This window comes from Panicum virgatum, chromosome 8K, assembly GCF_016808335.1.
Source record: "Panicum virgatum strain AP13 chromosome 8K, P.virgatum_v5, whole genome shotgun sequence".
In the NCBI taxonomy this organism is placed as follows: Eukaryota; Viridiplantae; Streptophyta; class Magnoliopsida; order Poales; family Poaceae; genus Panicum; species Panicum virgatum.
The window spans coordinates 7,169,969-7,242,057 of record NC_053143.1 but is presented as its reverse complement, the minus strand read 5'-3'; the positions used below and the strand labels follow the sequence as shown (position 1 = coordinate 7,242,057).

The window sequence follows — 72,089 nt, the reverse complement described above, 5'->3', positions numbered from 1 at the left end:
AGAGGTCCCTGGAAATTTCAGAAATCGGAAAAGAGCCCCCATCTCCATCTCTCTCTCCCGGCTGGCTCTGTTTCGCCCGCCGCCCGCCGTACGCCGCCGGTGGACTTCATCCACCGCGCGCCCGCGGCCAAATGGACCCAGGGAGTCTCTCAGCGCCACCTGGCCCGCCCCTTGGCATCTCCTCGCGCGCACACGCGTCCCAGGCCGCTCCCCGTGCCGCCACGACACCCTCCGCCATGCGCCGCGCCGCTGTCGCTCCGCCCGCTCGCCGTCATGCGCCCCTGACCCAATTCGACCTCCCCCAGTCGCTGCACCCCTCGCCTAGGAGCTCTTTGGCCTATAAAGACCCCCAGAACCCCACAGTCGCGCCCCTTCTTCCCCTTCTTCCTCCTCCCGCCGCTCCGCCATGGCCGCCGAGATCCAGCTCGCGCGGGCCGGCTAGCCGAGCCCCACATTGCCCCCTCCGACCACCGCAGCAGCTTCGCCACCTCCCAGTTAAGCTCCACGCGCGCGGAATCGAATCCAAACCCCCTCCCGAAGCCGTTCCCCTTTTGCGCCGCCGCCGGCGAGCTCAGGCTCACCGCGGACCGGCCGGCTCCGGGGAAGACCGAGCCCGATAGCTACCCCAGAAGCATCCACGAGCTCACGCGGTGCTCGTGCGTGCCCTGTTCCGCTACCCCGAGCCCTCCTTCACCTCCAGCGCCGGCGAACCGAACAACCGACCCGCCATCAACGCCGACGAGCTCGAACCTGTGCTCCAAACGCTCGAACGACGACCAGGGTAGGTGTTCCTCGATCCTTTCTCCCCCACGCGCCTCCCCGTGGTAGCCCCGGTAAGCCCTGCACCGCAGAACACCACCGGCAAGATGCCACGGCGGAGAAGGCCGGCGAAGGACCCGGTTGTAATTTCTTTTTTTCGTTCAAGGGTGTCTCTGCAAGTTTTACAGTGTATACCAGTGAACTTCTAAAATGCGAAACAAATCACAGAAAAATCAGAAAAATGCAAAATCAACTGATCTGGAATCCTTGTAACAAAATCTACAAATTTTGTAACATTCACATTTGCAGAAACTCAACCGAATTTAATCTAGGGAAAAGAATAAGAAAACCACCTTATGCATGTTCATGAAGTTCTACCCATCAAATGACCTTGATTTTTGGATATGTTATCACTAATGGAATGCTAAGATCACAGTAAAACGATGACACCAACCCAAAACAGTTATCATGTTAGAACAATCAAGATTCTCTAATCTGTTGTTAGCTTTTTCGAATTAATTAAGGGAAATATACACATGAACTTGCTCTGAAAATTTTACTACAGACTTGTGCCACTGAATCCCTGCAAATCTCTAAATTTCAAATTTATTAGAGTTCGTGTGCTATATACCATGATTTATGCTAGTTTAATCAACTTAATTCCTCATATATAGTTCTTATGCTCAGAAAAATCTATATTTATTTCTGGAGTCTCCTTTTAGCTCTATGTTCCTGTATAAAAATTTTGAGCTGCAGTTACGGAGTTTTGCTTTGTTGAATAATCATGCTTAGCATCTTAGGGCTAGATTTACTATTTTTGTTCTGAGTAATCTACAATGTTTCTGATCTTTATTTTTGGGCATGATCTTGTTTAGAGTATGTTCTACCTGTGATAAAAAGTTCAGATGCAATACTGGTCAAATGCATCTTGAGAAATTTATGCAAACTCATGTTAAGTTAACTGAATAACTAATTTATCATAGTGAGTTAAGTCTTGAAAAATTTTATGTAGTATGTTTAACTCAGGACTAGTCTCTGGTAAAAATTTGAGAACCAAATCCTTAGTAAAACTTTCTGTAGAATTAATCTTTGTTAATGGCTTGCTGTTTTTATTCTTTTTATCACCTCTGCTGTATAAGTGTATAAAATCTGGAAAAATTTCAGTGCTTAGTATATCCTATGAAGTTGCTCCCATAAACTTTGCAGCACCAGAACCCAAGTTGAACATTCTGTACAAAAAGATGAAGCAACTAGAGTAATCCATTTGCATGAATAGTTATAGTTTTTGCTCTATGGTAGATGCTGAAATTTATACCATGAATGTTCAAGTTTGGATCTGAGTTACTTTAGTGTTTCATCACTAGCACTTTAGTAGTTGTGTTGTTAAGAAAGAATGAAAGCATGCTATGTGTGAAATTAAAAATGAAAACCCAAAACCCCACTCATTCCTGAAGAAACGTAGTTAGGTTTACTACTCTATAAATGACTGCCCATGAAATAAACTGTTGAAATCATCACTTAAGTATCTTTTGTTGGACTACAACTTTATCGTGAAGGAAAGGAATTGTATCCCTGAATAACTCAAAATCTTGCATTGCATATAGAAACGGTTAACCTCGCGGACGGAGACTACGAACTGGTGCCCGCGGACTCTCGTGCGGAGCAGGAGGTTAATCTGAACTGTACTAACTTGTCTCAAGACCTGGGCCAAGCCCCAGAAGCTTTTCTGCCAGACAGTGCCCAAGAAGGCAAGCCCCGGAGCATAATCCCACTAATTTTTCCAAATTATCATTCTGCTATCTATTTATCTATGTATGGTAATAGTTGGTTTTCTGCATTAAGTTTCTAGGCGTTGATCGAAAACCTTAGATGCATGATCCATAGAAACCTATGTTTGATACCGGATCTCTCTATCGACTAGTTGCCATGCTAAATAGGTACGGTAGAAGTCGAGTGGTTTCCTGCCTCTCGCGAGCAAATAGGAATTGTAATGACTTTAATTCCTGTTGAAATGTAAGGACAACGGGCGGGGTTGTGTAGTTGTGATACCCCGCTGGTGTAGTCAAAAATGGCTAAGGTCGAGGTGTGTGGCTCATTTCGTTAAGCGTTTGAAAGTACTAGCCACATACCGAGAAATATGGTAATCGGTAAGCTTAAGTACCTGATTGGACCGGCGAGTGGAACGATCTCGCACCCTCCTGGTAGAAGTAGGGTTTATTTTTATGTCGCGACGTACGGGTGCAGAGTGGTCGGACTCTGTAGTTGGGGAGGGTGTTCCGGATCCACGGACTGGAAAGAAAGGGGAAAAGTAGCGTGGGCGGGAGCGAAGTCAATCCCCATGCGTGTGGTCTAGGTTCCCCTGGCCAGGTTGAAATTCGATTCAGAATCGTCCGCCTCTCACGGCATGAGATTGCTTAATGCTTTCGGTCACATAGAGTAACAAGTGGAATATGATGATGATAATACTGCTGGTTGATTAAATGGTTGCTCTACCATGTTTGTGTAGAGTTAGTTGCAAATTTAGAATGGTTAATTCCACTAGAATCTGGCTAAGTGAAACCTGAAAGTAAGGATCAACATTTAGCGGCATTTTTGGCAAACAAACCCCACCAACCAAAAAAGCCTTGCATGTCTAGTTATCGGACTATGTTATATCCGGAGACGGGTCAGTCTTGCTGAGTATTAGTATACTCAGCCTTGCTTGTGGCACTGTTTTTCAGGTACTAACTTTGAAGATCTGTTTGCGAGTCTTACTTGGCCTTGTACTCTGCCTCCGGGTTGGTCTGTTGAGTGGGATGGCCCTTCAGCTGGTGCTAATCACCCTCCCGCTGAGTGACGCATTCGTACGGGCTTTACCGATGCGTCACGTTATCTCGCTAGTTATCTTTGCTGCTTCCGTTGAACATGAAACTTGAATAATTGAGTAGTTGGAACTCCGTGGTACTTTGTTACTCTGAACTTGGTTTGTAATAAATTTCCTTTCCGCTGCAATCACTCTGAGATGTATGCAATGTTCCGTGTTGTAATCTCTGGGCTCACCTTCGTGTGAGTGTTGTCTGCTGATCCGGGAATAGCGTGGCTTTTATCGAGGCTTCACTCGAGGAACTACCGGTGAGTGCCAATTTGGGTCAGAGTTGCTTAGCAACAAAGATCAGTGCACCCGGGGCCCAGTAGTTTTGGGTGGTTCCGCCACAGCTGGCATCAGAGCGCGCAGACAGCCTACCAGGGATGGCAACCTCGGTTTTCACAACAACAACTTAAAACTTGACTTCAAAGCTACTAAAGTTTTTGAAAGAGTTTAGGGTCTCCAAGGACAAGTCTAGGACGTAAAGCCCTAGGGAATCTTATGGGTATAATCAGGTGGCTTATTTTGTATGGCTAACTTCCAGCACATTACCTTTCAGTATCTAAATTCTGTAATTTAAATTCTGCAACTACGTCGTCGCCACGAAGGTATGCTTACTCAGTCAGCTGAGGGAGTCTGACCTTCCTGTCGGTGATGCGAGCCGAACGCTGGAGCTCAAGCAGTGGCCTACTTGAGCTGCTGCCCATATACCAACTTCGGTTGAGTATATGGGGAATAATGGTTCGAAATTGGAATTCAATTCCCCGTCAAAGACGGTACTCAGTCAATACGTTGTTTCGATAACGTATGCTTAACGTTGTCCATATGGCGGTAATGGTATGGATGCCGATTCTATAGTGATCGGTAATGTATGGGGACGCTTTCGTGAGTGCTGGCACGAAAGGTTCATTTTATATACTGTCAATCTTCTGCAGGTACGCTAACTCGAAATCGAATTATAGGCTATCTAGCTATATCGAGTAGCTATATAGTGAGAGACGTAATATGTATGCCACCAAAGTCATTGCGTAAGACCAAGGTTACTTGGCAATTTTTCCTGGGTGAGGACGTATAGGTTCTGCATTCATTCTCAAAAAGATTAGCAAATAAATCTCTGGGGAAATCGCAAGCAAATCAGTTAAAACACTATCCTAGGGAGTATCCAGAAAGTCTGCAACCTGGTTTCCACGAATTTTAACCTTCTGTTAAGTTACTCAAATCGACTTGGGGTAGTAAGACTAAATGGTGTTTCCTAAGTTATCCAGTTGCTGTAAAAATTTGAAAATTTTTGAAGCCTTCTAGCATGGTCTTTGTATTTTTGGATCAACCCGGTGTAAAACTGTTAACTCTGAACAGTCTATACAACTGAAATTTTTCGACCTTTATAAGTTGTTCAAACTAAAAATCGTTCAACATGAAAGTTGTAGACAACTAAGTGATGAGCTTACTATAAAAATTTGAAAAAATTTTGACGTCTGGGTTGAGAGTTATAGTCAAAATACACCCTCTCTGGACACTCAGTTTTCCTGGTTGACGTCACTTCGAATACCTGAGCATATCACCCCCATGGAGTCCGAATTGATCTTAGTGGTGACTAGATGAATTGCTCCTTAATATCAGAGGGATCTTGTGTAACTTTTTGAGAATTTTTGAAGCAAGTTCTCTACAGTTTTGGCCATTTCTTTCACTGTTCCAGAGTTAGTAGTTCTTGTTACCATCAGCTGATCCATCGGTCTTTTGTTGGGACAGATGGAAGAGCTGCTGGTCGTTGACGCGCAGGGGCACGTGCACTCCGCTTGCCTGCACTGGGACGGGTTTCCCCGCCGTCTTTGGGAGCTTTTGAGTGCAGCCGGTTACCTCCAGCCACCGGTTTACGATGGCCACGAGTTTGTGGAGGACGGAGTTCGTCGCTGCAGTGTGACGATGGTGATCCCGCAGCACCCGCTCAACGGGTGGGAGCCGATCGTGACTCAGATGGTCGGTCACTACCTGCTGGACACCTGGGAGCTTACCGCCATGAGGGCGATGACCACCTTTTGCTCTTTGCGCCCTCTGGAGGTGGTTCTGACCGCGTTCGGGTTGTTCCCTGCACCTGACCCGGCAGACCCGCTTTGGCTCGACCGGATGGCACACGTGGACGTGGTCGCTACCCTTGACCCGGTTGGGGCCCTTCGGACGACAGCAAGGTGCTTGGACGGTCTCTACAGACTTCACACTTACCAGGGTTACGCCGTCGCTCAGTTGGTGGACCACGCTCAGGCCCTGCACCTGGCGGTCCAGCTGAGAGATGGGCAGCTTCAGGAGGCTAGTACCGAGCTCGAGAGCAGGGCTACTCTTATCGCCCAGCTCCACGGCCAGGTTCACGAGCTTCAGGACACTGTGTCGGATCGTGACGCTACGATCAACTTCCTGGAGGACCAGTTTCACGACCTGCAGCTTGAGATGGACGAGGCCCAGGGGCAGCTCCACGCGATACAGCACGCGCAGGATGCCCTTCACGCACCTCCCGACGAGATGCAGGTGGACGAGGAGGACGAGCCCCAGGAGATAGAGGGCGTTTCAGAGATGGACTCTGAGGACCAGGCGCCGCAGCCCGCACCGGTTGAGGTTCACACTCCCGTGGCGAGTGAGGCATCGGTCAACATGTAGACCGAGGCACTGTTTCTTAGCTTTTGTAGACTCCTCTTAGTGTAGCCTACTTTTGGATCATGGCTACTAGGCTAACTTAGAGTTGAGTAACCCCCTTTAGTCCTGATGTTAGGAGAGATCAAGTAGAAATGAGAGAACGATGGATGTAATGAACCCTAATGCTACTAGTGTTAATTATCAGTGATCTGTGAAAAGCTGAAGGCAGCAGCTAGTTCGAATTTTTATCCTCTTTTCCTTTCGGATTTAGCTCCTAAGTTGAATACCAAAGTTGTTCCAAATTTCATCGGGAATATGCTCGCAAAATTTCAGCCCAAACGGATTAGTATCGCAGGAGATAATCGCAAATTACAGAAGCTCTGTTTTCTGTGAAACAGAAAAACCAGAGGAGGGGTAAATGAATTTTTCGACTAACCTACTCTGGAAATATGATTTTGTGATGACTACCAAAGTTGTAGATCATGAAATTATATATCTCCTGTAAAAATTTCAAGTTTATGTCATGTACAGAACTCCAGTTATGAGCGTTTTTGTATCACCGGTTTTCTGCACGACGTGATTTAAGCAATTCTGAATATTTACATGTCATCTTGAGTTGAAATTCCCATTTGAGATGGTGATAATGATGGATCTAATGCAAAAGTACTCACATTTCAGATGGTGGGATCGACTCGAGGCACCCCTAGTGGTTTTGGAGCCGGGGGGAATGGCGATCCACCTCTACCTCCTCCACCAGTGGGTATCGCTGAGGTTCTTGCCGCCCAGACGGAAATTTTGCGGCAGCTGGTTCAAGCTCAGCAACAACCGCGGGGTGGGCATCATGCTCATCACGCACAAGAGGCGAGCTACCAACATTTCCTCAGCACTCAGCCTCCGCTGTTCAATAAAGCGGATGAGCCTCTGGACGCGGACGCTTGGATTCGCACGATCGAGTCCAAGTTTTCTCTATTGACTACTCCTTGTTCCGAAGCGAACAAGACTCGCTATGCCGCGCAGCAGCTTCGCGGATCAGCTCGTATGTGGTGGGATCATTACCACGGGATGCTACCGGCTGATCATGTGGTGAATTGGAATGAATTCAAATTGGCTTTTCGAGATCATCATATTCCAGCTGGACTTCTTGACCGTAAGCTCAACGAGTTTTTGGCCTTGACTCAGAGCACTCGTACTGTGGTGCAGTATGCCCAAGTATTCCATCAATTGTGTCAATATGCTGGACATCACGCGGATACCGACTGCTAAGAAGCGTGAACGCTTCCGTCGAGGCCTTTGTACCAAGTTACAAGAAAGGCTAAATCTTATCCGTGCGGACACTTTCAATGAGTTGGTGAATATGGCTATATCTCAGGAGGATCTGATTTCTGCACACCGCGCTGAAAAGAAGCGCAAGGTACATGCTGGACCCTCGAGTGCCTCTGCACCGAGGTATCGTATTGTGCAAAATAACCCACCCGCATCCTCTCAGAAGGCCCCTCAGCCAGGGCGTTGGATTATTCGGCCTCCTCAACAGCAGCAGCAGACTCGATTCGGGCTTCCCCAGCAAGCTCGATTTGCACCTCAGCAGCAGCAGAACGGCCCTAGGCCGAATGCTCAGCCAGCCGCTCGCCCGGATAACAATAACCGTTGTTTTAGATGCGGGAGTCCGGATCACTTTGCCAAGATGTGCCCCCAGGCGGGACAATCTCAAGGGCAGGCTTCTCGCAGAAATGATCAGAACAAGGGCAAGAGGCAAACCATTCAAGTCAGGCAGGGCCGACTTAACTTCACCAACCTTGCTGAACTACCCGAGGGAGCACCAATCATGTCGGCTACATTCTCTATAAACCAACACCCCACAGTTATCTTATTCGATTCTGGTGCCTCTCATAGCTTCATTAGTTCTAAATTCGGAGCAAGGGTTGGGTTAGATTTCTGTCACACGAAAGGTTCATTCATGATATCTACTCCGGGTGGTAAGGTCACATCAAACCAAATCGTTCATAATGCGCCACTTAGTTTGGGTAGTAAAACCATTCCTACCACCTTGATATTGTTGCCACTAGAAGGTATGGACATTATTCTAGGAATGGATTGGATGAAAAGACATGGGGTAATGTTAGATATCTCTTCCCGAGCCGTTGAATTAAATTCTCCAACTCATGGTCATTCGGTTCTATATTTACCTCATCACCAATGCAACAACTCTTGTGCCTATGCCATGAAAGATATTCGTCTCGAAGATATTCCGGTAGTCCGTGAATATGCAGATGTGTTTCCGAATGATTTACCTGGTATGCCTCCAGACCGGGATATCGAATTTGTCATTGAACTTCAGCCTGGTACAGCCCCTATTTCAAAAAGGCCGTATCGAATGCCGCCTAAAGAATTAGCCGAACTAAAAATCCAGCTGCAAGAACTTCTAGACAAGGGTTTTATTCGCCCAAGTGCTTCACCTTGGGGTTGTCCAGCATTGTTCGTAAAGAAGAAGGATGATAGTCTGAGGTTGTGTGTTGATTACCGGCCTCTCAATGCGGTGACCATCAAAAATAAATATCCACTTCCCCGCATTGATGTACTGTTTGACCAGTTGGCTAGGGCAAAGATCTTCTCCAAGATTGATCTCCGTTCGGGGTATCATCAAATTAAAATCCGGCCTTGCGATATTCCCAAGACCGCCTTCTCAACCCGATATGGTCTCTATGAATATTTGGTTATGTCTTTCGGTCTCACCAATGCTCCGGCTTATTTTATGTATCTCATGAACTCGGTATTTATGCCGGAACTTGACAAGTTTGTCGTGGTCTTTATTGACGACATTCTGATCTATTCCAAAGATGAGGCAGAACATGAGCAACATCTGCGCATTGTTCTTCAACGTCTCAGAGATCATAAGCTGTACGCAAAATTCTCCAAGTGTGAATTCTGGCTGGACACAGTCAAATTTCTGGGTCACACTATATCTAGTGAAGGCATTTCAGTTGATCCCAGCAAAGTACAAGAAGTAATGGACTGGAAACCTCCTACTTCAGTTCATCAGATCCGCAGTTTTCTCGGCTTGGCGGGGTATTACCGCAGATTTATTCCGGACTTCTCCAGAATTGCTAAGCCCATGACAGAACTACTAAGAAAAGATGTCAAGTTTAAATGGAACACGAAGTGTGATGAAGCATTCCATACATTGAGAGCACATCTAACCACTGCACCAGTCTTGGCTCAACCTGACAACAATAAACCATACGACGTTTATTGTGATGCTTCAGGCACTGGTCTTGGTTGTGTTCTAATGCAAGACAATCGGGTGATAGCTTATGCTTCCCGAGCTCTTCGGCCCCACGAGCTAAATTATCCCACTCATGATCTGGAACTAGCCGCCGTTATTCATGCTCTCAAGCTTTGGAGACACTATCTTATGGGCACTCATTGCAATATCTATACCGACCATAAGAGTCTCAAATACATTTTCACTCAAAGTGAGCTGAATATGAGGCAACGAAGATGGCTGGAATTAATCAAAGATTATGATCTGGAGGTTCATTATCATCCGGGCAAGGCAAATGTGGTAGCCGATGCGCTCAGTCGCAAGGTTCACTGCAATTGCCTTTCAATGGAGTCATATAATGACACATTGTGTGCTGAAATGCAAAGGCTGAAATTAGAAATTATTCCTCAAGGCTCTTTGAATCATATTTCGGTGGAACCGACACTCTATGACCAGGTCATCATGGCACAATTACACGACAAAAGTGTTCGTATCATCAAGCAGCAAGTAGTAGAAGGTGAAAATAAATATAAGTGTTTCCGAGTGGACCATAAAGGAATTTTGTGGTTCGAGGATCGCCTAGTCGTTCCCAAGAATCCTGACCTGCGGAAACAAATCCTGGACGAAGCACATCTCTCTAAATTTTCTATTCATCCGGGTAGCACCAAGATGTACCAAGATCTCAGACAAAATTTTTGGTGGACTCGCATGAAGAGAGAGATTGCCAAATATGTCGCAGAATGTGACACCTGCCAGAGAGTGAAAGCTAGTCACTTGAAAGTTGCTGGAACTCTCCAACCTCTACCAATTCCATCTTGGAAATGGGAAGATATCAGCATGGATTTCATTGTGGGCTTACCGAATACTCCTCAACACCATGATTCCATTTGGGTCATTGTTGATAGGCTCACAAAGACTGCTCATTTTATTCCAGTGCATACTGAATATCGAGCCAAGAAATATGCTGAGATCTATATGGATCGGATTGTCTGTCTACACGGTATTCCCAAAACAATTATATCGGATTGTGGTCCTCAGTTTGTGGCAAGGTTTTGGGAGCAACTCCAAGAGGCTCTCGGAACTAAATTAATTCGAAGCTCAGCTTACCATCCACAGACTGACGGACAGACCGAAAGGGTTAATCAAATTCTTGAAGATATGCTTCAAGCATGTGTCATCCACTATGACAAGAACTGGGACAAATGTTTATCCTTGGCGGAGTTTTCTTATAACAACAGCTATCAGGCCAGTCTGAAAATGGCACCCTTCGAGGCCTTGTATGGTCGACGGTGTCGAACTCCTTTGAGTTGGTCTCAGACTGGGGAACGTCAAATATTTGGACCCGAATTAGTGGTCGAGGCTGAGGAGAAAGTCAAAATAGTACAAGCTAATCTCCGAGCAGCTCAGTCTCGGCAAAAGAGTTATTTCGATAAAAGAAGGGATCCTTTGAAGTTCATGGTTGGTAACCACGTCTATTTACGAGTGTCTCCAACTCGAGGTGTTCAACGTTTCGGAGTCAAGGGTAAGCTCGCACCTCGCTATGTCGGGCCATATGAAATCATTGAAGAATGTGGACCCGTGGCTTATCGTTTGCGACTTCCTTCACGACTTGCCGCCATCCATAATGTTTTCCACATATCCCAACTCAAGAAATGTGTTCGAGTTCCTACGGAAATCATTGATCAACAGGAAATTTTAGTGGAGCCCGATCTCTCATATACCGAATATCCACTCAAAATTCTGGATCAAAAAGAGAGGGGTACTCGTCGAAAGGTGGTAAAAATGTATAAAATTCAGTGGTCTCATCACACTGAGGAAGAAGCCACCTGGGAGACGGAGGATTATCTTAATCGACATTATCCGGGTTTCCTTAGCTCTACCTCAGGTATATCATTTTCCCCACCTAAATCCAATCATCCAATCTCGGGACGAGATTCTTTTAAGGGGGGTAGGTTGTGACACCTCAGGTGTCAATACTTTTAAATCCAATCAATACACCTTAGTTAAAGTTAAAAGAAAATTTGGGAAAATAATTCAAGAGAAGGGTTCAAATAAAAGACCAGTTATTGCATAAGAAATGAAAGGAGAAAGAAAAAGGGTGAAAAGCTATTCAAAAGTTAATTCAAAAATATGCACAAAAATTTAGTTGGCTCATGGGAGGTGTTTCAATTGACATGTGCTCAATTGAACTTCAGCAAAAATCAATTCAAAAACTGAATAAAACTAAAGTCCTTTTGTGCAAATATGCAAATATACCAATAGTTCAAAATGTGAGTTTCAAATGAAAATTTGCATAACACAAAAGTTGTAGATCTTGAAAAGTTATGCAAAAGTGGTATTCAACACTTTTCCATTTGAGCCCTCCAATTAGGAGATAATTTTTGTTTACCGAGAGGTCCCTGGAAATTTCAGAAATCGCAAAAGAGCCCCCATCTCCATCTCTCTCTCCCGGCTGGCTCTGTTTCGCCCGCCGCCCGCCGTACGCCGCCGGTGGACTTCGTCCACCGCGCGCCAGCGGCCAAATGGACCCAGGGAGTCTCTCAGCGCCACCTGGCCCGCCCCTTGGCATCTCCTCGCGCGCACACGCGTCCCAGGCCGCTCCCCGTGCCGCCACGACACCCTCCGCCATGCGCCGCGCCGCTGTCGCTCCGCCCGCTCGCCGTCGTGCGCCCCTGGCCCAATTCGACCTCCCCCAGTCGCTGCACCCCTCGCCTAGGAGCTCTTTGGCCTATAAAGACCCCAGAACCCCACAGTCGCGCCCCTTCTTCCCCTTCTTCCTCCTCCCGCCGCTCCGCCATGGCCGCCGAGATCCAGCTCGCGCGGGCCGGCTAGCCCAACCCCACATTGCCCCCTCCAACCACCGCAGCAGCTTCGCCACCTCCCAGTTAAGCTCCACGCGCGCGGAATCGAATCCAAACCCCCTCCCGAAGCCGTTCCCCTTTTGCGCCGCCGCCGGCGAGCTCAGGCTCACCGCGGACCGGCCGGCTCCGGGGAAGACCGAGCCCGACAGCTACCCCAGAAGCATCCACGAGCTCACGCGGTGCTCATGCGTGCCCTGTTCTGCTACCTCGAGCCCTCCTTCACCTCCAGCGTCGGCGAACCGAACAACCGACCCGCCATCAACGCCGACGAGCTCGAACCTGTGCTCCAAACGCTCGAACGACGACCAGGGTAGGTGTTCCTCGATCCTTTCTCCCCCACGCGCCTCCCCGTGGCAGCCCCGGTAAGCCCTGCACCGCAGAACACCACCGGCAAGATGCCACGGCGGAGAAGGCCGGCGAAGGACCCGGTTGTAATTTCTTTTTTTCGTTCAAGGGTGTCTCTGCAAGTTTTACAGTGTATACCAGTGAACTTCTAAAATGCGAAACAAATCACAGAAAAATCAGAAAAATGCAAACTCAACTGATCTGGAATCCTTGTAACAAAATCTACAAATTTTGTAACATTCACATTTGCAGAAACTCAACCGAATTTAATCTAGGGAAAAGAATAAGAAAACCACCTTATGCATGTTCATGAAGTTCTACCCATCAAATGACCTTGATTTTTGGATATTTTATCACTAATGGAATGCTAAGATCACAGTAAAAAGATGACACCAACCCAAAACAGTGATCATGTTAGAACAATCAAGATTCTCTAATCTGTTGTTAGCTTTTTCGAATTAATTCAGGGAAATATACACATGACCTTGCTCTGAAAATTTTACTATAGACATGTACCACTGAATCCCTGCAAATCTCTAAATTTCAAATTTATTAGAGTTCGTGTGCTATATACCATGATTTATGCTAGTTTAATCAACTTAATTCCTCATATATAGTTCTTATGGTCAGAAAAATCTATATTTATTTCTGGAGTCTCTGTTTAGCTCTATGTTCCTGTATAAAAATTTTGAGCTGCAGTTACGGAGTTTTGCTTTGTTGAATAATCATGCTTAGCATCTTAGGGCTAGATTTACTATTTTTGTTCTGAGTAATCTACAATGTTTCTGATCTTTATTTTTGGGCATGATCTTGTTTAGAGTATGTTCTACCTGTGATAAAAAGTTCAGATGCAATACTGGTCAAATGCATCTTGAGAAATTTATGCAAACTCATGTTAAGTTAACTGAATAACTAATTTATAATAGTGAGTTAAGTCTTGAAAAATTTTATGGAGTATGTTTAACTCAGGACTAGTCTCTGGTAAAAATTTGAGAACCAAATCCTTAGTAAAACTTTCTGTAGAATTAATCTTTGTTAATGGCTTGCTGTTTTTATTCTTTTTATCACCTCTGCTGTATAAGTGTATAAAATCTGGAAAAATTTCAGTGCTGAGTATATGCTATGAAGTTGCACCCATAAAATTTTCAGCACCAGAACCCATGTTGAACATTCTGTACAAAAAGATGAAGCAACTAGAGTAATCCATTTGCATGAATAGTTATAGTTTTTGCTCTATGGTAGATGCTGAAATTTATACCATGAATGTTCAAGTTTGGATCTGAGTTACTTTAGTGTTTCATCACTAACTCTTTAGTACTTGTGTTGTTAAGAAAGAATGAAAGCATGCTATGTGTGAAATTAAAAATGAAAACCCAAAACCCCACTCATTCCTGAAGAAACGTAGTTAGGTTTACTACTCTATAAATGACTACCCATGAAATAAACTGTTGAAATCATCACTTAAGTAACTTTTGTTGGACTACAACTTTATCGTGAAGGAAAGGAATTGTATCCCTGAATAACTCAAAATCTTGCATTGCATATAGAAACGGTTAACCTCGCGGACGGAGACTACGAACTGGTGCCCGCGGACTCTCGTGCGGAGCAGGAGGTTAATCTGAACTGTACTAACTTGTCTCAAGACCTGGGCCAAGCCCCAGAAGCTTTTCTGCCAGACAGTGCCCAAGAAGGCAAGCCCCGGAGCATAATCCCACTAATTTTTCTGAATTATCATTCTGCTATCTATTTATCTATGTATGGTAATAGTTGGTTTTCTGCATTAAGTTTCTAAGCGTTGATCAAAAACCTTAGATGCATGATCCATAGGAACCTATGTTTGATACCGGATCTCTCTATCGACTAGTTGCCATGCTAAATAGGTACGGTAGAAGTCGAGTGGTTTCCTGCCTCTCGCGAGCAAATAGGAATTGTAATGACTTTAATTCCTGTTGAAATGTAAGGACAACGGGCGGGGTTGTGTAGTTGTGATACCCCGCTGGTGTAGTCAAAAATGGCTAAGGTCGAGGTATGTGGCTCATTTCGTTAAGCGTTTGAAAGTACTAGCCACATACCGAGAAATATGGTAATCGGTAAGCTTAAGTACCTGATTGGACCGGCGAGTGGAACGATCTCGCACCCTCCTGGTAGAAGTAGGGTTTATTTTTATGTCGCGACGTACGGGTGCAGAGTGGTCGGACTCTGTAGTTGGGGAGGGTGTTCCGGATCCACGGACTGGAAAGAAAGGGGAAAAGTAGCGTGGGCGGGAGCGAAGTCAATCCCCATGCGTGTGGTCTAGGTTCCCCTGGCCAGCTTGAAATTCGATTCAGAATCGTCCGCCTCTCACGGCATGAGATTGCTTAATGCTTTCGGTCACATAGAGTAACAAGTGGAATATGATGATGATAATACTGCTGGTTGATTAAATGGTTGCTCTACCATGTTTGAGTAGAGTTAGTTGCAAATTTAGAATGGTTAATTCCACTAGAATCTGGCTAAGTGAAACCTGAAAGTAAGGATCAACATTTAGCGGCATTTTTGGCAAACAAACCCCACCAACCAAAAAAGCCTTGCATGTCTAGTTATCGGACTATGTTATATCCGGAGACGGGTCAGTCTTGCTAAGTATTAGTATACTCAGCCTTGCTTGTGGCACTGTTTTTCAGGTACTAACTTTGAAGATCTGTTTGCGAGTCTTACTTGGCCTTGTACTCTGCCTCCGGGTTGGTCTGTTGAGTGGGATGGCCCTTCAGCTGGTGCTAACCACCCTCCCGCTGAGTGACGCATTCGTACGGGCTTTACCGATGCGTCACGTTATCTCGCTAGTTATCTTTGCTGCTTCCGTTGAACATGAAACTTGAATAATTGAGTAGTTGGAACTCCGTGGTACTTTGTTACTCTGAACTTGGTTTGTAATAAATTTCCTTTCCGCTGCAATCACTCTGAGATGTATGCAATGTTCCGTGTTGTAATCTCTGGGCTCACCTTCGTGTGAGTGCTGTCTGCTGATCCGGGAATAGCGTGGCTTTTATCGAGGCTTCACTCGAGGAACTACCGGTGAGTGCCAATTTGGGTCAGAGTTGCTTAGCAACAAAGATCAGTGCACCCGGGGCCCAGTAGTTTTGGGTGGTTCCGCCACAGCTGGCATCAGAGCGCGTAGACAGCCTACCAGGGATGGCAACCTCGGTTTTCACAACAACAACTTAAAACTTGACTTCAAAGCTACTAAAGTTTTTGAAAGAGTTTAGGGTCTCCAAGGACAAGTCTAGGACGTAAAGCCCTAGGGAATCTTATGGGTATAATCAGGTGGCTTATTTTGTATGGCTAACTTCCAGCACATTACCTTTCAGTATCTAAATTCTGTAATTTAAATTCTGCAACTACGTCGTCGCCACGAAGGTATGCTTACTCAGTCAGCTGAGGGAGTCTGACCTTCCTGTCGGTGATGCGAGCCGAACGCTGGAGCTCAAGCAGTGGCCTACTTGAGCTGCTGCCCATATACCAACTTCGGTTGAGTATATGGGGAGTAATGGTTCGAAATTGGAATTCAATTCCCCGTCAAAGACGGTACTCAGTCAATATGTTGTTTCGATAACGTATGCTTAACGTTGTCCATACGGCGGTAATGGTATGGATGCCGATTCTATAGTGATCGGTAATGTATGGGGACGCTTTCGTGAGTGCTGGCACGAAAGGTTCATTTTATATACTGTCAATCTTCTGCAGGTACGCTAACTCGAAATCGAATTATAGGCTATCTAGCTATATCGAGTAGCTATATAGTGAGAGACGTAATATGTATGCCACCAAAGTCATTGCGTAAGACCAAGGTTACTTGGCAATTTTTCTTGGGTGAGGACGTATAGGTTCTGCATTCATTCTCAAAAAGATTAGCAAATAAATCTCTGGGGAAATCGCAAGCAAATCAGTTAAAACACTATCCTAGGGAGTATCCAGAAAGTCTGCAACCTGGTTTCCATGAATTTTAACCTTCTGTTAAGTTACTCAAATCGACTTGGGGTAGTAAGACTAAATGGTGTTTCCTAAGTTATCCAGTTGCTGTAAAAATTTGAAAATTTTTGAAGCCTTCTAGCATGGTCTTTGTATTTTTGGATCAACCTGGTGTAAAACTGTTAACTCTGAACAGTCTATACAACTGAAATTTTTCGACCTTTATAAGTTGTTCAAACTAAAAATAGTTCAACATGAAAGTTGTAGACAACTAAGTGATGAGCTTACTATAAAAATTTGAAAAAATTTTGACGTCTGGGTTGAGAGTTATAGTCAAAATACACCCTCTCTGGACACTCAGTTTTCCTGGTTGACGTCACTTCGAATACCTGAGCATATCACCCCCATGGAGTCCGAATTGATCTTAGTGGTGACTAGATGAATTGCTCCTTAATATCAGAGGGATCTTGTGTAACTTTTTGAGAATTTTTGAAGCAAGTTCTCTACAGTTTTGGCCATTTCTTTCACTGTTCCAGAGTTAGTAGTTCTTGTTACCATCAGCTGATCCATCGGTCTTTTGTTGGGACAGATGGAAGAGCTGCTGGTCGTTGACGCGCAGGGGCACGTGCACTCCGCTTGCCTGCACTGGGACGGGTTTCCCCGCCGTCTTTGGGAGCTTTTGAGTGCAGCCGGTTACCTCCAGCCACCGGTTTACGATGGCCACGAGTTTGTGGAGGACGGAGTTCGTCGCTGCAGTGTGACGATGGTGATCCCCCAGCACCCGCTCAACGGGTGGGAGCCGATCGTGACTCAGATGGTCGGTCACTACCTGCTGGACACCCCGGAGCTTACCGCCATGAGGGCGATGACCACCTTTTGCTCTTTGCGCCCACTGGAGGTGGTTCTGACCGCGTTCGGGTTGTTCCCTGCACCTGACCCGGCAGACCCGCTTTGGCTCGACCGGATGGCACACGTGGATGTGGTCGCTACCCTTGACCCGGTCGGGGCCCTTCGGACGACAGCAAGGTGCTTGGACGGTCTCTACAGACTTCACACTTACCAGGGTTACGCCGTCGCTCAGTTGGTGGACCACGCTCAGGCCCTGCACCTGGCGGTCCAGCTGAGAGATGGGCAGCTTCAGGAGGCTAGTACCGAGCTCGAGAGCAGGGCTACTCTTATCGCCCAGCTCCACGGCCAGGTTCACGAGCTTCAGGACACTGTGTCGGATCGTGACGCTACGATCAACTTCCTGGAGGACCAGTTTCACGACCTGCAGCTTGAGATGGACGAGGCCCAGGGGCAGCTCCACGCGATACAGCACGCGCAGGATGCCCTTCACGCACCTCCCGACGAGATGCAGGTGGACGAGGAGGACGAGCCCCAGGAGATAGAGGGCGTTTCAGAGATGGACTCTGAGGACCAGGCGCCGCAGCCCGCACCGGTTGAGGTTCACACTCCCGTGGCGAGTGAGGCATCGGTCAACATGTAGACCGAGGCACTGTTTCTTAGCTTTTGTAGACTCCTCTTAGTGTAGCCTACTTTTGGATCATGGCTACTAGGCTAACTTAGAGTTGAGTAACCCCCTTTAGTACTGATGTTAGGAGTGATCAAGTAGAAATGAGAGAACGATGGATGTAATGAACCCTAATGCTACTAGTGTTAATTATCAGTGATCTGTGAAAAGCTGAAGGCAGCAGCTAGTTCGAATTTTTATCCTCTTTTCCTTTCGGATTTAGCTCCTAAGTTGAATACCAAAGTTGTTCCAAATTTCATCGGGAATATGCTCGCAAAATTTCAGCCCAAACGGATTAGTATCGCAGGAGATAATCGCAAATTACAGAAGCTCTGTTTTCTGTGAAACGGAAAAACCAGAGGAGGGGTAAATGAATTTTTCGACTAACCTACTCTGGAAATCTGATTTTGTGATGACTACCAAAGTTGTAGATCATGAAATTATATATCTCCTGTAAAAATTTCAAGTTTATGTCATGTACAGAACTCCAGTTATGAGCGTTTTTGTATCACCGGTTTTCTGCACGACGTGATTTAAGCAATTCTGAATATTTACATGTCATCTTGAGTTGAAATTCCCATTTGAGATGGTGATAATGATGGATCTAATGCAAAAGTACTCACATTTCAGATGGTGGGATCGACTCGAGGCACCCCTAGTGGTTTTGGAGCCGGGGGGAATGGCGATCCACCTCCACCTCCTCCACCAGTGGGTATCGCTGAGGTTCTTGCCGCCCAGACGAAAATTTTGCGGCAGCTGGTTCAAGCTCAGCAACAACCGCGGGGTGGGCATCATGCTCATCACGCACAAGAGGCGAGCTACCAACATTTCCTTAGCACTTAGCCTCCGCTGTTCAATAAAGCGGATGAGCCTCTGGACGCGGACGCTTGGATTCGCACGATCGAGTCCAAGTTTTCTCTATTGACTACTCCTTGTTCCGAAGCGAACAAGACTCGCTATGCCGCGCAGCAGCTTCGCGGATCAGCTCGTATGTGGTGGGATCATTACCACGGGATGCTACCGGCTGATCATGTGGTGAATTGGAATGAATTCAAATTGGCTTTTCGAGATCATCATATTCCAGCTGGACTTCTTGACCGTAAGCTCAACGAGTTTTTGGCCTTGACTCAGAGCACTCGTACTGTGGTGCAGTATGCCCAAGTATTCCATCAATTGTGTCAATATGCTGGACATCACGCGGATACCGACGCTAAGAAGTGTGAACGCTTCCGTCGAGGCCTTTGTACCAAGTTACAAGAAAGGCTAAATCTTGTCCGTGCGGACACTTTCAATGAGTTGGTGAATATGGCTATATCTCAGGAGGATCTGATTTCTGCACACCGCGCTGAAAAGAAGCGCAAGGCACATGCTGGACCCTCGAGTGCCTCTGCACCGAGGTATCGTATTGTGCAAAATAACCCACCCGCATCCTCTCAGAAGGCCCCTTAGCCAGGGCGTTGGATTATTCGGCCTCCTCAACAGCAGCAGCAGACTCGATTCGGGCTTCCCCAGCAAGCTCGATTTGCACCTCAGCAGCAGCAGAACGGCCCTAGGCCGAATGCTCAGCCAGCCGCTCGCCCGGATAACAATAACCGTTGTTTTAGATGCGGGAGTCCGGATCACTTTGCCAAGATGTGCCCCCAGGCGGGACAATCTCAAGGGCAGGCTTCTCGCAGAAATGATCAGAACAAGGGCAAGAGGCAAACCATTCAAGTCAGGCAGGGCCGACTTAACTTCACCAACCTTGCTGAACTACCCGAGGGAGCACCAATCATGTCGGCTACATTCTCTATAAACCAACACCCCACAGTTATCTTATTCGATTCTGGTGCCTCTCATAGCTTCATTAGTTCTAAATTCGGAGCAAGGGTTGGGTTAGATTTCTGTCACACGAAAGGTTCATTCATGATATCTACTCCGGGTGGTAAGGTCGCACCAAACCAAATCGTTCATAATGCGCCACTTAGTTTGGGTAGTAAAACCATTCCTACCACCTTGATATTGTTGCCACTAGAAGGTATGGACATTATTCTAGGAATGGATTGGATGAAAAGACATGGGGTAATGTTAGATATCTCTTCCCGAGCCGTTGAATTAAATTCTCCAACTCATGGTCATTCGGTTCTATATTTACCTCATCACCAATGCAACAACTCTTGTGCCTATGCCATGAAAGATATTCGTCTCGAAGATATTCTGGTAGTCCGTGAATATGCAGATGTGTTTCCGAATGATTTACCTGGTATGCCTCCAGACCGGGATATCGAATTTGTCATTGAACTTCAGCCTGGTACAGCCCCTATTTCAAAAAGGCCGTATCGAATGCCGCCTAAAGAATTAGCCGAACTAAAAATCCAGCTGCAAGAACTTCTGGACAAGGGTTTTATTCGCCCAAGTGCTTCACCTTGGGGTTGTCCAGCATTGTTCGTAAAGAAGAAGGATGATAGTCTGAGGTTGTGTGTTGATTACCGGCCTCTCAATGCGGTGACCATCAAAAATAAATATCCACTTCCCCGCATTGATGTACTGTTTGACCAGTTGGCTAGGGCAAAGATCTTCTCCAAGATTGATCTCCGTTCGGGGTATCATCAAATTAAAATCCGGCCTTGCGATATTCCCAAGACCGCCTTCTCAACCCGATATGGTCTCTATGAATATTTGGTTATGTCTTTCGGTCTCACCAATGCTCCGGCTTATTTTATGTATCTCATGAACTCGGTATTTATGCCGGAACTTGACAAGTTTGTCGTGGTCTTTATTGATGACATTCTGATCTATTCCAAAGATGAGGCAGAACATGAGCAACATCTGCGCATTGTTCTTCAACGTCTCAGAGATCATAAGCTGTACGCAAAATTCTCCAAGTGTGAATTCTGGCTGGACACAGTCAAATTTCTGGGTCACACTATATCTAGTGAAGGCATTTCAGTTGATCCCAGTAAAGTACAAGAAGTAATGGACTGGAAACCTCCTACTTCAGTTCATCAGATCCGCAGTTTTCTCGGCTTGGCGGGGTATTACCGCAGATTTATTCCGGACTTCTCCAGAATTGCTAAGCCCATGACAGAACTACTAAGAAAAGATGTCAAGTTTAAATGGAACACGAAGTGTGATGAAGCATTCCATACATTGAGAGCACATCTAACCACTGCACCAGTCTTGGCTCAACCTGACAACAATAAACCATACGACGTTTATTGTGATGCTTCAGGCACTGGTCTTGGTTGTGTTCTAATGCAAGACAATCGGGTGATAGCTTATGCTTCCCGAGCTCTTCGGCCCCACGAGCTAAATTATCCCACTCATGATCTGGAACTAGCCGCCGTTATTCATGCTCTCAAGCTTTGGAGACACTATCTTATGGGCACTCATTGCAATATCTATACCGACCATAAGAGTCTCAAATACATTTTCACTCAAAGTGAGCTGAATATGAGGCAATGAAGATGGCTGGAATTAATCAAAGATTATGATCTGGAGGTTCATTATCATCCGGGCAAGGCAAATGTGGTAGCCGATGCGCTCAGTCGCAAGGTTCACTGCAATTGCCTTTCAATGGAGTCATATAATGACACATTGTGTGCTGAAATGCAAAGGCTGAAATTAGAAATTATTCCTCAAGGCTCTTTGAATCATATTTCGGTGGAACCGACACTCTATGACCAGGTCATCATGGCACAATTACACGACAAAAGTGTTCGTATCATCAAGCAGCAAGTAGTAGAAGGTGAAAATAAATATAAGTGTTTCCGAGTGGACCATAAAGGAATTTTGTGGTTCGAGGATCGCCTAGTCGTTCCCAAGAATCCTGACCTGCGGAAACAAATCCTGGACGAAGCACATCTCTCTAAATTTTCTATTCATCCGGGTAGCACCAAGATGTACCAAGATCTCAGACAAAATTTTTGGTGGACTCGCATGAAGAGAGAGATTGCCAAATATGTCGCAGAATGTGACACCTGCCAGAGAGTGAAAGCTAGTCACTTGAAAGTTGCTGGAACTCTCCAACCTCTACCAATTCCATCTTGGAAATGGGAAGATATCAGCATGGATTTCATTGTGGGCTTACCAAATACTCCTCAACACCATGATTCCATTTGGGTCATTGTTGATAGGCTCACAAAGACTGCTCATTTTATTCCAGTGCATACTGAATATCGAGCCAAGAAATATGCTGAGATCTATATGGATCGGATTGTCTGTCTACATGGTATTCCCAAAACAATTATATCGGATCGTGGTCCTCAGTTTGTGGCAAGGTTTTGGGAGCAACTCCAAGAGGCTCTCGGAACTAAATTAATTCGAAGCTCAGCTTACCATCCACAGACTGACGGACAGACCGAAAGGGTTAATCAAATTCTTGAAGATATGCTTCGAGCATGTGTCATCCACTATGACAAGAACTGGGACAAATGTTTATCCTTGGCGGAGTTTTCTTATAACAACAGCTATCAGGCCAGTCTGAAAATGGCACCCTTCGAGGCCTTGTATGGTCGACGGTGTCGAACTCCTTTGAGTTGGTCTCAGACTGGGGAACGTCAAATATTTGGACCCGAATTAGTGGTCGAGGCTGAGGAGAAAGTCAAAATAGTACAAGCTAATCTCCGAGCAGCTCAGTCTCGGCAAAAGAGTTATTTCGATAAAAGAAGGGATCCTTTGAAGTTCATGGTTGGTAACCACGTCTATTTACGAGTGTCTCCAACTCGAGGTGTTCAACATTTCGGAGTCAAGGGTAAGCTCGCACCTCGCTATGTCGGGCCATATGAAATCATTGAAGAATGTGGACCCGTGGCTTATCGTTTGCGACTTCCTTCACGACTTGCCGCCATCCATAATGTTTTCCACATATCCCAACTCAAGAAATGTGTTCGAGTTCCTACGGAAATCATTGATCAACAGGAAATTTTAGTGGAGCCCGATCTCTCATATACCGAATATCCACTCAAAATTATGGATCAAAAAGAGAGGGGTACTCGTCGAAAGGTGGTAAAAATGTATAAAATTCAGTGGTCTCATCACACTGAGAAAGAAGCCACCTGGGAGACGGAGGATTATCTTAATCGACATTATCCGGGTTTCCTTAGCTCTACCTCAGGTATATCATTTTCCCCACCTAAATCCAATCATCCAATCTCGGGACGAGATTCTTTTAAGGGGGGTAGGTTGTGACACCTCAGGTGTCAATACTTTTAAATCCAATCAATACACCTTAGTTAAAGTTAAAAGAAAATTTGGGAAAATAATTCAAGAGAAGGGTTCAAATAAAAGACCAGTTATTGCATAAGAAATGAAAGGAGAAAGAAAAAGGGTGAAAAGCTATTCAAAAGTTAATTCAAAAATATGCACAAAAATTTAGTTGGCTCATGGGAGGTGTTTCAATTGACATGTGCTCAATTGAACTTCAGCAAAAATCAATTCAAAAACTGAATAAAACTAAAGTCCTTTTGTGCAAATATGCAAATATACCAATAGTTCAAAATGTGAGTTTCAAATGAAAATTTGCATAACACAAAAGTTGTAGATCTTGAAAAGTTATGCAAAAGTGGTATTCAACACTTTTCCATTTGAGCCCTCCAATTAGGAGATAATTTTTGTTTACCGAGAGGTCCCTGGAAATTTCAGAAATCGCAAAAGAGCCCCCATCTCCATCTCTCTCTCCCGGCTGGCTCTATTTCGCCCACCGCCCGCCGTACGCCGCCGGTGGACTTCGTCCACCGTGCGCCAGCGGCCAAATGGACCCAGGGAGTCTCTCAGCGCCACCTGGCCCGCCCCTTGGCATCTCCTCGCGCGCACACGCGTCCCAGGCCGCTCCCCATGCCGCCACGACACCCTCCGCCATGCGCCGCGCCGCTGTCGCTCCGCCCGCTCGCCGTCGTGCGCCCCTGGCCCAATTCGACCTCCCCCAGTCGCTGCACCCCTCGCCTAGGAGCTCTTTGGCCTATAAAGACCCCCAGAACCCCACAGTCGCGCCCCTTCTTCCCCTTCTTCCTCCTCCCGCCGCTCCGCCATGGCCGCCGAGATCCAGCTCGCGCGGGCCGGCTAGCCCAACCCCACATTGCCCCCTCCGACCACCGCAGCAGCTTCGCCACCTCCCAGTTAAGCTCCACGCGTGCGGAATCGAATCCAAACCCCCTCCCGAAGCCGTTCCCCTTTTGTGCCGCCGCCGGCGAGCTCAGGCTCACCGCGGACCGGCCGGCTCCGGGGAAGACCGAGCCCGACAGCTACCCCAGAAGCATCCACGAGCTCACGCGATGCTCGTGCGTGCCCTGTTCCGCTACCCCGAGCCCTCCTTCACCTCCAGCGTCGGCCAACCGCACAACCGACCCGCCATCAACGCCGACGAGCTCGAACCTGTGCTCCAAACGCTCGAACGACGACCAGGGTAGGTGTTCCTCGATCCTTTCTCCCCCACGCGCCTCCCCGTGGCAGCCCCGGTAAGCCCTGCACCGCAGAACACCACCGGCAAGATGCCACGGCGGAGAAGGCCGGCGAAGGACCCGGTTGTAATTTCTTTTTTTCGTTCAAGGGTGTCTCTGCAAGTTTTACAGTGTATACCAGTGAACTTCTAAAATGCGAAACAAATCACAGAAAAATCAGAAAAATGCAAACTCAACTGATCTGGAATCCTTGTAACAAAATCTACAAATTTTGTAACATTCACATTGGCAGAAACTCAACCGAATTTAATCTAGGGAAAAGAATAAGAAAACCACCTTATGCATGTTCATGAAGTTCTACACATCAAATGACCTTGATTTTTGGATATTTTATCACTAATGGAATGCTAAGATCACAGTAAAAAGATGACACCAACCCAAAACAGTTATCATGTTAGAACAATCAAGATTCTCTAATCTGTTGTTAGCATTTTCGAATTAATTCAGGGAAATATACACATGACCTTGCTCTGAAAATTTTACTACAGACTTGTGCCACTGAATTCCTGCAAATCTCTAAATTTCAAATTTATTAGAGTTCGTGTGCTATATACCATGATTTATGCTAGTTTAATCAACTTAATTCCTCATATATAGTTCTTATGCTCAGAAAAATCTATATTTATTTCTGGAGTCTCTTTTTAGCTCTATGTTCCTGTATAAAAATTTTGAGCTGCAGTTACGGAGTTTTGCTTTGTTGAATAATCATGCTTAGCATCTTAGGGCTAGATTTACTATTTTTGTTCTGAGTAATCTACAATGTTTCTGATCTTTATTTTTGGGCATGATCTTGTTTAGAGTATGTTCTACCTGTGATAAAAAGTTCAGATGCAATACTGGTCAGATGTATCTTGAGAAATTTATGCAAACTCATGTTAAGTTAACTGAATAACTAATTTATCATAGTGAGTTAAGTCTTGAAAAATTTTATGGAGTATGCTTAACTCAGGACTAGTCTCTGGTAAAAATTTGAGAACCAAATCCTTAGTAAAACTTTCTGTAGAATTAATCTTTGTTAATGGCTTGCTGTTTTTATTCTTTTTATCACCTCTGCTGTATAAGTGTATAAAATCTGGAAAAATTTCAGTTCTGAGTATATGCTATGAAGTTGCACCCATAAAATTTGCAGAACCAGAACCCATGTTGAACATTCTGTACAAAAAGATGAAGCAACTAGAGTAATCCATTTGCATGAATAGTTATAGTTTTTGCTCTATGGTAGATGCTGAAATTTATACCATGAATGTTCAAGTTTGGATCTGAGTTACTTTAGTGTTTCATCACTAACTCTTTAGTAGTTGTGTTGTTAAGAAATAATGAAAGCATGCTATGTGTGAAATTAAAAATGAAAACCCAAAACCCCACTCATTCCTGAAGAAACGTAGTTAGGTTTACTACTCTATAAATGACTACCCATGAAATAAACTGTTGAAATCATCACTTAAGTAACTTTTGTTGGACTACAACTTTATCGTGAAGGAAAGGAATTGTATCCCTGAATAACTCAAAATCTTGCATTGCATATAGAAACGGTTAACCTCACGGACGGAGACTACGAACTGGTGCCCGCGGACTCTCGTGCGGAGCAGGAGGTTAATCTGAACTGTACTAACTTGTCTCAAGACCTGGGCCAAGCCCCAGAAGCTTTTCTGCCAGACAGTGCCCAAGAAGGCAAGCCCCGGAGCATAATCCCGCTAATTTTTCCGAATTATCATTCTGCTATCTATTTATCTATGTATGGTAATAGTTGGTTTTCTGCATTAAGTTTCTAGGCGTTGATCGAAAACCTTAGATGCATGATCCATAGGAACCTATGTTTGATACCGGATCTCTCTATCGACTAGTTGCCATGCTAAATAGGTACGGTAGAAGTCGAGTGGTTTCCTGCCTCTCGCGAGCAAATAGGAATTGTAATGACTTTAATTCCTGTTGAAATGTAAGGACAACGGGCGGGGTTGTGTAGTTGTGATACCCCGCTGGTGTAGTCAAAAATGGCTAAGGTCGAGGTGTGTGGCTCATTTCGTTAAGCGTTTGAAAGTACTAGCCACATACCGAGAAATATGGTAATCGGTAAGCTTAAGTACCTGATTGGACCGGCGAGTGGAACGATCTCGCACCCTCCTGGTAGAAGTAGGGTTTATTTTTATGTCGCGATGTACGGGTGCAGAGTGGTCGGACTCTGTAGTCGGGGAGGGTGTTCCGGATCCATGGACTGGAAAGAAAGGGGAAAAGTAGCGTGGGCGGGAGCGAAGTCAATCCCCATGCGTGTGGTCTAGGTTCCCCTGGCCAGGTTGAAATTCGATTCAGAATCGTCCGCCTCTCACGGCATGAGATTGCTTAATGCTTTCGGTCACATAGAGTAACAAGTGGAATATGATGATGATAATACTGCTGGTTGATTAAATGGTTGCTCTACCATGTTTGAGTAGAGTTAGTTGCAAATTTAGAATGGTTAATTCCACTAGAATCTGGCTAAGTGAAACCTGAAAGTAAGGATCAACATTTAGCGGCATTTTTGGCAAACAAACCCCACCAACCAAAAAAGCCTTGCATGTCTAGTTATCGGACTATATTATATCCGGAGACGGGTCAGTCTTGCTGAGTATTAGTATACTCAGCCTTGCTTGTGGCACTGTTTTTCAGGTACTAACTTTGAAGATCTGTTTGCGAGTCTTACTTGGCCTTGTACTCTGCCTCTGGGTTGGTCTGTTGAGTGGGATGGCCCTTCAGCTGGTGCTAATCACCCTCCCGCTGAGTGACGCATTCGTACGGGCTTTACCGATGCGTCACGTTATCTCGCTAGTTATCTTTGCTGCTTCCGTTGAACATGAAACTTGAATAATTGAGTAGTTGGAACTCCGTGGTACTTTGTTACTCTGAACTTGGTTTGTAATAAATTTCCTTTCCGTTGCAATCACTCTGAGATGTATGCAATGTTCCGTGTTGTAATCTCTGGGCTCACCTTCGTGTGAGTGTTGTCTGCTGATCCGAGAATAGCGTGGCTTTTATCGAGGCTTCACTCGAGGAACTACCGGTGAGTGCCAATTTGGGTCAGAGTTGCTTAGCAACAAAGATCAGTGCACCCGGGGCCCAGTAGTTTTGGGTGGTTCCGCCACATGACGGTCCCAGACATTTAAGTAATAGTCCTTCCAAGGTCCTGTAGAACATATCGTCCCCTATCAGAACATACTTCATGGCCTTGAGTCTTATCCTTCTGGGTGCCCCCCGAGCCGAATCCTCCAAGTAATTGAAGATATCGGCTCTCCAGTCTCCGGGTTCAAGAAACTGGATCTCCACCTCGATTCCATCAGCTGTATGCTTGTAGCCAGAAGCCATCTGTGCTAAATCATTGGCTTCATTGTTTAGAGTCCTGCGTATCCAGTGGAAATTGATGTACCTGAATCGTGACATCAACTCACGGCATCGCATCCATATTGGGAAAAGAGCCTCGCTCTCACACCTATATTCCTCCGTGAGCTGAGAAATCACCAGCTTCGAATCTCCAAAAATTTCCACTGCTTCTGCACCGGCTTCGAGAAGCAATTCCATCCCTTTGCGAACGGCTTCATACTCCACCAGATTATTGGTGCACGGGGCAGTCATTCTGATGGAGAAGGAATAAGTCGCCCCTCGAGGTGACACCAGCAGAATTCCCACACCGCACCCATCATCACAAGCTGATCCGTCAAAGAACATAGCCCAAGCACGAATAAACAACGCAGCAATATCAACGCTGATCCTATCCGCAACAAGATCTGCCAGTGCTTGTCCCTTGATTGCTTTCGCAGGCTGGTATCGGATATCGAACTCTGACAATGCAAACATCCATTTTCCGAGCCGGCCTTTAAGGACAGGGGCCGACAGCATATGTTTTATGACATCTGATTTGCATATGACAATTGTTTCTGCCGAGAGCAAAATATGGCGAAGCTTTGTACATGTAAAGTATAAGCAAAGACAAAGCTTCTCGATTTCAGGATACCTAGTCTCGGCATCTAACATGCATCTGCTGAGGTAGAAAACCACTCTCTCTTGGCCATCATGCTTCTGGACTAGCACCGAAGCAATGGAAGTGTCACCGACACATAGGTACACATAGAACGGCCTATCTTGCTGTGGAGGAACCAATACTGGAGGCTTTGACAAATATTCTTTGATTTCATCGAAAGCTTGCTGCTGTTCTGCCCCCCAGCAAAACTCATCATCGGATTTGATCTTTACTAAACCCATAAACGGTTCAATACGTCCGGACAGATTAGAAATAAATCGCCTGACAAAGTTGATTTTACCGATGAGTTTCTGTAACTCCTTCTTTGTAGTAGGTGGCTTCATCATCTTTACGGCTTCTTGACTTTTTAGGCCGATCTCGATTCCCCTTTCATGCACTAAGAATCCCAGAAATTGACCGGCCGATACACCGAAGGCACACTTCTTTGGGTTCATTTTGAGCCCGAACCTTCGAGTCCGCTCTAAAACTTGACGCAAATCTTCTAAATGCTCTGCAGTTGACTTGGACTTGACCACAACGTCATCAATATAAATCTCTACCAGCTTGCCGATGAGATCATGAAAAATGTAATTCATATCATGTTGGTACGTTGCACCGGCATTTTTCAGTCCGAAAGTCATAACCAAGTACTCGAACAAGCCAACTGCACCTGGTACTCTGAACGTAGTCTTGTTCACATCCTCTGGGGCCATGAAGATCTGGTTGTAACCGGCATTGCCATCCATGAAACTCATCATTTTGTGGCCAGCAGCGGCGTTGATCAACGTCTCTGCAACAGGCATTGGGTATTCATCCTTCGGAGTTGCCCTGTTGAGATCTCTAAAATCGACGCAGACACGCCATCGGCCGTCTTTCTTTTGTACCGGCACCACACTGGAGATCCATTTTGCATACCGGCACGGCCTGATGAATCCAGCATCCAGCATCTTCTCCACCTCTTTCTTAACTTCTTCTAGGACTTCGGCCTTCATCTGACGTGCTCATTGCTGAAACGGCCGAAACCCTTTCTTGAGCAGGAGCCGATGCTCGACTATGCTTCTATCCAATCTAGGCATCTCTGTGTAGTCCCATGCAAAGCAATCCCGGTATTCTTTTAGCAATGTGATCATCTCCTCTCGCAAAACTGGATCCAACTTACTGCTGATAAATGTCGGCCGTGGCTTATCCCCAGGACCGATGTCAACCTCTTCCAAATCATCAGCTGATGTGAATCCATATCCGAGTTTGCCATCATCAAAAAAATCGACCGCGAATGCGAGCGAGTCTTCACTATCCACAATGTCAGCAGCAAACACAGGGAGATGACAAGAAAAATTATATGGCCAACCGCACGGGCTGGCCGCTTCTATACTTCTATTATTTCTCAGAACCGAATAGTCAACAGATAGCCAATTGCTACAGAATTTTTCTATTTTTCGGGGCCGATCGCCGGGATCGGCCTCTCTATTTCCCTTACACCCCGTAGCTAGCCAGGGTGCATCTATTCTGTGAGGCCAGTGGATAAGACCAGCCTCAGCCCATTTTTTGTCGCCTCAATCCGATCACAGTCTTCCAGGGCGATCCCGGAAATCGGCTCTTGTCCTTCCGCATCCCAGGCGTTCATATCCGCGACCGAGACCTCGCTGGAATCATCTGCAGGGACCACCTCTACTTCATCGCCATCCCATTGGACGAGGTACTGGTGCATTGTGGAAGGGATACAGCAGTTGGCATGAATCCAGTCTCTTCCAAGCAGCACCGTGTATGTGCTCTTGCTGTTAACGATGAAGAATGATGTCGGCATAGTCTTGCGGCCCACTGTCAGTTCCACATTAAGAACCCCCATCGCCTCTGATGGCTGTCCATTAAAGTCATTGAGCATCACATTGGTCTTGATCAAATCGGCAGAAGAACGACCTAGTCGGCGCAGCACAGAATATGTCATCAGGTTAACTGCGGCACCAGTGTCGACCAACATCCTGTTCATAGGTTTGCCGTCAATGAAGCCCTTGAGATATAACCCCTTCAGGTGTTTGTAGCTCTTCTCCTTGGGCTTCTCGAAAATGATTGGCCGTGGGCCGAGATCCAGCTGTGCGATGGCCAATTCCTCCGGTTGGGGTGCTCGAAACTCCGACGGGAGCACGAACACCATGTTCACGTCAGCCGATGGCTTCTCATCGGCTTTTGTCTGCTTGGGGCGCCACTCCATCGTCGGGGGGCGCCTCACTTCCCTCTGCGGTCACCTAATTTGCTCCGCGAGATCCGGACGCGCTTTCTTCAGCACGTCAAGATACTTTGCTTCTGCGTCTTCGAGGTTGCGCAAGCGCTGTATTCTGCGCTTCTGCGACCGATTGAGCCCATCAGGACACCACCGTGGGTGATGGTACCTGTCTTCTTCCTCTAGCTCGGAATCTCCTCTGGATGGTCGCCTCACATGATTGTCCTGACGTGTCCTGGGCCCCAAACACCGGAATACCGATGTCTTGTCCTGTTGGTGCCCTCGAGGCCTGCACTCCAAGCAATCATCTATAGTAGGTAATCGGCTCATGCCGGAGTTCCAACAGTACCTGAAGAACGGGCAGTGCCAGTGGTCGCGTATAGCCTGGCGCCTTCCCAACGTCCTTCCCATGTGGTGCTCGTACTCATCTTCTTCCGATTCGCGTCGGCGGCGCAGGTTGTACTGGTACTGGTATTTCTCCAGAAGCCGATTAGAAGCTGGAAGCTGATTGTGGATGTGACGCACTTGCTCTTCGGTCACATGCTGCTGTTCCAGCTCGTGTTCCTTCTGCGGCCGCTTGCCAGAAGCGGCCTCTCTCCTCTGCTTGTCATGGCGGCGCATAGGTCCCACCATGTTGATGTGGAATGCCAAGTCCTGGCCCTTGGACTTGAAGTCTGACAGTTCCACCACGTTAGCTTATGGGAAGGGCTTTGTGTCCACCTTCATAGTATGCTGAGCCAGGATTAATCGGCCCTGCTCGATAGCCGATTGGATCTGGTGACGCAACTGCTTGCATTCGCCGGTGGCATGAGTAAACGAGTTGTGCCACTAGCAGTATAGCCTTCCCTGCAACTCTTGTGCCGTCGGCAACTTGTGATTTTCTGGGAGCTTCAGCTATTTTTCTTTGAGGAGCAGGTCGAATATCTGCTCTGTTTTGGTTACGTCGAAGTCGAAGCCCTTCACAAGCCCCTGCTGCTTGATCCACTTGCATGGGACAGGATTTGCCCCCCGGGTCCACTCTGCCATGGCTACTTCTTGCTCTTCACCCGAGTCGTCAGATTCTTCAGCTTGTGCCATGTTTACATGGCGCTTGAACTTGTCCTGGTACAGCTCAGGATGATAATGCTCGTATGCGGTAAGCTTCTGCACCAGATGCGCCAGAGACGTAAGCTCCAACTGGAAAGCCGCATCCTTGATCGGCTTAGCAAGTCCCAGGACGGCCAGATCGACTGCCTCTTTCTCTGTGATGCGTGACGAGTAGCATCGGTTCTTGACCTCCCTGAAGCGCTGTATGTACTCTGATACGGTCTCTCCTCGCTTCTGCCTAACTTGAGCGAGGTCGGCGATTCCGGCTTCTGTAGCTTCCGAGTGGTACTGGGTATGGAATTGATCTTCAAGCTGCCTCCAAGTCCGAATCGAATCCGGAGCTAGCGACACGTACCATCCAAAGGCTGGGCCTGTCAGGGATTCGCCGAAGAACCGGACCCTCAATGGATCCGACACTGAGATCATCCCAAGCTGCGTTAAGTATCGGCTCACATGCTCGATGGAGCTGGCTCCCTCCAATCCGTTGAACTTGGTGAACTCAGGAAGCAGGTACTTGGGTGGCAGTGGGATCAAGTCATAGTCGCTTGGATATGGCTTGGTATAGCCGATCGTTTTTCTCTTGGGCAGGATGCCGAACTGGTCTCTGAGTATTGCACTGACCTACTCCACACTAAGAACTCCTAGGGCCGATGGCTCAGCACTCGGCCCAGTAGCGTACTTTTCCAGCCACGCTTGTTTCTCCGCGTCTGCTCCAGAAGCTCCTGGGTTCACCGTCTGCACTGAGCGTGTTGGACTGACGCTGTCAGGGATGTAGGCGCATGTGTAGCCGTGCGGAATCTCCTTAGGTGGCTCGGTGAGGAATTGGCCTTCTCCAGGATCACCGCCATTCTTGTGGACGACGTAGATCGGCGAGCTGTGTGGTCTTGGAGCTGCAAATGAGAATGGCAGTTGCGGTCTAGAATGCAGTGCAGCTTCCTCTGTGTGACTCCCCAGGGTTGGCCCCGATGGAGAGTACTGGTTCTTGAATATCTCCTGGATGACGCGGTGTGCCATGCGCTCAAGCTCGTTCATCAGGCTCTGAGAGTGCCGATGAAGCGCATGGGCCACCATGTAGTTCATCTCCTGACGCAGGGCTCTGGTGCGTTCTTCAGATGGTACAGACAGATCCACATTGTCCAGAGCGCCTTCTGGTGAGAACCCCTTCCACTTGATGCCATGGTTGCGAGTCCTCTCAAAAGAGCCGATGAGATCGGCTTCCAGCAGAGCTTTGATCTCGTCATACTTCTTCTTGTGTTCAGGAGGAAGCTCTTCATATGTGACGGGCTTGAGAGCGGGTTCTTGATCTTGAGCTCCGGTCATCATTGCGGTGGATGTTGTTGCCGAGAGTCCCACCGGGCGTGCCAGAATGTGTTGTCGACCGAAACCCACCGGCGAGCAACGACGGGCAACACGAAGAGCCGGGAGGTCGCTAGGGCGCTAGAGGCACTGCTCCCTCGTCGACGGCCCGCAATTTCCGTCACGCGCCCGGAGGAGGTGTCAAAACCGGGCGTGCCACCTGACCTATACCCGATCAGGAGGGTGTAGACGTGCTCCGAACAGTTTCCTGCATACAAAGACACGTGTAAACGTAAGTCCGAGCCGTAGTCGGCTCCCCGGGACGACTCTTGCATCGGCTTTGAAGAGCCGATCGAGTCCCGGTGTCAGACGGGATCTGATTGTATCCGGATATGATAAATAGAGCAAATTACTATAAAACTGCTTCAATCAAATCTAATTGATTTAACCCACGATGGTAATAGCTTCACTGCTAGATCGGAACATCCTACACGTGACTAGGCCTAGCGAACGTAACAAACAACTGAACCATAACCTAAAATAGAGGCCTAAGAACTAGCAAGAGCCGATTCCCGGAAGAATCCCTATTAAGGCTAAGATAAAGCATCTACTATGCCACCGGATCATCTAATCCGTTTGCAAGGCCTAACCTAGCAGATATTATGCCAACTCTTAAGATAAGAGCAAACCACAACAGATTGGATCTACTAAACATGAAAGAAGCAGGGTGTTGTCCCTGTGCGACTAATTCTATGCGATAAGAACTAGCATGAGATTGGAAAGTGATTGCACAGAGACAACATGATATTCGTAGATGATAAGCAACGAAGCACAATGGATCTACTAAAAGCCATGCTACGAACATCATGATAACTAGTACTACTCGCCATCAAAAACGCTTCAGTACGAGTAATACCAAGGTAAAAGCAAGAACAATACTGCCCTGATCGCAAGAAGCGATCAGGGCAGCATGGCACTTACTTGGATGAAACCCTAGGATTAGGGGTGGCGATGCGCCGTGAGTTGTTGTTTGCAGGTCGTGATGACGCTCCCTTTCATGAATAACAAAGGGTACATATTTATAGTCCGGAGACTTGGAAAACAATCTAAACTAATCTTGTCCCGATTGGACTCTATCTCTAATCTTAAACTAAATCTAAGGATACACGGCCAATGTGGCCCATATGCTCACGCAGGAGCCGATTTACAAGCCTTCTTTAGTCTTCTGCTTTAAGCCCATCTTGATTTCGGCCCATAGATTAACCCTGTTAATTTATGGCGATAACAATGTCATAGAGGTCTAGCTACAACCGTCGTTGACAGTGATGGTGAAGATGAAGAAGATGACACACTTTTGCAGTATTGCAGCGATGATGGAGGGAATACTACTGTTGTTGACAGTGATGATGAGTAGCTGCTACCAATTATTTAGCACTATTTGTTTTTGTATGCAGAATTTGTAATGTTGTGATGATGAAACACATGTATTGGAATTCACAAGTTTTCTGTGAGACAATTCTATTCACTCTCTTATAATGTTTCTGTCATTGTGAGACAATTTTGTTCACTCTCTTATAATGTACTGGAATTTTTATATTTCTGTCATTGTGAGATAATTCTATAATGTCATTGTGAGATAATTCATTTTGTAATTCTGTTCATAGCAAGACTGATTGGATGCTGAACCATGTTAACACAATATCAAAGCACATTTATATCACAGTACATAATATCATAGTACATTTTGGTGATAGGTCACATACAACACCAGCTCACATAATACTAGTTGACTAGCAGGGACACAATTCTACTTGAGATGAGCACCTACAGGACACATAGTACTTGACTAGCAGGGACATGAACGCACAGAAGATCCCTTCTCATGCAAACCAAAACCAAAACCAAAGCCTTCTTCTGTGATGGATCAGTTGGTGCTCCTTCGTGCTGCTACAATTTTGGTGACAAGTCAGTAGACTGGAATCCGCCACTTCTCGGATGCCTTCTTCTGTGCTGCTGCAAGTTGACATTCAAGTGACAACTTTGCTGCTTTTTCTTTTTCCAGGGTATCAACAAGTCCACTGATTTTCACTTCTTTTGCATCTATCTTGCTCTGCAACTTCCAGATTTTCCTAATTTCTCCTTGAGAGGTCACCTACATGTCAAATTCAGGTTGTAGATATTTCAGTGCTAGTGTGTAAGCATCTAGGCCCTCAAAGGTATGTTTCGGTGATTAATGACAACCATTATTGTGACTAATGAGTTTGTGCAGCTTAATAGATCATTATCGCTCATTTGGTCATATGTCAAAAGAGGCCCCTCAATTTTATTATTCAAAAAGGCAATCTCGGTATTCAACTCAATTATATGTCAAGACTAAGGATCTTTCTAGTCCTAAGTGTCATAAGGATGAGAAGGACACTTAGGTTAGTATAGGTTTTATAGTTTTGTAGTGATCGCACTATTAAGAGGGGTTAAGGCCAAGTAACTTGAGCATGGACATGGTCAATCAAAAATGGATGCACACTATGGTCACTCAGGTTCCTAGAAGTACAAATAAGTGGTTTTCAACTTATATCTCAAGAATATTTGGATTTCATTCAAGACTCAAATCGGAAAATGCAAAATCAGAAAAAGTCTTTAACACCGGTTTAACCGACGCTTCCACTTTGCTATACGTCGGTTAAACGAAGTCAGCAGAGTCTGGACAAGTTCTATACACCAGTTAAACCGATGTTGTTTGAATTGACGTCGGTGCATTAGTCCAGAGTTGGTTTTTCCAGGGCATTTCAAGTTCAATACACCGGTTAAACTGACGCTATTTGAAATGAGACATCGGTACAATTGACCAGTGAGATGGTTTTTCCAGGGATTTCAGAAGTTGTACTCACCGGTTAAACCGACGATGGTTTTGAATTAACGTCGGTGCAGTTGTCTAGAGACTTGGTTTTTTAGTTGATCAGTGGACAACTACACTCACCGGTTAAACCGATGATACGTCGGTTAATCTGCCCAAGTTGTAACGGCTAGTTTTCAGAATGGGCAGTTTACATTCATCGGTTAAACCGACGCTGACTATTGGAGGTACGTCGGATTAACCGACGCTACACAGTTTTCTGGCAGCTTTTTTCCAACGGCTCTATTCGTGTGAGCTGCCTATATATACCCCTCCAATGGGTCATTTTGCACTCTCTTAACACCAGGCAACATTCATACACTCATACTTTGTTGAGAGCCACCTTGAGCTTCATCTTCCACATATTTGTTCATTCAATCAATCAAGAAGCAAGACTAAGGACTTGAGTAGAGAGAAGCTTGTGTGCATTCGTTCTTGGTGATCGGTTCTTGCTCAAGTGAAGGCCCTAGCTTATTACTCTTGGTGATTGGCAGCACCTAGGCGATCTTGGTGATTGAAGGTGTTTCTTCCGGAGCTTGCCAAGGATTGTGGGAGCCCGAAGAAAGTTGTACGTGGGTTGAGCTCCACCACGCCGGGATGGTGAATGGAGACTCTTAGTGAGCGCCCAAGTCTCGGTGACATGGGAGGTGACAAGACTCTTAGTGAGTGTCACAACGTGGATTAGGGGTGTGTGCCAACACATCGACACCACGGGAAAAAAATCCGGTTGTCTCTTGCCCACTCTTTCTTTTCAAGCACTTACTTTCATGCAATTATTCATGTGCTTGACCTTAGAGATCATAGCTTAGCTCTACTTTGCTTAGTTTCATATCTTTGTTAGCTTGTGTAGTTTGCTTTGTTAGCCGGTTGGTGAATTGAGCCTTGCTAGCATTGCAAAGGTTAAGGTTATTTTAATTGTCTTAGATTTTTGAAAAAGGCCCAATTCACCCCCCTCTTGGTCCATCGATCCTTACAATTGGTATCAGAGCCTCGTTGCTCATTTGGATCATTAGGCTTCACCGCCTAGAGCTATGACCAAGATGGGTGGTTCGCCGCCTCACTTCGAGGGCAAGAACTTTGTCTATTGGAAAGTTCGCATGGCCACATATCTTGATGCGATTGCCCCCGAAGTGTGGTTGTCAACAAAGACCGGGTTCACCGGAACTCCCACCACAGAACAACTAAAGTGGAATGCAAAGGCTAGGAATGCAATTTTCGAAGCCATTAGTGAGGAAGTCTTTGCTAGAGTAAATGGCATGGACTTAGCAAGTGATATATGGAAAGAGCTAATTGAAATTCATGAAGGCTCCACAAAAGTCCGTGAACGAAAATATCACTTGTTTAGAGCAAAGTATGATTCTTTTAAGATGCTTGCTCATGAAAATTGCAATGATATGTATTCTCGCTTGAATATCATTGTCAAGGACATTAATGCTCTTGAAGTTTCTAAAATTGACAGTGGCTCCATCAACCGCAAGATTCTCATGCTCCTTCCGAAGCCCAAGTATAATATTATCAATGCTATGCTTCAAAAGGAGAATCTTGATACAATGGAAGTGGGAGAGCTTGTGGGCGAAATTCGCGCTCATGAAATGGGTATCCTTGGTATGTCCGAAGAGCCAACAACAAGCAAGTCAATTGCTCTCAAAACCAAGGCCAACAAGCACCGCAAGCTCAAGATGGCCAAGCAAGAATCTAGCTCAAGCAATGAAGAAGAAGATTATCATGAAAGCTCATCCGATAATGAAGAAGATGGAGAACTTGCTCTCATGATGAGAAAGTTCACACGCTTGAGCGATAAGATAAACAAGAAGGGTTACAATTTTGACCCTAAAAGAAGAATGTTCCGGCCATGGGGAGATGTCAAGAACAAAACTTGCTACAATTGTGGAGAAAAAGGCCACATCTCTCCCGATTGCCCTAAGCCGGACAAGAGAAAGATGGACAACAAAAGCAAACATCGCCATGATTCAAGTGATGATGAAGAGGATGAAAAGAGGAACAAGAACAAGAAGGTTGGGAAGAAGAAGAGCCATGACAAGAAGACCAAGCTCTTCTCAAAGAAGAAAGGGCACACCAAGAGAAGCTTCTTGGTGGAAAAACAAGAGTGGGTGACCGATGTCTCATCAAGCGAAGATTCAAGTGATGAAGAAGACATCGTCACCATCGCCCTCACAAATGATGAACCACCACTACCTCCGCCTCCCATGTGCCTCATGGCAAAAGGTAAAGCAAAGGTATGTGAGGTAGATAGTGAAGATGATAGTGATGAAGAGCTTGACCCTTATGAGTTTAATAACCTCATTAATGAGTATACATCCGTCATCAAGATGGAAAAGGGCAAAGTCAAGATTCTTGGGAGCACTCATGCCAAGTTAGAGCTTGCCCACTCCGACTTGCTTGGCAAGTACAATGACTTGCTCAAAAAGCACAATGAGTCACTTGTACTTGCTAAGCAAGTTGAAGAGAGCCACAAAAAGCTTAAACAAGAGCATAGGGAGTTGGCTCACAAGTATCAAGAACTTGAATTTGCCTATGAAGCAATTGACCCAAGTCTTGAGAACTTTGTCAATGAAACCATTGAAAAGGTCAATGCTTCTACTTCATGTGATGACCTACTCATCAATGCAAATGCCACTAATATTGTGCCCGAGCTTGCTCCTTCTAGGGAAAAGGAATTGATGGATCAAGTGGCAAGCCTCAAGAGTAGTGTGGAGAAGCTCTCAGGAGGAGAATACATCCACAAGGAAATTCTCTTCAACAATGCACGTGACTATGGCAAGAGAGGTCTTGGTTCATTTCCAGAGCCAAATCAAGGCACCACTCCTTCTCCGGAGATCAAGACTAGCTTCATCAAGGAAGTTAGTTCATATTGCCAACATTGCCAAGTCACCGGGCACCACACTAGGGAGTGCACCTTACCATCACGTCCTCTTCCCACTTTACCAAAGAATTACTCATCAATGTTTCAAAATAACCATTTTCTCTTGAGTAAAGTGAAGGGCAAGGTGAAGGCCAAATTCATTGGCAAAATTGCTAAGGAGTCAAAGAAGAAGCTCCCCAAGCAACTTTGGGTCCCAAAAGCTCTTGTCACACATGTGCAAGGCCCAAAACTTGTTTGGGTTCCTAAAACTCAAAAGTGAATTCTCATGTGTGTAGGTGAACTACAAAGCCGGTGGAAAACATTGGGTACTTGATAGCGGTTACTCTCAACACATGACCGGCAATGATAGCATATTCACCACTCTTGAAGACCCCAGAGATCACGAACATGTCACCTATGGTGATAATTCAAGGGGAAAAGTTTTAGGTTTGGGTAGAATAGCAATCTCTAAAGATTTATCTATTTCTAATGTCTTGTTTGTAGAAGCTCTTAGTTTTAATCTTATTTCAATTGCTCAATTATGTGATCTTGGACTAACGTGTACCTTTGACAAGAATGGTGTTATAGTAACTCATGAAGAAGACAAGTCATTGGTATTCACGGGGTTTAGGCATGGCAATATTTACTTGGTGGATTTCTCTTCAAAGCAAACAAGCACCATGACATGCCTCTTCACCAAGTCGTCTCTTGGGTGGCTTTGGCATAGAAGAATTGCTCATATTGGCATGAGCAACCTCAAGAAAGCCCACAAGAGAGGGATGATCACCGGCTTGAAGGACGTTACTTTTGACAAGAACAAATTATGTAAAGCATGTCAAGCTGGAAAGCAAGTTGCAACACATCATTCCATCAAGACAATGTTGTCCACCTCCAAGCCGCTCGAGCTACTACACATGGATCTCTTTGGTCCAACTACATACAAGAGCATTGGTGGTAACCTCTATTGCCTAGTAATCGTTGATGATTTTTCACGTTATACTTCGGTCATGTTTCTAGGCGATAAGGGTGAAACTCCGGAAGTCTTCAAGACATTTGCAAGAAGAGCTCAAAGGGAGTACAACTCCCCAATTGTGAAGATCCGGAGTGACAACGGCACCGAGTTCAAGAATATGAAGATTGAAGAATGGTGCGATGAAGAGGGCATCAAGCATGAGTTCTCCGCCACCTACATGCCTCAACAAAATGGAGTAGTGGAAAGAAAGAACAAGACACTCATCACCCTAGCAAGAGCAATGTTGGATGATTATGGCACGTCCGAGAAGTTTTGGGCGGAAGCAATCAACACGGCGTGTCATGCATCCAACCGAGTGTATCCTCACCGACTCCTCAAGAAAACTCCATATGAGCTCATCACCGGGAAGAAACCAAATATATCCTACTTTCGAGTCTTTGGTTGCAAATGCTTCATCTATAAGAAGAAAATGCTCGGTAAGTTTGAAAGTAGATGTGATGAGGGTTTCTTTCTTGGTTATGTATCAAACTCCAAAGCATATAGAGTATTCAATCAAACCTCCGGGTTAGTTGAAGAAACATGTGATGTGGAGTTTGATGAATCTAATGGCTCCCAAGAGGAGGTTGTTGGCTATGACAATGTAGGTGATGAGGAGATTGATGAAGCTTTGAAGAAGATGTCCATTGGGGATATCAAGCCGGAAGAGGTGCATGAAGGCAATGATCTAGGGGGAGGACCTTCCTCATCTACACCAAGCACCTCTATGGCACCCCAATGATCTAGGGGGAGGGACATTCATCCATCAAGAAAAGTATACTAAAGATATCTTGAAGAAGTTCAAGATGATGAGTGCAAGGCAATCAAGACACCCATGGCAACTAATGGGCATCTCGACTTGGATGTGGACGGTAAACCGGTTGATCAATCCCTCTATCATTCTATGATAGGGTCTTTGCTTTACCTTACCGCATCTAGGCCCGATATAATGTTTAGTGTGTGCTTGTGTGCCCGCTTTCAAGCAAACCCAAAGGAATCACACCTCTCGGCTGTGAATAGGATCCTTCGGTATCTCAAGCACACCCCAAGCATAGGCTTGTGGTACCCCAAAGGCACTAGTTTAGATCTCTTGGGATACTCGGATTCGGATTTTGCCGGAAGCCGTGTGGATCGCAAGAATACCTCCGGGGGTTGCCACTTGCTTGGGCGTTCTCTAGTTTCTTGGTCGAGTAAGAAGCAAAATTCCGTGGCTTTGTCCACCGCGGAAGCGGAATATATAGCGGCCGGTGCATGTTGTGCCCAAATTCTATATATGAAGCAAATCCTTTTGGACTTTGGTGTGAAACTAGATAGGATACCACTCCTTTGTGACAATGAAAGTGCCGTAAAAATTGCCAAGAATCCAGTTCAACACTCTCGCACAAAGCACATTGATATTCGCCATCACTTCTTGCGTGATCACGAAGCCAAAGGAGACATATCTCTTCAAGGTGTGAGATCCGAGGAGCAATTGGCGGATATTTTCACAAAACCATTAGACGAGAGTACTTTTGTTAGGCTAAGGAATGAGCTTAATGTGCTAGATGCGGCAAACGTCATGTAAGTTGCCATGTCATATAGAAAAATGCATACATATAGGACACTTGTCTAACCATGGTAAGATAGTGATGAGCAAGGGTTTAGCTAGAGGTGGTGGTCCACTTGTTTTCCTCTAGGCTTGTAGAAAGGCTCATCATGAAGAAGCTTCCCGTGGGTTCAAACTTGGCAAGTAGATCTTAAATGCTTGCTATGCATTTCTTGTCATATAGATGTGCACTTCATGTTTAATTTACTTTCGCATGTGGTTGTAGCTTGCACCATCATTGCATGCGTAAGGGTCACAAAGGAGATCACTTGATGAAAATGAGACTTGTTTCATATGCAAGATCTTAATTCATGAAAAGTGAAAAGAGCAAAGTGTTAGGTGCGTTATTGCCTAGTGAGCAATGTCATGATGAGTTTGAAGCTTTCTATCTTCAATATTCCTATGACATGGCTCATACATTTTATTTTGCGCTTTGTCTCGCTTTGCGGCTTTTCCTTGTATTCAAAAAGAAAACTATTTAAGCTAGTGTGCTATCCTATTGATTTTTTGAGGGGTAAAGTCGCCTATTGAAGTCCATTAACTTGTGTTTAGTTGAATTTTATAAGTTTATTGGACTTAGCATAGAAGTGTGAGCTGAGTGAAGTTTTTTTTTGGGTTCACCAATTAAACCGACGCTCAAAGGTTTTTAACTCATCGATTTAACCGGCGTTACTACATTTCAGCCTCAGCTCAGTCAAACCAGGCGTTCAACCGGCGTATACAAATTTCGGAGCATCGGATCAACCGGTGAACGTAACACAGATCTGACCTGTCAATCAACCGGTGTTAGCAGCGTTCAACCGGCGAGTTATATTTACATATCGTCGGATCAACCGGCGTTCAAATGGATTTTGTGCTGAGTCTCAAGTGAACTGCACCGATGCAATCGACCGGTGTTCTAAACCTAGTCATCGGTTTAACCGGCGTTAAGAAAAAACGCGGGCCCACTTGTCATATATGTGTCTTGCTCGTGCAGCCGCCCTCTCTTTCTTCTCTGTTTCGCCCGCGTCCATCCGTCTCGAACCGCCGCCGCTCCCTCACCCACCGATCTCGCGCTGCCGCTCGCCCACTCACGCCGCCGTCGCCATGCGCAGCCTGAGCCGCCGCCGCTCACTCCACCCGCGCGCGCTCGTGCCGCTCCACTCCGCCGCCGCGCGCAGCCTCCACCACCGCTCCGCTCACGCGCCCGCGCCCGCGCCGCCACACGCCGCCCGTCCGCAGCCGCCACCGTGTGCTTCCACGCCGCCGTCAGGGTCAGAGCCGCCGTTCCTGCACCACACGCCGCCCACGCAACAGCACCCTTGGCCACAGCCGCAGCGTCTTCTCGCTCAGTGCTCGCAGGGTGCTCGACATTTTGCCCGAGCCACTTCTTGCGCTGTTTTCGTGCCGTGTTCGCTTTCCTACACTCCCGCGCCACGTTCTAGCCACTGCCAGTCGAGATGGGTCGCGAGAAGAGAAAGGGGAAGGAGGTTGTTGTCGAGAAGCCCGTCCGCAAGCGGACTCGTGCAGAGAGAGAGGCCGAAAGGGCCGAGATGGTGGCCAAGGCCGCCGAGGAGCAGGCGTCAGGCCATGCTCGTCCGTTCGCGATCAGGTATCCGCCAGCCAGGGGCAGGGGCAGAGGCCGAGGTATGGGCAGAGTTAGAGGTGCCAGGGCAACCAGAGTCACGACCGAGGCAGCAGCAGCAGAGTCAGATCACTCAGATTCAGCTGCAGAGTCAGATGCAGATTCAGAGGCAGAGCAGTCTGAGCAGTCTCAGGGGCAGAGCACTCAGGGGTCACCGACGACGGTCTAGCCGCACTCGGCAGACGTCCCCAGCAGTAGAGACTTCGCCAGCGACTGAGCATCGCACTAGACCGAGGACGCGAGGAGGTCACCAGCCACAGGAGCCTCGCAGGTCCGCAGCAGCAGCAGCAGCAGCTCGTAGAGCCGAGGCTCTAGAGGCCGAGCGCGCAGTGTTCCGTATGGACACTGTTGTGCGTCTGGAGCCAGGTGTGCTGCTCCAGAACTTGACCAAGGCCAATGCGGCAAAGGTCAAGAGGCTCAGGTGGAGTGTTGGGGAGGAGGACTAGTTCCCCGTGACCCGTGACAGCAGGGTCGACCGTAGGTTCTGGACATTTCTTCAGGCCAGTTTCTATGAGACCTACCAGAGGCGGGGCCACAGGATCTTCCCGCACAGAGTGCTTGACTGGGTGTCACTGAGGACAGCCGCAGGGGGTGCAGACGTCAGAGAGCACTTCGCTCACTTCAGAGGCCTGCCCAGGTTACTTCAGATAGAGCAGAACAGATATATCGAGGACTAGGTCAGAGTTTTCTATGCCACTGCCTGGATCGCTCCGGAGCGTAGAGCCGTACACTTTGTTTTTGGAGGCCAGGTCTTTGGTCTGTCGAGAGCGACGATAGCAGGGATACTTGGAGTTGACTTGGTTGATGTCTCCCTGCATGAAATGGTATACGGAGATGCATATCCACCGCGCAGAGCTATGATTGGCGGGATTGCACCTTCTCACGAGGCGATCTCTCAGTGCTTCCGCCAGCCGTTTCCAGCATCGTATGCCAGAGTGCCCAGCTTGCTGACTCCAGAGGCGTACGCAGTTCACATAGCCCTCCGGAGGACGTTGTTGCCGAGGAGTGGCTACCCAGAGGGGTTTACAGGCTTACAGCAGTTGTTACTACTTCACATCCTCACTCACGAGCCGTTCGATATTGTTGACTTTATTTTGGCTGAGATCGAGGATGTGATCACCGACGGGATGGGGGTCATGAGGCAGTTCCCTTATGCGCACTGGATTAGCTATATTTGCTCTATGATTGTATCAGCAGAGTCACCTGTCAGCAGTGTGTACCATCAGGATGAGGCTCCCCGGTTCCCAGTTCACCGTCCGACGACGACGACGACGACGATGACCCGGACCGTTTCATCGCCGTACCGCGACAGCCGGACCAGTAGCTCGCCTTTTTTGTGCTTTGACGCCAAAGGGGGAGAGAGTCAGGGGGAGTTGGAGTTAGGGGAGGGTAGAGTTAGAGAGAGCTCGTAGTTATCAGGACCTTGATGTTTTTATATCCCATTTGGTGCTAATTCATGGATATGTACTATTGGCGCTTGAGTATGCTGTGGTTTGAGACATATCTATGGATTTCGTTTGAGCCGTTGAGCTCCTTGGTTCTTTTTCGAGTTTGCTTGTGTTTATCCTGTTTTATCTTTCTCGCTCTCTCGTTATTTATGTTTGTGTTGTCATCAATCACCAAAAAGGGGGAGATTGTAAGCATCTAGGCCCTCAAGGTATGTTTCGGTGATTAATGACAACCATTATTGTGACTAATGAGTTTGTGCAGCTTAATAGATCATTATCGCTCATTTGGTCATATGTCAAAAGAGACCCCTCAATTTCATTATTCAAAAAGGCGATCTTGGTATTCAACTCAATTATATGTCAAGACTAAGGATCTTTCTAGTCCTAAGTGTCATAAGGATGAGAAGGACACTTAGGTTAGTATAGGTTTTATAGTTTTGTAGTGATCGCACTATTAAGAGGGGTTAAGGCCAAGTAACTTGAGCATGGACATGGTCAATCAAAAATGGATGCACACTATGGTCACTCAGGTTCCTAGAAGTACAAATAAGTGGTTTTCAACTTATATCTCAAGAATATTTGGATTTCATTCAAGACTCAAATAAGAAAAGGCAAAATCAGAAAAAGTCTTTAACACCAGTTTAACCAACGCTTCCACTTTGCTATACGTCGGTTAAACAAAGTCAGCAGAGTCTGGACAAGTTCTATACACCGGTTAAACCGATGTTGTTTGAATTGACGTCGGTGCATTAGTCCAGAGTTGGTTTTTCCAGGGCATTTCAAGTTCAATACACCGGTTAAACCGACGCTGTTTGAAATGAGACGTCGGTACAATTAACCAGTGAGATGGTTTTTCCAGGGATTTCAGAAGTTGTACTCACCGGTTAAACCGACGATGGTTTTGAGTTAACGTCGGTGCAGTTGTCCAGAGACTTGGTTTTTCAGTTGATCAGTGGACAACTACACTCACCGGTTAAACCGATGATACGTCGGTTAATCTGCCCAAGTTGTAACGGCTAGTTTTCAGAATGGGCAGTTTACATTCATCGGTTAAACCGACGCTGACTATTGGAGGTACGTCGGATTAACCGACGCTACGCAGTTTTCTGGCAGCTTTTCTCCAACGGCTCTATTCGTGTGAGCTGCCTATATATACCCCTCCAATGGGTCATTTTGCACTCTCTTAACACCAGGCAACATTCATACACTCATATTTTGTTGAGAGCCACCTTGAGCTTCATCTTCCACATATTTGTTCATTCAATCAATCAAGAAGCAAGACTAAGGACTTGAGTAGAGAGAAGCTTGTGTGCATCCGTTCTTGGTGATCGGTTCTTGCTCAAGTGAAGGCCCTAGCTTGTTACTCTTGGTGATTGGCAGCACCTAGGCGATCTTGGTGATTGAAGGTGTTTCTTCCGGAGCTTGCCAAGGATTGTGGGAGCCCGAAGAAGGTTGTATGTGGCTTGAGCTCCACCACGCCGGGATGGTGAATGGAGACTCTTAGTGAGCGCCTAAGTCTCGGTGACATGGGAGGTGACAAGACTCTTAGTGAGTGTCACAACGTGGATTAGGGGTGTGTGCCAACACATCGACACCACGGGAAAAAAATCCGGTTGTCTCTTGCCCACTCTTTCTTTTCAAGCACTTACTTTCATGCAATTATTCATGTGCTTGACCTTAGAGATCATAGCTTAGCTCTACCTTGCTTAGTTTCATATCTTTGTTAGCTTGTGTAGTTTGCTTTGTTAGCCGGTTGGTGAATTGAGACTTACTAGCATTGCATAGGTTAAGGTTGTTTTAATTGTCTTAGATTTTTGAAAAAGGCCCAATTCACCCCCCTCTTGGTCCATCGATCCTTACATAGTGCTAAGCAAAAATAAGGATATATACTATCTCTGTATGGAAATGGACAGTGCAGTGTATCAAATTCTAGTGACAAATCATCAATTTCATCATGCATAACTCCTACAGTTGAAATGATAAAAGTGCTCATGGCTGGCACATATATTGCTAAAATTATCAATTCAGTTTAGCCTCTAATAATATTAAGTCTCTGAATTAAGTCTGACAGTTCATATATGAGACAATCTATACTGGAACAAGGCAAATATGATATTCTGACAGTTGAAATGCAAAGATAAAAATGATACAAGTCTCTGAATGCCAATGTGAAAAGAAAAAAAAGGAGTTCCACGGATGGCATCACCTCCTCCTTCTTCTTCTTAGAGGTCGCCGAGGAGGATTTGCCAAGGGTTGTCGATACCTTCTTCTTCTGCTTGGACCTGAAATCGCGCAAGGTTAGCCTCACCTTATCTTCCTTGCTGCTTGAGGTAATCACCTATAAGTTTTAATCATACATAATCACCTATAAGTTTTAATCATACATAATCAGTTGATGAATAAAAAAATAGGCATGGTAAAAGATCATCTGCATGTAATTGTTATTCTCCAACATGGAAAGATGTGGCTTCGGTACTGCACATTTACAAGGTAAAGGGACAATACCACATAGATAGATTTCAGGGTTTTTTTTAGAATACGCTAGTTCATTTAATTATATGACTAGCATGCACAGGTTGCCATTTACAAGGAAAAGGGACAATACCACATCTAACACGATTGCAAGGAAAAATGACCATACCACATATAGGTAAACCTATTTACAAACTAAAAGGATGCACAAGTGCATCGACCAACAGCATCTACTTTTTTCCTTGCTTCTCTTGCAGTTCCTGAATTCTATAACCTGCCATACGAAGACAAGTACGCAGGAATTCCACATCAAATTCAATTACACCGCATTGCATCCTGGCTTCATCGCGCTGGGCCAGTGCTTCATCACGTTGTTGAATGGCTAAATTGTACTTCTGTTTAGCCTCTTTTTTGAACATCTCGAACTCCTTCCTCATAGCCTGAGCTTCCATCTGCACCAGATGTAATTCCTTCCTCACAGTGTAAGCACAAAAATTCACATTCTCTTGCTAAAAAGTCAGATTATAGTAGAAAAGTTTATATAAGTTGCAGCCAGGTAGCCCAATGGTCAGGTTTGGCTTCCTGCAGAACTTACCATCCTTGTCTCTGGCTTGCAGCCGGGCATGCTCCGACCGCTTCCTGCACACCATCGAGGGAGGAGGGGTGATGCTCTGCCGCTCGCCGGATCGAGTTGAGGGGGGGACTCATGGTCGTCGCCAGGTCTACGGGCCGGCATAACCGGGCCGTAGCGTCGCGCGTGTAGATCTTCCTGCCGCCGCTGGCCATCGCCCTCTGCGGCGTGATGCCCACCCGCGCCGCCGCCGGTGGCCACCCGCCCCGGTGCCGCTGCCCTCCCCCTCCGCTGCACGCTGCATAGCCGCTCCGTCATCGGTGGGTGTTGCCCTCGGCCGCATCGCCGCTCACCGGATTGAGGTGCCCGATTGGGGGAGGGAATCGATTGGCCCATGGAGAACCACCCCTTATAAGTGCCGTGGAGTACTATTCTTATAAACAAAATGAACACAAAAAACAATTCTGCCCGTGTAGCCCAATGGTTGTAACCTAACTTATGTCTGCTGGTGCCCGCAGTTTGATTCTCCAGGGCCACGATTTTTTTTTGCATTGTTTGCCCACTTAAAAAAAATCAAAGTCGAAGCCTACCAAAAAATTAGTGGGAAGCCGGAATCGAACTGCCGACCTCAGGTTCAAGCATGTAATGTCTTAACCACTGGGCTGTTTTACTTTTTATATATACCCTAGTTAACGTGCCACCCACTAGCATGTGGGAGCACCTGGATGGTCGCACGAAGAACAGGGACACATGGCGCGACGAGGCTGCTGTATACTTCAGATTTTCTTTTTTAAATCCGAAATATAAACTTCAAACTTGTATTTCACAGTCATATTAACTTCAAATTTGCCGATTCTTTTTTCTACCTTTTTGTAAAATTACAATCTTTCATTTAATATTATTTTCTGATGTGTTTATTGTGAATTTATAAATCAAATTTATATGAATGCATTTCTCCCATATTCGAGTACAATAACAACATATATTTGTACATAACAATTGGTAATGTGATTTCATATTGTACAATGTTATGCTTAACATGAGGTCATATCCAAATATGAAGTTCATACAAGTTCGAAAATGTTATGTGCTGCTGAAATCTCAAAGTTTGAGTTGAGTTGTATGAAACCATATGAGAGATGCATCCATTTATGAGCAAAGTATACTACCCCTTTATCCAAATCATTTAATTTTTTTTGGCAAACTGATGAACCTAAAATATGCTGCAAAATCAAATTTTTACCATTTTTATCACATTTACATGTTAAGATAATTGTAATGTGTGGTACTTTGGAGCAAGAAGTTTGAATTATCCCTAGAAGGGAATATAATTTTTCACCTGTCTCCTGAACATGGTTTAAAATGCGACATAGCAGGTTAAATATATTTTTTATTCAATTTTTCAAATCTTGTTGAAAGCACCCATAGTTCAAATTGAGATAAAAAAACACAAAAAAGCCCACTTACATGATACAAAAGATCAAATTTGGTTTTTTTTAAATTACAAGTTCATGACTGGGCTCCTTATTTATACATGGGAAAAAAAGAAATACTCGTGATAGTTTTTGGTTTGTAAATTACTTTAAATGGTGTCTTATATATTTTTTTATTTAGATGAAATATAGTTCAATTCACAAGGGATTCATTGGCGCGTGGGCTGAATTCAGTTTTCCCTCCTCCCGCCACTCCTTTGAGTCCACCACGCGGCAGCCCAAAAAAACTAATAGCCAAATTACGATAATACCCTCAGCTTGCTGTATGAAGCAGCCACCTGTACTAGGGTAGCTTGGTAAAAATACACACATCTCATCCACATCCGCCTCAAACCCCCCAGAAACCCTAGGCGGCTAGGCCTCAAATCTCATCCGCATCTCCTCCTCTGCAGCCGCCGCGCCCCCATGTCCTCCTCCACTGCCAGCCGTGGCGGCCGCGAAGCCTCCGCCAGCAGCCACGGCGGCCGTGAAGCCTCCGCCACCAACCCGCCACCGCGGCCTCCACTCCTCGTCCCCCATCCCGCTGCGGCGGCTACGACCCTGCCTCCGTCATCCAGGCGCGGCAGCCACGACTCCTCCTCCTCCGACGCCGCGGCAGCCACGTCTCCTCTGCCATCCGGGCGCATCAACCACGTCTCCTCTGCCGTGGCGGTGGCCACGACTCTTCCTCCGCTATCCGGGTGCGCCACGCACGTCTCCTCCACCGCTGCCGTGGACCATGTCGGCCAAGACTTCTCCTCCGCCAATCCCGGATCCTCCTCCGCCATGCTTGGTTCCTCCTCCGCCCCCGTGGACCACGCCGACAACAACTTCTCCTCTGCCATGCCCACGAAGGGTGGATCCAAGAATCCACAAGGTATGTGCTATTTCACATCTTCGTCTTCTGATTTTCTTCCTATGTGGTGGTGTGAACATGTCTTCCTGTGTGGTGGCGTGGCCTTGTGCTTGGGTGCCTTCCCTACAATTTTCTTTTCTTTGAAGTAGCTACACGAGAACTCAGGGCCGAATTTTGTTTAGCTACACGAGAACTCAGGGCCGAATTTTGGGTGCCTTATATTCAAGTCTAGCAGTTAGGGGTACAATGAATTGGCGTGGTTTAGGACAGTTAGGGGTATCCAAGTCTAGTAGTTCTTTATTTCTCCATCATCAATAGAGCGTTTCTTTTCAGGGCTTAGCTATTCATGCACCGTGATATAGTAGTGGTTTTGTCCATTCAAGCTTTGGCCCTTGCTAATTTGGGTAATCTTTAAAATATATCCACATTTATTTATTAATCTTTAATGCTGTAGTACTGGTTAAATTGGACATTCATGCATCTGTTGTAGTGATTAAATTGACCATTCAAGCTCGTATCCAGATTTATTTATCCTCAATGCTGTAGTATTGGTTAAATTGTCAATTCAAGCATGTGTCCTTACATTTTTAATCTCTTCGTACTACACCTTCCTAATAGGTTCTTAATCTGATCATAATTCAATTCACCATAGGACCGCCGCTTCATCCGTATGAAGAGGAGCGCCTAAGACAATGTATGCAGAATAGTGCAAGGTTGCAGCAACTTGGAATTCCTGGTTACACTACTTGTTTTGCAAGAGCATCTGCAATTTGTAAAGACAAGAGCAAGGAACATCAGAGAAGCAGAGAAGACTCTGAATCCGACTATGAGCCTTCACAAGAAGATAGTGCTGAACAAGATTTGGTTGATGATGACATTTCTAAGGTGATAACTTTTCCATCGTATCACGGCTTATCTTGATTTCTGTTTGGTAAATATAATTATCTACAAACTCTATCCAATAATGTTTGCTTCCCTTTGTAGCAGAAAAAATAACAACCAAACCTCAGATGTACCACCTGTTGGAGTGATGTTTCGCGCTCGTAGAGGGTGTATGCTGAGAACCTCCCTACTGAAGCTTGAAGATCAAAGAGAATTAATTTCAGGCCTGATGCAAGTCTTCCACCAAGTGGCAACCATGTCCCACCTCCATCACACCCAGATGTGAGCCAACAAGTTGATCGACCAGCTGGAACAGGCTAGTTCTACTATCATGTTTCTCATTATATTACCTTTGATTAGCTGTTGAATGCACTCTTACTTCCTGCTATATTTTAGATGAGGCAACTAATGTCGTACCACAAGCTGATGGTCACAACAATCTAGGCACCAAAGGTGATGCTTTCTTATAGTCAATAAAATAGCTTTGTTTGAATGATGAATATGTTCTTACTATCTGCTATTTTTAGATTGTAATGATGAGCTTCATGAGAACACCATGGCTGAAATAGCTGATGCAAATACCCAACCAGCTGGCGACACCCTGATGACTAATGAAGGTAATTGTTTGTTCGTTTATTTGCCATATTGGATATTACATTACTAGTTTAGTTGCTAAATGTTACTTGCAATATTATTAATCACTTACAACTAGGAGAGGATCGATGGAACCGAGGAGTTAATATGGGGCATGGTCTGCAAAGGATGAACCGGTCTCGTCGTGGCAAGCTACCAATTATCAAACCTGAAGGGTATATCAGGCCTGTGGTGCCTGATATTGCTTCAAAGTATGCAACTGAATGCAACATAACTGTTAGGAACCATGTGCCTGTGCTCAAGCACTGGAAGGAATACAAGAAACACCCGGTTCTGTTTGACCTTTTTCTGGGAATACTATGTGTGAGTACATTCTCCAAGTCCTTTCCTCTGTTTGTAAATCTATGAGCATCATCTATTTATAAATCTGAGTTTCCACTATTTTAAATCATGCACCCTATTGTCTGCTAAATAAAAAATCTGCAATACTCTAAGCATAAAGAGATTCTATATAGTAAATTTTCTGCCATGTCTAATAGTACAGCTGTGATTCCCTCCTTATGTTTTTTCCAATAGAATCTGGTCATAAGTGTCTTGAAAGCTATACGTTTTCTCAGCTATCATATTTCTTATACATGTTCTTCCATCTGATTAGGCAAAGTTCTACATTGACACAAATGATGCTATAGTTAGACATGGTTGCATTGAAATGATGAAGTCTGCAGTTCGCCAACAACGACATTGGCTGAAGAAAGACGATTTTGATCCTTTCCCACTGCATTTGGTTTCGAAAACTTCTCCTATCAAATCAACAAGTAATGAACAGTGGATGGACCTTGTAGAATCATGGAATCATGGAAGAGTCCGAACAAAATGATATTCCATCCCTAAAATACCAACCTCCACCTTGTACATGATACTTTGGCACTTGTCTAACATGTATTCTTTATATGATGTAGGAGGCATGTCAAAAGAATAAAGACAATCGAGGCAACGTCAAGTTCCATCAAACAACTAGCTCTCGTAGCTACCCGGTTTTTGTAGAAAACTTGGTAAGTGTCATGTGTTAGCCTCTTCTCTTTTGTCTTCTACATAAGGTACAACTTTGCATGATTCACTTCGCATACAATGTGGTATATACTAGTATTTCCATTTGCTGGTAGTGACTGCATATCTATTTTGTTGAATTGAACAAGTTCTGTCCTGTTTAGCAAATTTTTAGCTATTGTAGATATGCCTCACGTGCATGACTTTAGTGCTACCATTTTGCATATTTTTGACTTACTTCCATGCATGATTGATCAGTTTCCTATTTCCTAGTGAACATGTTTAGATGCCTGTTCTGACCAGTGAGTAGGCTGGTTTTGTCTTCTATGCAACTTTACATAATTCACTTGTCATACAATGTGGTACATAACTAGAATTTCTATTGCCTGGTAGTATCTGCATTTCTATTTTGTTGAATTGAACATGTTCTGTCCTGTTTTACCAAATATTTAGCTGTTCAAATGTCTCAAGTGCATGACTGTAGTGAACCCATGCTGTATAATTTTAACTTTACTTCCATTCCTGATTAACTAGTTGCCTATGCCCTAAATACAAAGTGAACATGTTGTTTACATGCATGTTTTGACAAGTGAGCATTTTGTCCTATCATTTGTTGCTACAATAAGCGCTATGACAAATTAAGTGATCTGGCTCCATATAATTTTTTTTCCAAGGACATGAGTTTGAGGATAATGTGCCTGATGCATTTGATTTGTTCAAAGTCTGCCACTACAATAAGAAAAAAAAGGATTCACACCTGCTATAAGTCACCTCTGATGGTTACATTCTGAATTGATTATTTCAAACTACCCCATGATCTTGAACCATATTTTCTGCTTGCTTCCTTGCTAGACTGAAATGGAAAACCAGCTGGCAGCAGAACCACCAGAAGGTGAAGAACCCAAGTCAAAGGCTGAGGTTGTAGCTGATGTGCTTGAGCGCAACAGCAAGAACAATCAGTTCCTTCAGAAAGTGGGGCTATAGGCTGAACGACGACCAAGGAGACGTGATGCTGCAGCACAACTAGAAGCAGAGAAGATGGCAAATGCTGGTCTTCGATCAATTATCAGCAACCAATCAAAGCAGCTGGAGGAAGTTGAACAGGCAAGGATAAGGGACAAAGAAGAGATGAACAAGAAGTATGCAAACTTGGAGGCCAAACTTGAGCTTTTGCTGGGTACAAATTGACAAAGCTTACTGACTTGCTATGCTACTTTTTGTTAGAACCAAACTTGTGTAGTTGCAGCCCATCTTTTGCTGTGTTGAAGAGTGTCTTGTGTGCACTGCTAGTCTAACCATTGGGAATTTTTGTTGTTAGCAGAATTTTTATACTGTGCTCTATAGCATTATGATCCTGATTTAAACTAATTCTGGTGATGGTAATTTGGATGATAAATTTTTTATCTTGTGGGCTGAATTGATTATTTGATAAATGGGCTAAATTTTTCATGGGCTTGGCTGTTTCAATCTGAGTGGAATTGTAATGGGCTGAAAACGTCCCATCTTAGTGGCCTAGTTTCAAAATGAACCCAACAACAAGTGGACCAGGATTTTCAGAAAATGCCACGTCATCAGCCATGTTGGCTGCCACATCATTGGCCACGTAGGATGCCACGTCACCCGCCACGTAGGATGCCACGTCACCCGCCATGTAGGATGCCACATAGCCGCCATGTCTTCGGCCATGTCAGCCGCCACGTAGGATGCCATGTCAGCCGCCACGTAGGATGCCACGTCAACATCCATGTCATTGATAGTTGAACACGTGGCATTATCCGTGACAATATCTGTGATGTTTATTTTCATCATAGATATTGGGCTTGGGTTGGGCTAAGTGGACTTCGGGCCATTTTGTGACGGTTTAGAAACATCATAGATCGTGCCAATTTGTGACGATGACAGAAAAAACGTCACTCGATTTAATCTGTGACGCTCAATACATGACGTTATCCGAAATCGTCACGAAATCGTCATAGATGATGTTTTGTGACGTTTTTTCAGCAATCTGTCACCAATTTGTTTCGTCATAGATTAAATGATTTCTTATAGTGGGCGCGGAGGAGGAGGAGGCGCGACGGAGGCGCACGAGGAGGCGCGGAGGACGCGGAGGCGGGGCTGGTGAGCTCCGGGCTCCGGCAGCGGCCGGATCCGGCGCAATGTGGGGGCAAACGGCGGTGAGAGGGGGCGGAGGGCCAACGGTGGCCGAATCCAGCGCCGGGTAGGATGAGTCGGAGGCGACGTTTGGACCCACATATCAATCACAGATGACAGACCAAAAGTCAAAGTACCGCAGAAACGATCCGTTTTTTATAAGTAGGTATAGATATAGTCAGTGGCGGAACCAAAAATTTTGAGTAAGGGGGCCGATCGGACACCTTGTACTATATCAAGATAAATATACGTGTCACCAATATTTTGGATATAAAAAATGCTTCGTATATGACCTATTTGCACTTATACGACCTCGTAGTATACAAACTATATATATGCTAACGTATTGCAAATTTGCAATCTCTTTCTTTTCTAAAATAATACCAAATGTCTTCCTTTTTAGTTTAGCCATATTTTCTGAAAAGATTATCACATAATTAAATTTTAGATTTCCCATTATAATATGTGTATTTAAGACAAAGAAAAATAAATATGAGCATTTAAGAATAACAATAGCTTATTGTGCCTAATGGTCCGTATATGCATGTGCATTGCCTGCACGCTTGCCAAGGGCTAAATTGTATGACTGCATAGCATGCTGCCCTGTGCTGGACGTGCTAGCTCATAGCATTTGCTGTCATGCTGTGTCATGCTGCAGCCTGCAAACAACTACTCCCACCGTCCCTTTTTATTTATTTGTCGTTCGGCAAGCGTCGCTTCCCGAGCAACAAATAAAGGTAGACGGACGGAGTAGATGTTAATAAACTGGTATTGGATTGGACTTAGTATTGATGACCAGGTGTGTGTTGGACTTTAGAACATAGATAGATGATTAAAGTTTTCTCCAGTGTTAGAGGGGCCATGGCCCCTGCTCGCTCCCCCTGTTTCTGCCGTGGTATATGATTTTTCCATGTGCACATTTGGCCCATAGCTAATTTCCTGACAAAAAGGGATATAGATTTTTCCACGTGTACATATGATTGCATGGGCTATCGTAACTATTCATTTTTGAATTAAAGGGATATTCATTTTTCCACAGGTAGGTAAATGAATTATAGGTAGATAAGAAGTACTCCCTCCGTCCCGCAAAGAGTTTAGTTTTAGAAAATTTCAGACATACTATTATCCAAAGATACTCCCTCCATTCAGTTTTGATAGATATATTTCCATATGACACAATGACCAAGGGCACCACAAGTGTGCTTATCAATCTAATAAATGTCACAGACTTTTTTGTTGGTCCTCCAATGTTTTAACTAGGAACTCTTTGTAACTAGTGCTATTTATTGCCAATACCCATGCTAATAGTAAATATAGCTATCATTTTTGAACATTTAAGTTTTTGAAATATAGCTATCAAAAGTGAATAGAGGGAGTATAACTTTGTTACCCCTAATTAATTCTACCAATTGTGATTGAAAACCGTGTTGTTTATTTGGTTTTCTGGATCCTCAATGAATGCATATGCATTGGAACTAGAAAAGTAATGTCTACTAAATATTTGATTGGCCCTATATGTTTTCCTATGCAATGCTTTCTTGGTACTTGGTATTACTTTAATTAGATGGATCTCATTACAAGCTAAAACTATATTCTTTGTGGGACAAAATTTGAATGGTTAAACTACACTCTTTGTGGAACGGAGGGAGTATATGGGTAGATGAGGTGAATCAATGGTTGGATTGAGAGAAATCAAAGGCTGTGCATGTGGTTTTACGCTTCCCGATGGAAAGTTATAAAATGTATAATCACACAAGCACACAATTTAGCACAGATATCCTAATAACCAATCCATCAACTAAACAGTGAATTATTATGATTGGAATCCTGATATCGAATCTAATTCTCCAAAAATGACAGAACCCTGTATATATATATATATATATATATATATATATATATATATATATATTTCTTCCTTAACATAGTTATTTGGTTTGTATGCGTACGAGTCGAATATCTTTGTAATCGTTAAAGGTAGACGATCTCTTTGGAGAACCGTAAACAAAACGGACAGGCAAATCCGCATGCACCAACCAATCATCCGAGATTCCTCTTCGTCAACGGCGGCGCCCATGGAAACCGAGGCGACGCAGCTGCCCACCTCCGGTTCGTCGGCAGCCACCGCCTACCCTCGGTGGGTGCTGCTCGAGCACTCATGCATGGAGAAATCTGTGGGCCTCCTGCTCCGCCGCCGATGCCCGCACCTCCACCAGCCAACCCATCGGCGTCTCCCTCCGCCTGGCGGCGCCCCCGGCGGCGTCCTCCGTATGCGTCCGCTTCCCCCACGGCGTCACCAACAAACATCTGGTTCCAAAAACAAGGACTCCAACACGGACGGACGACTACTTCGTGTACAACGCGGGCGCCGCCGCCGCCGCCGAACCCTGGCCACGGCTGCCGTCGCTGTCGCTGCTCCCACTGAGCTATCTCGCCGGGCAGGGTACGGAGACCCCGTGCATCTCTGCCTGAGTAGGGGAAGCACCGGCCTCCTGCGCCGCGGAGAGGATGAGTTCGTGGTGGCGGATCTCAGGTTAGTGGCGGCGGCGGGTTGTGGCGGCGCGCCGGCGGAGGAGGCCGAGCTCATCCTTCGAATGCGACGCATGGTAATTTTGCACATTCTGGATGGAATGCTCCGCGCATCACTGCCATGGCTTTGATCTTGAGCGCAACGCTGTCCGACAGCACCACGACGTTGCGGTCGGTCCTGAGCTTGGTCAGCAGGAGCGCAGTGGAGGACGCGGTCCTCGGGTCTCGGGGAGACGATGTCCGCGAGCTCGAAGCCCCTCGGGGAGAACAGTGCCATCGGGTTGAAGGAGCTGGACCCGACCTTGATTTCCTCGTCGATGCGCTGCGCTGAGGGTGTGGCGGGCGGGGTCGGCGCCACGGGGAGCATCTCGGACGAGCTCTGGACGTGGATCCACCAGCTCTCGGTCGACATGCACTCCTCGATCCACTGGAGCGTGGAGGTCGCCTTGGTGGACCTCCTGAACAGGCCCTCACGCTGCTTCATGGAATCCAGCTCCCTGATCACTGCGGAGGGGAATAGAAACAACTTTAGTGCTTAAAGCTGTGCGGACGGCGCAAGTAATGCGGTTAGCAACTACAAGTAGCACACTAAGCAAACAGGGGCACGCAACGCAAACGTCACAGGCAAGAGGGATTAAGCCAACTGGTACTTTAGTTAACAACCACAAGTAGCACACTAAGCACAGGCAAACAGAAGCACACAATGCAAACGTCACCTGGCAAGATCAAGCATTCAAGGCTACACGCGCGAAGCATCAGTTAACAGTCTAACAGGGCAGTTAAAATGATAAATTGCAGAAGCAAGCAATCCTTCAGTTGATAGCATTATAGCATATGATGAATGTTCTGACGGATTATATAGAGCTGTACCATTTAGGTTATATAGCAGAAAAGTGTACAACATAATGATATACAAAAGAATCATGTATTCAGACAACATTTAGATTTTACTAACAGCACATCAGTATGGTGTGATTTGAGTAAGCAAGCAAGTATATAACATCGTTTTAGGATCATACAGTAATGATGATTAAACATATTATATTTTCTCTTAACTTACCGATTCTTGGTATGAACAAATGAGTTCCTTTTATGCCTTTTAACAACATGATAGACTTCATAGATTCATCATCAAGAAGGCTGTCGGTGTTAGCCACCATGGTCCAAGCTTTCATCCCTTGTCCAGCCCTACCTGATTCTTGGTTATTATGCTGTTCAGCATGAAGATTAGCTCATGTCAGTTGCCTTACTAGAAGGAAAGATAATAAAATGGAGAATACTAATATGATCTTCCAACTTGATCGCCAAGTCACCAGCAGCGATGTAAGCTGACCTAGTAACAGCACAGTTACAATCAAGCGAGCTAGCAGGTCCTAAAGGAGAATTTGACAGAAGAGTCTGGAAGGGGATCCTATCAGCAACCCTTTTCTTTGTGATTGCACTTTCTACTTGCATACGGTTTTCAGACACATCCCTTGTTTTCCGAGCTGCAGATGATTGTGGGGTCAAGTTCTCCTTGTCAGAGCAGAATGCTTGCTGGTGTTGGGCTTTTATCGACTATGAGGTTCTTGGGAAGACACTTCCTTGTTTTCATGCCTCCTTATCTGAATAGAAAACATCATAATCTACACTATGGAATTTTTTGGATTTTGTTTTCTCCTTATTCGAAGTGTTCTTTGCTGACACTGAATTATCCATCGTTGACCCAAGAACTCGCCTAACAATGGGCTTTACCTTAGAAGCAGGAGTAAGATTCTCCTTGTCTGAGAACAGATCTTCCTGCTTCACAGGGGAGATAGCCTCATACTTTCCAGGAGACAGCACTGAGTTTTCCCTATCTGGAAAGATGTCATCATTAAATTCCGGATGTGAAATGGGTATACACTCTATCTGGTTCTTCTGTAACTTTTTATCCACTGGAATTAGCAGGCTAAGATTCTCAGAGACAGGTTCATTTGATTTCATCTGATTTTCAGCTTTCAGCATGGAGTTCTCATTTTCTGGAAAGTGGTCATGAACTAAATTCAGAGGGGAAATGGAATCCATCAACTCTTGGGAAATGGTTGGCTTCAGACCTATGTGGCTCCTCTCCATTACTATGTTACCTGATACATTTGGGGTGATATTCTTCTTATCCAGTGGACTGATTTCTTCAATTTCTTCAGAGTCGAAATTGTCAAATACTTTCCCACAATTTGTGCTATCAAGCAGATAGTTCTCAGAATCCTCAGCAGTCTTATTTGACACCATGTTCTCCTTGTTCGAGAGACTTCCCTCCAAGTTAAGATGGGCCAAACCATCATTCTTCATTTCTGGTGTCATAAGATTTTCTGCAACAGGCTCGGATTCCGTATTAACAGTAGCAGCATTCCATTGTGGAATTTCTTTTTCTGCAAAGGCATCATCTTTGAAATGCAAAGGGAGAGCAGAATCAAACAAGCCTAGCCTCTTCTGCAACTTTGCATCAACTGAATCTTGTGGGACATAATTCTCAGTGTTTGGCTCTTCCTTATTTCCCTCCATGGTAATGCTGGCTGGGGGATTCATATGGCCCTTAACTTCTGCAATCATCTCTTCCATTTCTTCAGCTCTTTCGTATTCAGAAATACCAAATAAAGTTATGCAGGCAGCAAACTCTGTCCCGCAGCTCTGAGAACATACAAGAATCTCATTTGGCTCCCCTTCCTGAACACTATAGCTCAGAGCATTGCTTTTATCGCTGTTCCTGCCAGTGTCAATACGAAGTGATTTGACTGACTTTAACTTGGACCTCTTGGACACTTGGTCTGACTGGGCTGGTCTTCCAGCATTTGGCAATGCAGCTGGCCTTTGCTGTATGATCAGAGAGCCAAGAGATTGTGAAATTGGATTCTTGTCAACTAACTTATCCTCTGTCACTCCCTCAATGTTCTCATGAAATTGGGAAAGCGAAGATTCTTCCACAGGAACGGAATGAGCAAAGTCAGGTAACGGTGGTGCTGAGGGGATCACTTCGGCTGGAAAAGCAATTTCTTCCATCATAATTTGTTGACTTGTCTCCTGTATATCAGATCAGACAGTTAACATTCATACCAGAAGCTGGAATCCCAACAATCAATCAGAAAAGGAAAAGAAAATGGAGCAATAGAACTCGAGTAAACAGTTAAGAGACAAGAAACATAACAAAAAATAGCTCCAGCTAAGGAGACTAGGACACAGACAAATGAAGTGCAAGTTTAAACCAATGCTATTAGCAATTTGACCATGCAATTCTTTTTACAAGTGGAATTGATATGTATCGGCAAACTCATCGCACAGTTTGTGCTAAAGAAATCAGTAGCAACTTAATTTACACTAGAAAAGGCATCAGTTGGCACCTTGTGGCTTGCAGTGGCAGGCTACAAAATTAATAAACTTAACAATGCAGCTCTAGAGGTAGCAATAAACATTTCATCAAACATTTTTTCCGTACTAACTAATACTACTGATTTACTATGAACAGACCTGATGGGCCTTCATGTCTTCTGACTCCCTCTACTCAGGAGCCACCAACTGGCTGCTGGCCTCCTGCGCATCTCATCAAACATTTAGACCATAATTAATGAATGAACAGCTGGTGACAAAATATAACAAGAAGGATTTTTCAGCGATCATAAAGGAGAATTTGCTAGTTGCTACCTGATAAGCATGGGGCTCCTCTTTGTCCTCAGGGAGCGCTGGCATGTACGGCGCATCCTCCATCTCAAGCGCCTCGCGCAGCGACAGCCAGAGCAGCCTGTACTCCCTCTTGGAGGCCCCGAGCCGCAGCATGTCACCGGCGGCCAGATCCACCGGCGTGTGGGGCGGGATCCGCTGCCCCGACACCCATGTCCCGTGCACTGTTTCGGATCCCCACCGATGGGGCAATGGCGTGTTAACTTCCGTGAATTAACAAGGTAGCTAGATTTCCGCAGGAAATTTCGATGCGTAGTGGGGAAATCGTGACACGAACTCGCAATTAACAAGGTAGCGTTAATCGCATTCCGAGATCGCCCAAGTGAAATATCCCCAAATCGCATAAGCTACAGTTGAACGAACACAAATCTGGTTCGCACAGATGCTGAAGCAACGCGCGGACGCGCAGAAAAATCGGATGCCACCTGTCCACGCCCACGCGCGGCGATTATGAGCACGGCACGCGCACGCAGAGGAGGAGGAGGGGGGATGTACAGAGCGGCGGGTGTCTGTGTGTCTCACCGGAGCGGAGGTCGGTGACGGTGATCCGGCGCTGGTGGCGCCGGGCCCAGAGCTGGAGGTGGAAGCGGCTGACGCTGGGGTGGTCGACGAGCACGTGGCAGTCGGGGTGCCGCCCCACCGTCACCGGCGGGTCCTCCTCCTCCTCCTCCTCGGCGCCCACCGTCCCGCCGCAATCCGCAGCCTCCGGCGCGGGGGGTGCGTTGAGGAAGTTGTGCTTGAGCACAACGCCGGCCTTGGACACCGCGAACGCCACGATCGGGGCGTCCCCGTCCGCCTCGGCCACCCCCATCTCGCTCGCTCGCTCTGTGTGTGTGTGTGTGTTGCGCTGGTGCAACAGGGTCACAGGGGCGGATCTCTGGTTGGAGAGCCTGAGGATTGGGGGGAAGGGATTCAAATGCGGCGAGGAGGGGTGGAGGAGGCCGGCAGGTTTGGAATTTGGAATGGAAGCTTCGGCCTTCGGGCTGCATCGCAACGGCTAGAAATCGGAAGCGGCGCGTGCGCGCCTCCTCAAGTGGGCTGGCAAATGGGTACGGCCTGGTCAACGTGGTCGGTGGGCGTTTGGCCCATTACGACGTACTCCAGCGAGAACATCATCCGCTGCCTTAGCTGGGCCGAGCTGGGCTAGCCCTCGTGATATGCGGATTCGGCCTCATAAAACAATGGCTCATCTTTATTGCCGGTCACGCAGCTCTCGATCGCCATGCTCGACCTGAGCTGAGCTCACACCTGACCTGATCCCACTTCATTCCAAACACCAGATGAGAAATGGCTCCCGGAAAACCAAGGCTACATCCTGCCATGTACCTCGTCCTCTCTCCCGACGCCATCCTAACTTCCCTCCATCTCGGCCCATGATAGATTGGAGGCAGGCAACCTCAGAGCACTATTATAGGATCTTCGATTCTTTGCATTTGTCCTGACCGTTGTTGGGTCCAGGACTAATAAAAGCTTTAGTCCTGGATCCAATGGCTAGCTTGGTGTCCGTGAGAGTCAGAGATATTTGGTCCCGATTGGACCCAACAACTGAGACCAAAAGCCCCTCATTTGTCCCGGTTGATAGCTCCAACTATGACAAAAAGTCCAAACCTTTAGTCCCGGTTGGAGCCACCAACCGGGACCAAAGAATCCTTTGGTCCCGGTTGGTGTTACTAAACGGGATCCAAGGGTCCTCTAAAGGTTAGTTCAAAAGGATAGCATCCTAATTGGAGTCACATGTGCTGCGTAGGTGGGGTGGCAAGGAAGCTATACACGAGGCAAGATATCCCGGGTTCAAATCTCGCGGGGCGTAATTTTTTTTAACGTCAGGGATATTTGGTCCCGGTTCTACCACCCGGGATTCTAGTCCCGGAAGTGTAGTTCCAGCTTCAAAACCGGGACAAAAGGGTGTTTGGAACCGGGGTAAAAGGACCGATCTGTACTACTGGAGTCGCCTCCTATGGGCCTGCCATGCCCTTAGTCGAGAGAAATAGGAGACAAGAGTGTTGACACGGAATTTGGCCAAACACACTCGAATGCGCTAGAGCGTGCGTATCGTCATCACGATCTTTAGCTGACCGATACATCGGACCTTTCTTGGATTTTTCCAGACGAGCGAGACAAATTGTGGATTGAGTTTGAGTTAAACGGGCTCATTGCGCGCCGACCGGCCAGACCGGCCAGACCGGTTATACAAAGAACGCCACGAAGACCTAAAACCTCAAACTCGGAAGGGACCCCGTCAGAGTTTGAAGATCTAGGGTTGCTCTGAGATCGGCAGGCCACTCAGAAAGCCCATGAACACCGTAGAGACGAGCGAAGAACAACAATTATGGTTGAAAGAGACTAGAGTTTGAGAGAGATAAAAAATAATGCGATTGTATTGATTCGATTGGGAATACTCTCAATCGGCCTTAGCCTTCATATATATAAGCCGGGGAAGTTGTACCCTTTCACGAGTCGGTTTACAAACGATTTCCTAATACAAAACCTATATCTACTCGGACTGTACAGGCTGGATCGGTCTGACCGGTCGGCCTCGGTGCATGCCAAATTTAGCTGTGAACATATGCCCCTCACTTTTTGGTGAGCTTTGCAAGTCAAAAAAGGAAGTACTAGAACCTAGTTTGATATACATGTATTGCATAGAATATATTGGCCTAAAAAATGCTAAGGGCAATATTAATATATCGGCCATCTCTGTCTGCACGCATCTTGCCATATGCTGGGGTAGTACTTCTTCAAGTATCTTCCATTGATAGCCCTGGGTAGACGTTCTCCTTGCATCGTGTGCATCATGCATGAATTTCTGAAGACAACCTTAACAATCTTGTATGGACCCTCCCAACTTGGCGACCATTTGCCAAACTTATTGCTTTTTGTCCCAAGAGGTACTATTATCTTCCAAACCAGCTCTCCAACCTGAAAAGATTTATCTTTTACCTTTTTGTTGTAAGGTCTAGCCATCCGAAGCTTGTCTTTCTCAATTTGGTATACGATATGTGCATTGCTTAAATCATTGTTTGTTATTTGGCGCACCACACTATAGCGCCAATGTCTTCGTCAGGATCAACCTACATTCCATGGAGCAAGTGTAAAGCCACCGTACCCGAAGGAATTGATGTACCAATGTGCTTCTGCGGTTCGTTATGCAAGTTCATGCAGTCTGAGGTTTTAGGAGATGACTACGGTATGAGGTTCTTTATGTGTGAGAACTACGAATATGATCCAGCTAAGCGATACAGCAAAGACCAGGCCAAGGTAGCAGGAGAACATACGCTATTTTTCTCTGTGACCTAACATTGAGTTATGATTCTAACTTGTGTTGGACAAAGTCTCCTCCGCCTCTTTGTGATTTTATGCAGTGGTTTGACACCGTGCAGTTGCAGCAGGCAAAGGACATTGTGGAACAAAAAGCAAGGTGGGCTGCAGTACGTTGGCGCCGAATGTAGCACGAGGAACAGCAAGAGGAGAAGCGCAAGAAAGAGCAAGAAGAGATCCGCAAGAGGATGGAGGAAGTGGATCGTAAGGCGGCGGCCGAACGTGAAGCTGACAGGGAGAGAAAGCGAGAGAGGGCACGCCGTGCGAAGGAAGCCGGGCCCGAAGCAATTAGGAAGGGCAAATATCCTAGGTGCACTCTGTAGAGTAGTACCATGTAATCCCGGCATTTTACATTCCATAAGGCATGGTAGGTTTAGATGCAACAAGAAATTATCTTGTCACGTGCACATGCCACTGCAATTAGTTGTTTATGTTTTAAGTTGAGAGCTTAACTCTGTGTGTTGTAGCCTTTACCATTAATTTGCAGTTGTAGCCGGGGGTCTGCTGCTAAAAAGCACACATTTTCATGTCACTAGAATACTAAAAAGCATCCGGAGACCTCACCCGCCGATGATGATGACGACTACACGCTCGAATAGCTCAAAATAGGAACCATAGTGTATCTAGCTGCGAGTACGAGATCACAGGTTGCCACTGCTCAGCACGGCGATCACGGGTTTCCCAAATGTCGCATTCTTTGCCCAGACATACGTGACAAAAGACGACAACCCAATAGCAGTGCTCTTCCACCATTTCAAATAGATGTGACAAGACGGCAACCACACCAGCTCACCTTCAAAGCAGTCTCTCTGGCGAGGACGACGGACCTGTCATTCTACAGCGAAGGTCTGTGGCGTGTAGTGGGGAAGGCGGCATCTAGGCGCGATCGACCGAGCGGCAGCAATGCAGTGCTGTGAGTCTGCATGCACAGAGATGCATCGAGTAGTCATTTCGAGCATCGAATCTAGCCTTTTCAGTGTTAGGTCAGCTAGCCTCTTCACTGTGTTGTCATGTAGGTTTTTTAGGTGCATTTACACTCTACACTCCGGGTATCAGACCTTTGTGCGCCTATAAATACTCCCAAGTTTGTGAACTCCCAGCACAACTCAAACACCAAACCTCATTGTATACCCAATGTCTGGAGGTGGGTCTAGCGGGAAGAATTACTATGATTTTGGGAAAGGAAAAGGGGGAAGAAAAGGAGACCCCATAATATGGGAGGGGCCTCTTGGACCTGATTCCTTTCCGGAACCAGTGTTTGAGTTTCCGCCACAGCACAAGAGTGAATTTACCAATGAAACTCCTCTTCGACAATACGATAACCGTAGAGAACCGTGGCCAAAATGCAGACATGGTGCGGACTGCTTAGTGCAGATGTGCACCGACGGGATGGATGGCGGTCGGCGTTTCTTTAAATGTCTACACGCATGGGTAATACTCGGTTGTTTCATTTCTTTATCTTCAATGAGACACCTTACATGAAATTTGTTTTGCAGTCTTCCGATGCTCTAGAAAACTGTGGTTTTACTAGGTGGGTAGATCCTGCACCAATTGATTCTGTTCAGGAGTTCATCGAGTACCTCCAGATAAAGATCTTTGATCTGGAATGCAAGGTGAACCATTATGAGGAAGTGAGCGAGGGTAACAAAGACGACGAAGTTGATGATACCAGCAATGCAGCCGGTTCACAGGATGAACCATGCACTATTCCTTACTGCAACTGCCCTTGTCACAAGAAGAAGGCCCTTGCGCCTCCGGCACCACCGCCTGCACCACCTGCAATGGGTGGATACTGCGGAGAAGGCTCAACGCAGTTTGCTACGTGGGGGTACGGCTACTCGGACTACCCTAGTGCTAGTGACATGCTGCATCATTGTGTTTGTTCTGTTTTTTTTTTTAAAATTACCTAAGGCATGTTAGGTTAGTCCAGAATCTGTTTGCCGTAGTTTGTAACGGGTTCTGACATGCCACTGCATGTGTGATGCGTTTTTCATTATCGTTGTATTATGATGTAAAATTTGGTGGTTCACATTACGTAATGCATTTCTTAGTTCTTAGTTCTTATCGTTATATTTATTACATGTCTGCTTTTTAGTATTCTAGTGACATTAAAAGCTCCGACGCCATAGGGGTGGTTAGATATATCTTATGTTTGTATCTCTGATGTTTATTTGTAATGAGATAGCTGTGGACCGCTTATTTATACACTTCAACGTTCATCACTAATCACTCTCGTATTTTCCATTACATACAATAGATGGTATGTTTATACTTCGATGCTCCATTACGACTAAGTACGATTCAAACTCGACATTATGTACATGTCCAGTGAATGCAAGTTAGGTACGAGACATACATACAAGCATAATACAACATTAACAATACTAAATGCGATTACATCTTAAACCGATGAACATCATATGTTATAGATCATGGCATGAAATCATCTAGGTCGTCATCCCAGTTGACAGATGGTGGTGCTGCAGGTGGTGTAGTATGGCTAGACGAACCTCTTAGCTTTCCCTTTCTCTCTTTTCTGGATCTACGTTCATGTACAGGGGGAAGAACATCATGTGTTGGAAGCCATGGTTTGGGGGGCATGAAGTCATCCATGTCGTCATCCCAGTTAACACAAGTTTGTGCTGCAGGTGGTGCAACATGACTTGACGAACCTCTTGCCTTTCCCTTTGTCTCCTTTCTGATTCTAGGTTCATGTACAGGGGGAGGAACATCATGTGTTGGAGGCCATGGTTTGGGGGGCATGAAGTCATCCATGTCGTCATCCCAGTTAACACAAGTTGGTGGTTGAGGTGCTGAAGCATGACTCGACGAACCTCCGAGCATCTGTTCTTACGCAGGCCAAGTACTATCACCCAAAGATCATATCCGCCTCCTTCGTCTAGTTTGCGGCATAAGTCCACCGAAGATACATACCAATTTACGGAAATTTGGTATCGTTTTGTTAATCAACTCCGTGTCCTCGGGGTAATCCTAGCATATAATTAAAAAACAATGTTACCGTTTCATAAATATGAATTCAAAATGACGGACGGAATTACAACTGAATGAGAGTTACCTTAATGTGCATCTCATACACCTCTGGCCGCATCCATATCTTACAAGAACTTTGTAAGAATCCAATGATATTAGGATGATTCGCTAGTTCACATACTCTCATGTATATCTTCCGACGTTCTAGCAGGTGTCCCTTTACATCTTGCGTCGTAATACCTCGAAATAATGTGAAATCTTTAAACTCTACTACTTTGGACAACACCATCTCTATCGTACCATCCGCTAACAGATCCAACTTCTTACTGATAACAAGATGGGTCATGATATCAAGTATTATACTAGATTTTTCTTCGGTCCATGAAAATCCTCCACAATTTGAGGCAGCCATTGCCTTATGCTGCAATATCAATAAGATATTATCATAATTCTATTCTAATGTATAATTATTTTATTTGAAAAAGTCTGTAATCGTACTCAAATTGTAATACTAAACCAGTGTTCTAAAGCACCAAATCTAATTCCGCTAATCCACTAATTAAATTAAATTGTTATACAATATCAATGGATTCATACGGAAGTTACCTGTAGATTAGGAGTACGCAATTCGGCAGAGCTTCGCCGCTTTTCTTCTCCTCACCCCTCTCTTTTTTCCTGAATTTTTAGGCTCAAATGACAAAGGGAATGGCGGCGAATGGCGGCCAGGGCTTAAATAGGGGGAAGGGCCCCTGTCGCCCCCCCAACGGGCGACAGGCCCCTGTCGCCCCTGGGGTGGGCGACAGGGGCCTGTCGCCCGTTGGGGGGGGGGGGGGGGGCGACAGGCCCCCTCTTTTTTTTTCCTCCAGGGACTTTGTTGCAAATTTGAAGAATAAAAAAATTACATTTGAGCCCTGTCGCCCTCCCATAGGGCGACTGGGGTATATTTTTGAAATTTTCCAAAACGGACATATATTTTTGAAATTTTATTTTTTTTTAAATATAAAAAAGAAAAAACCGCGAACATCATCCGCTGCCTTAGCTGGGCCGAGCTGGGCTAGCCCTCGTGATATGCGGATTCGGCCTCATAAAACAATGGCTCCTCTTTATTGCCGGTCACGCAGCTCTCGATCGCCATACTCGACCTGAGCTGAGCTCACACCTGACCTGATCCCACTTCATTCCAAACACCAGATGAGAAATGGCTCCCGGAAAACCAAGGCTACATCCTGCCATGTACCTCGTCCTCTCTCCCGACGCCATCCTGACTTCCCTCCATCTCGGCCCACGATAGATTGGAGGCGGGCAACCTCGGAGCACTATTATAGGGTCTTCGATTCTTTGCATTTGTCCTGACCGTTGTTGGGTCCAGGACTAATAAAAGCTTTAGTCCTGGATCCAATGGCTAGCTTGGTGTCCATGAGAGTCAGAGATATTTGGTCCCGATTGGACCCAACAACTGAGACCAAAAGCCCCTCATTTGTCCCGGCTGATAGCTCCAACTATGACAAAAAGTTGCATCATGCATGAATTTCTGAAGACAACCGTAACAATCTTGTATGGACCCTCCCAACTTGGCGACCATTTGCCAAACTTATTGCTTTTTGTCCCAAGAGGTACTATTATCTTCCAAACCAGCACTCCAACCTGAAAAGATTTATCTTTTACCTTTTTGTTGTAAGGTCTAGCCATCCAAAGCTTGTCTTTCTCATTTTCCTTTAAAGCCTCCAGTTGCTTGTCAGTCGACCCATCAATGTTATCCATCATCAAATCATGGTAATCAATAGCGGATAGGTCATTTTGTTTAGCCAATCTATAAGCGTCCGGATTCACCTCAACGGACAAAACGGCCTGTTGACCATATACAAGCTCAAAAGCAGTAAATTTAGTAGCACCATGTCTAGATATACGTTGAGCCCATAATGCTTCGGATAACACCTCATGCCACCTCCTGGGATTCTCTTCTATCTTCTTCTTAAAGAGCATGATCAAAACTTTATTACTTGACTCGGCCTGACCATTGGCCTGAGCATAATTTGGAGATAAATTGAGCAATTTAATCTTATAAGATTCGGCAAATTCACGTACCTCCTTCGATATAAATGAAGAATATTGATCTATTGTCAAAGTTTGAGGCATACCAAATCTATGAATGATATGCTCTGTAATGAACTCAATCACCTCTTTATGTATCATATTCTTCAAAGGAAGTGCTTTAGTCCATTGAGTAAAATAATCCGTAGCAACCAACACGAAGCGATGCCCCTTTGATGATGGAGGATCAATTTGTCCAATGAAATCCAATCCCCACCCTCGGAACGGCCATGGCTTAATAATAGGATGCATTAATGCAGCGGGCACTAACTCTAAATCATCAAACCGCTGACATTCTTCACACCCTTTATAATATTTGAAACAATCAAACATCATAGTAGGCTAATAAAAATCGGCTCTTCTGAGTAACCACCTCATTTTAGGAGCCGATTGATGAGTATCACAAATGCCTTCATGAACCTCACCCATGGCGACTTTGGCCTGATCCGATCCCAAACAGTTAAGAAGTAAATGTTCGCCAGTCCGACGATAGAGTTCATCATCGATCAAAATGTATTTAAATGCCATATGCCAAATTTTTCTTTCCGCAGCGCGACTAGGATCCTTTAGATAATAAATTATAGGACTCCTCTAATCCTGATCTTCAGCCTTAATGATTGAATCATCTTTTGCGGCCAAATTGACGACTCCAACAGTCTAGGCGGTCAACAGACCAGTTTGGGCGGTCAAACCGGTTGTTTCGACCGGTCAGACCAGTTCATCTAGAACCTACAACTCGGCTTTTACTTGCAATGGCTTTCGAATGTGAAAATATTTATTCACAATTGTGTAGCCAGATGCTTGCTGAGCCAGAGCATTAGTCTGTCCATTCTCTTCCCTTGGTATATGTCTTATAACAAATTCATCAAAGGTAGAAATAATATCGAGGCATCTATCAAGATATGAATTTAAAGAACCATTATAGCATTGGCATACTTTGGACACTTGCTGCACCACCAGAAGCGAATCACCAAAACTTCAACATGTTTTATGCCCATGGATTGTAAAAACTCCAAACCGAATAGAAGTGCTTCATACTCAACTTGATTATTCGTGCAACCCTCTTCTGATCGGTTTGAAAATTCAAAAACAACACGTTTCAGGGAAATAAGAACAACACCAATTCCTTGTCCGTCATCACAAACCGATCCATCAAAATATAACTTACATGGTGTGCAAGTAATATAGCCGACTTCCAAATCATGCTCGTCATTAATTCGATGTTTAACAATAAATTCCGCTACAATTTGGCCTTTCATAGATTTCAAGGGTTCGCAAGACAAATCATAAGCCCACTTGCCGATTCTACCACTCAAAATTGGCTTGTGCAACTTATATTTGATCACATCGGTTCGACATACTAATATGCAAGTACTAGATAGTAGATAATGCCTCACTTTGGTACAAGCATAATATAAAGATAAGCATAACTTCTCAATAAAAATATACCTTGTCTCTGCATCAATAAGTCGTCAACTTATGTATGTAATAATATACTCCTTGTCTTCAGTTTCTTAAGTCAAAACAACCCCAATAATTTTATCTTCCGTTGCCACATAAAGCCTGAAAGGAATCCCTCTCCTAGGCGTCTTGAGTACCGGTGGTGAAGACAAATATTGCTTGATCTTCTCAAATACCTCCTGCTGTTTTGCCCCCTAAGTAAATTCGGCTTCATTCTTTAACCGAAGAATAGGAGTAAAAATGTCAATCTTTCCAGACAAGTTAGATATAAATCTTATCAAGAAATTCACCTTGCCTAAAAACTTTTGCAAGTCTTTCTTGTAAGTAGGAGCCTCAACTTTCCTCATGGCTTCAATTCTTTTATGATCAACCTCTATGCCATTCTCATGAATAATGAAACTTTCCAACCATACACCAAAATCACATTTAAGTGGATTCATCTTTAATCCACAAGGGCGCATCCTTTCAAGAGCAAGTTTCAAATCGGATATATGATAATGAGACTAGCCGATTTGATCACAATATCATCAATGTAGATGTTGACGGCTGTTAAGTCCTAAAATCAGCCGCCAACTCCTGCAGCTTTTCATGGTCAATAATCACCAAACTTAGTTATAGGGCTTATGACTAATCGAATTTCACGAGTTTTGGTGAATTATCATTTGTAGGCACCCACATCTGTAAAACGAGGAAAACACAAGTGAACAGAGAAGAAATGCACAGAATATCTTGCACCTATGATTCACTTATAAGAAGGGCCCACAAACTAGACGAAATAGGCACGACAAGGAAGATGCACCCAAGAATCAAGGCCAGGGCCCACCTATCAGCTGTCTAGAGGAAGGCAGGCCCAGGGGAGTGCCATTAGGGCTCGGCCGACCCCCTGGGTCATCCAACCCCCTAATGGGCCAAATCAGGCCCATCTTTCTCCAGCAGTCTCCCACAACTCCCCTACATCTATCCCGGACATGCATAGTACCACCTCGCCAGTCTAACCGCGGATCCACCTTTGGAGAGGCTACATAAGGACGAGAAGATCACCCCATTCAACACACCACCATCATGTAGATCTTGTGCTCCATTGCAAAGGCGAGGCGCTGCCTAGGCTAGTGTTTAGAGTAGTAGGAGCGTGAGGAGTAGTTCGGACAGGCGCCGGCCTGTCGGCGCTCTTCTCCAACTTGTACCTCTACAGATACTTGCTTCCTCTGGTATGAGTAAGTTAGTATTTATGATTCTTGTATTGCAAAGTACTTTCATATGGGTGAGATCAGTTTTCTTACTCGCGGGTTCATCGCTCCGTATTTATACGGAGTGCTGTAGTTTGCTATGGGATATCAGACGTAGTTAGACTTCAGTAGT

General features: G+C 45.6%; 1 protein-coding gene, 3 long non-coding RNA genes and 1 pseudogene across 4 annotated transcripts; 3 read left to right on the top strand and 2 right to left on the bottom strand.

Moving 5' to 3' along the window:
• Nucleotides 1-34,870: 34,870 nt before the first annotated feature.
• LOC120643770 lies at nt 34,871-46,939 on the bottom strand. Its single transcript, XR_005663169.1, has 2 exons — nt 46,809-46,939; nt 34,871-35,332 (listed from the first exon to the last, which is right to left on the bottom strand). It is a non-coding gene; the product is annotated as an uncharacterized LOC120643770 (long non-coding RNA).
• A 2,604-nt stretch (nt 46,940-49,543) lies between these two features.
• Nucleotides 49,544-51,170, top strand: LOC120645373. The gene is made up of 3 exons (XM_039922164.1): nt 49,544-49,994; nt 50,626-50,858; nt 50,958-51,170. The coding sequence occupies exons 1-3, from the start codon at nt 49,544-49,546 to the stop codon at nt 50,967-50,969; spliced, it is 696 nt and encodes a 231-aa protein (XP_039778098.1). The 3' UTR covers nt 50,970-51,170.
• Nucleotides 51,171-51,245: 75 nt separating this feature from the next.
• LOC120643768 lies at nt 51,246-51,772 on the top strand. Its single transcript, XR_005663167.1, has 3 exons — nt 51,246-51,308; nt 51,383-51,472; nt 51,568-51,772. It is a non-coding gene; the product is annotated as an uncharacterized LOC120643768 (long non-coding RNA).
• Nucleotides 51,773-52,407: 635 nt separating this feature from the next.
• On the top strand, nt 52,408-53,234 carry LOC120643769. Its single transcript, XR_005663168.1, has 2 exons — nt 52,408-52,501; nt 53,171-53,234. It is a non-coding gene; the product is annotated as an uncharacterized LOC120643769 (long non-coding RNA).
• Nucleotides 53,235-56,583: 3,349 nt separating this feature from the next.
• LOC120643767 lies at nt 56,584-62,228 on the bottom strand (annotated as a pseudogene).
• Between the last annotated feature and the right edge of the window lie 9,861 nt (nt 62,229-72,089).

What these genes read in the sequence shown, in the direction of transcription:
- LOC120645373 (XM_039922164.1), top strand. Translation starts at nt 49,544, where the DNA reads ATGTCCTCCTCCACTGCCAGCCGTGGCGGCCGCGAAGCCTCCGCCAGC. An exon ending in TGGATCCAAGAATCCACAAG is followed by an intron (nt 49,995 to 50,625) that starts GTATGTGCTATT and finishes AATTCACCATAG; the next exon opens with GACCGCCGCTTCATCCGTAT.